We start from the raw sequence: 71,122 nt of genomic DNA, 5'->3' as shown, positions 1-71,122 counted from the left end.
TTTAGCTTTAGCTTTCATTTAGCCTTAAATGAAAAGAGATCTATGTAAACATACACCTCGTGTGTCAGACAACTTGGAACCACTTATTGTATCAGTAAACACAAGAGGCCTTCAACTCTTATGTGTTAGCTCAGCTGCTGGACAGGACAAGTAAGTTAGCCTTGTTGATATTTTCCAAAGTACATTTATTTATTGATTGAACCTAGGACAATACATATTAATCAATGTTTTAGCAGGGCAACAACATAAATGTACCAGAATTAGCACAAGAGCTTATTTACTCATCTGCAGTCCTGAGGCAGATATATGGGTGATAGATCCATCTCTTTACCAGTCAAAACAAGCAGGTTTTCTGAGAGGAGAAAGAACTAAAGTCTTATTTGTTATGACTTTTGATTTGAACCTATGTTTTATTACTAACTATTTTAGTTTTCAACTATTATTTTATAGAGAAAATAGTTCACAAGGAAGTACAAGTCTGTTCCAGCTCTAATGCCAGGCAACAGTTCACATCATTTCACCATAACTGGACAGCAGATCAGACAAAAGCTTACCTGGAGTAAGTTGCATTAATATCTGCTGCCATCTTCAAATGTAGGACGGAGTTTTTTTTGCCATCATCAATTCCACCTAAAAGTCACAAAAAGCTTGAAAAGGTCTTACAAATTTCCTTGTTTGAGACGATGAATTGGTATGGACTTACAGCATCTCAAACATAAAGAGGGACAGATCGGGTTTGATTGGTATCATTAAACTGAAACATGTAATAAGTCAGCCTCAAAATCAGACTTCTCTGTGAGCGGTGTTTCTCTGTCTGACAAACATAACCATGGCAGACTGGGTTCCTTTGTCCGGAGATAAGCACCTTTGTCGCTATAAAAAGTGTTTTTGTGGGTCGACCTCTCCTCAGAAGATCAGCAAAGCTCCCAAAGGGACTCTTTTTTTCTTTTTTTTTCTTTTTTAAACACAATTTGTAAAAGGTGGAGCCTGAGTTCTTTACAGATACCCAATGAGCATCAACAACTGTCTAACGCCTCCTCAGAAATGTCTTTCTCTGGGCCAGAGAAAAACTTTGAGGCAAATGTGTCCAGTTAAAGAGACGTAAAAAAAAAACATGTAGGTCAACTTATGTGTCAATCATCAAGCAGTAAAGGAAATCCTAAATGGTCAAAAGGAAGTGTAACTTAAAGCATGTCTTGTGGGCACAAAAGTCCTTGTCAAAAGTCAGTGAATCATTTTAATTATCTAAAGGAAACTACAAAACTAAATAAACATGTTTAAAGTTATCAGTCAGATGATAAACTAAAGAAGAGCCATAGGTGATGGTTTGGATAAAACAATGTGCAACAGGATGAAACAGGTCAAATCCTTGTCAATTAAGACAAAAACTGCCTTTTAATTATTATTATCATTAATTGCTGTCATTTGGTAGCTAAGGAACACGGAGGCGTGAGTTAATGGTTGGTGTATATAGACCACAATGCATTGCGTTTGACCAATTTTTGCGGGGGGGGGGGTATTTAAATGTATTTTTATTAATAAACCATCGTTGTTTTCATCATCAGAACACAGTGGATTTAAAATGGCCGTCGTAAAGCGCTCATAGTAATTATATCAATTATATCAATAGTAATTACATTTTCACTCTGTGTAATCTGTGTCGTCATATTCGACAATAAAAAAAATAAAAATAAATGTAGTGAGCATGGTGTCTGAATAGTTTTTAAAATCCAGGGCACTAGATAGTCCCGCACTGTATATATTTTTTAGTACCTAGGGATTTAAGGTGAGAATTCTGACAGCCGTAGATTCAGACAGCATTTCAAAATGGCGAACACACTATTCAATCCAATGAGTAATGAAGGAATGAAGGATGTGTTTCTCTAATAAGAAATGCAGATCTTACCAGTTATTGCGTTGAAAACATGTTCTAATGTGTGTTCTAATGTTCTTGTTGTGATGATGTGAAAAATGTGCTGCTTTTGTATTTATTCTGAAATGAAAATGATTCAAAATTCATATTTTTAATTTAAAAAAAAACTAATGTAAAGCAGTTACAAGCTGAACTTTTCAAAGTTAAGAAAATGTATGGTTCATTTATGTAAGTTAAATTTTAGTTATTTTTTATAGCACTAGATGGCGTGATTAAGCAAATGAAGCGTCAAGAAGCTCCACCCTTCATGAAACAACATGATTTATAGATTTAACTGCGTTTATGACGCAATGTGGTCATCTCTATTAATTACCACAGATTTAATTTTAAAAATTTGACTTATAGTCGTTACTTGTACCTGATTAATTTGAAGGATGGTTGTAGATTTCGTTAGGGGGGAAAAATAAAAATAAGTTTTAGCCAAAGCTTCTTGCTCTGCATAGCTTTAGCTTGTAACTTCCTGTTTCCTGTTTCCCAGAACGTTTCACATTAAAAGCTTATTTTTTTATTACAAATAATTCGTGCAACTTAACAGTAAGACGAACAAATTTTTCTGTCTTATAAAAAAAACATTAACAAACTTTGAAAGAATACAACAATAATTCAAGCATTTTTAAATGAACCAATATTTTTTAAATCCTTAAATAAACTTATATTTTGGCACAAAGTTCAGACACAGAATGTAATTTTTTTTCTTAGGTCAAATTTGTGCTTTTAAGGATATATTTTTTTTAAAGAAAAATAAATAAATAAAAACTTAAATCCAAACCAGAGGAAATTGAAAATTAGAAAAAAGAAAACTCAATCAATATAAATGAACAATTAAATTATTATACAAGGACAAAAAGCCAAAGTAGGTGAAATGGGTCAGGATGACTCAGTTCAACCTCAAACGGCAATTTGGGAGAGGCACGACAGGTCAACGCATATCTTCCAGAGCATAAAAATAAAGCAGAAATATTGAATATTGAAATATCATAAAAGTTTATTTTTACCACATTGGAAAATTAGGACACTGTTCATCATCTTTGAGCTGTGTTTACTCTTCACACCAAATGAGACCTCTGTCCTTTGAAATTACCTGCTAAAAAACTGGAAAAAACACAAAAGGAAAAGGAGAGAAGAGTCTAGAATTGGGAATTAACTTGTGGAAGGGGAAGAACTGGTTTTAGTTTAGATGACTTTATGTATCCCACAATGGGAAAATTCACTTATCTGTGGCAGCAAAAAACAACATTCAGAAATAACAGCAAAAAAGGACATCAAAAATGACATTCACATTATAAATAAATACAGCTACGAAAGTGGCATGTGATCCACTGCAAACATGTGATACACTTTTTATTTATTTATTTATTTAATCCAAAAATAAACAAGTATAATAAAAAGTACACACCCATCAAACAACCATCTAGGATCAAGAAAAGTTGAAAAACAACAACAACTGCAACAAAAGTAAATAAATAAATGAGTGAACGAACCCCTAACCCTTGTTGTGAAAGTAAAATATGTCCAACACAAGAGGCCTCCAGCTCTCATCTGTTTGCCCAGCTGTTGGACAGGAAAAGTAAAAAATGAAAAACAATTAAAATAAAAAATAAAGGAGGGAATAAAAAACATAGTGTGTCACTTGTGTTGTACAATAATTCATGCTCAATTAGTTTGACATTTGTCATTGAAAGGGTGGCTTTTAGAGGGCAAACACTGGTGAGAACCTTGAAACGAGTGGAAGAAGAATGTACCCCCTTTAAAGACCCACTACAATGAAAAGGTGTTTTTAACGTGTTCTAGTGGCATTTTTCTGATGATAGAAGACAAATTTAAACAAATGACGCTTAAAATTGCATTACAGGAAACAGTGGGCGGACCAAAAGCCCTTCAGTCCGCTCGATTCTGAAGCATCCACTTGTACACGACTAGATTCAAGTTCATTTTCGTTTTTCTCGTCTGAGCTGGCATCTGGCTTTTGTTGCAGCAGTAATGGGGGCTGTTAGCCGGAGATCATGTAAACAGAGAGCTCTCAGCAAGGAGAAAGAGAAAAAGGGGGTTGGATTGCTCCAGGCCAATGTTCCCTTCCGCAACTCAGAGGTGAATTTCAAATGAACTCCCGCCGCTCTGCAGGGACTATGTCCAAGAAAACAACACAGCAGAACAATTCTTTTGCTTTAAAAGAAAAAATTATTAAATAATAAAAAATGTGTGATTAAAAAAATTAAGAATTGAGCTCATCAAGAGCCAGTACTAAACCAATAAACAAATATTTCATCATGGCTATGTCATTTATAAACCTTTGCTTGTAATTTCGACGTGGGAAAGCAAAACCAGAAATACGCAAAAGATAAAATTACCAAGAAGAATAAGCAAAAAAAAGAAGCTCACATGTTTACAAAAACAGTCATCTGTAAAGCACAGAATTTGGGTTTCACCTTCAGAACACACAGATCTAACAGGTTAAAAAAAAATCCAGGAGACTGAAGATAAAGATAAAGACAGAGTCTTTATGAATAGGTTTCTTTTTGACAGATTCCTTACCCCGTACTAATCTCCAACAATCACAGATACTGTATTCAGAAAGAATAAATACTGACTCACTCCATAAAAACTCCCCCAGCAGACGCCCGGCCCGTCAACAACAGCACGGCCCCTCGAACACATCCCAAAAGAAAAACCCCAACAGCACTTCTGTGGTCGTAAAAACAAAACAAGGGAAGATATCCGTTACTGTGCCGAAGTTTCAAATGACCTGCTAACAGGTTATCTGGAAACACATTCCACAACCCAATGGCTTCAAAGCCCAAAAGAGAAGGGAGCTCTTGGAGCTTTCACAAGCACAGCTCGGATAGGCAACACCCCATCAGCTACTGCAGGGAAGAGGCAGAACGCTTCTGCACATCGTTTTTCTTCTCTGCTGGCATGCTGCGGCCATCACGGATCCTCTCCATCCGACCGCCCTCCATCCATACACATCTTCTTCTTCCTCTGCAAATGTCACAGCGGCTTCAGAACTCCTGCAGTTTTTGCAAAGCTTTCCGAACTCCCGATCACTGTTTCTGTGAAAGCCTGAGAAACAGAATAATCATAGGATTACATGTACTTCGATTGAATTTGAATTTTCAGTTAAGATTATCACTTATCTTTGAAATAAACAATTTTTTTTAATATATATGAACATTTCTTTTATATTTCTTCTGAATTAAAGCCAAATCAATTCTTTTAGCTTAAAGTGAATTTATGGAGTTTTTAAAAGTCTGTACATTTTTAACAGTAGTGTTATTGTATGTTGTCACCTCATCTGCATCACTTTAGACAAAGACATAAGTGGAGACTTCAAAGGGTTAAAAAGTTGCTTTTAGGTTAAAAGGACTGTTGTGTTTTCTTCACAGGAACAGAATGAGGCAGGCATGTCCAAAGTCCGGCGGGCAAACATGGGCGTCCTTCAAATTCCCCCCGGCCTTCAGGCTCTTGTCATAAATCAATTATATGTGACCTCCAGCACTGTCTTGACTGTCATAGGCTACATTATAAGCCGTTGTATATCAATGACAACAACTCGGTCCCCAAATCAAATTTTCACAGTCATTTTCATAAAAATGTATTTACATTTATTTCTGTTTTATGTCAAGCAAAGGAAAATTGCCCCATTCCCTAGAAATGCATTAAATAGTTTATTTGCATTTAGAATGCGGGCTGATTGGTTGGCCCTCACACCTCACCAAATCTGGTCCACTTTGCAAAAGGTTTGGAAAAAACAGGAAAAAGAGATCACGTTTTAACGTGAAAGTACATTTTCCTCATTGCCTTTTTGTTGAGGACTTCCTGTTTTGGTTTGTTTGTGTCATAGACCGTATATATGGAGAACTGTGACATCACCCATAGAAAACGCTTTTCCTCCGGCTACAGCAAAATGAAGCCAACAGATGCAGCCAATTGGAGCCAGTCAACAACAATTGGTCCGAGTCGGCGTTTCTATGGCAACTACTGTTGGCGATCAGGAGTGAGCATCTTTGAAGTCCACAACCCTTCCACTGAAAGCGCCTCTGGAGAATCCGTCGATCAAACATTCGAGGTGGGGGCCAGCGGGTAACACATGCTTTTACGGAGACATCTGATTGTCTATTGGTAACTTGTAATGTAGGGGCTGCCGTGTTGCAGCGGTAGGGCGGTCGACCCATGATCTTAAGATTGCAGCTTCAATTCCCGCATTGCATGCCCATGAGTCGAAGTGAGTGTCCTTGGGCAAGACACTGCACCCCACCTTGCCTCAGGTGGGAGGTTGCCGCCATTGCTCGGCAGCGGTGTTGCCGCCATCAGTGTGTGAACGTGTGTGTGCATGGGTGAATGTGACTGTAAAGCGCTTTGGTCCTTGAGGAAGGTAGAAAAGCGCTATATAAGTATACGCCATTTGCCATTTAACTTGGACAACTTGCATTAAAGAATGGTTATTCTGACAGATAGAATGAGTAATCTCTGTTTATTTCTCTAAAGAAATCTATGCAATTTAGAGCCAGTGGGTACTTCCTAACTGGAACGCCAGGGGGGAGGAGTCAGTATTTCCAGTTGGTATTCACAGTCAGTGGTTTCTGTATGGTCACATTTGCTAAAGTTTTGCTTGATGAGAAAGAATCCTTACCCCTAAAGGTTTCATTTAGGTACCAGTGGTATTTTAGCTCTCCAAGTTACCAGTTTGGGTATTTTCTTGTTCTTTTGAAATATTGCAAAAGAGCCTAAAATGATTGATTTATGTCATTTGGACTCTTCCATATTTTGTAGTTAGTAGTGGCATTGAAGGAGAGTGGAGTTTGTTGATTAACGAGAAGAAGGTCATTATATTGCAAAAACAACAGCAAAAACACAGAAAAACTTTTTTTGTGGTTTAATCCCCAATCCAAGCCATTCATGGTAAAACAATGAAGCAATAGGTCCATTTTTTGAATAAAAACCTGCAATTTCCCACTCCAAGGGCAGACACTCTACCACTAGGCCACTGAGCACATTCCTTTTAACTAGCACAAAATGCTGAATGTTCCTTATTGTTTCCTTTTGCATTTTTGAGCATCACACACAAATGTCTTGGTTTGTCGCTGACATGAGGCTAATTAATGCAAAAACGTAAGACAAGTCTTTGCACACCGCTCAAACCCATACATTTCTGACCAGAACCGCCATCAAAACACGACTTTTCCTGCATTATGCACCACTATTTGTGACACTGTTTTAAATATAATTACAGAGTTTCTTTTCACATTTGTGCAAACTAAAAGTGCAAACCTTTCTCTTAATCTTGTCCTGAGACTTCAGCTTCAGAGAAGATGTCATGGTTTGAAAAAGATAGAGTTTAGCATCTCCAGCATGGGAATTTCTGAGTATAGCCATGCGCTGTAAGCTCTTTAATACAAAAAGAAAAACCAAAACTGCACTTTTCACAGTCAAAAGCAAACACAAATACATTCACCTGTGCTCAAAATAATTCCTGACTTGTTAAAAATAAAAAAGTCTAAAAGATTTGCAACTTTGGGAAGGAAACCAAAACTGTAAAACTTAAAGACTATAATGTCTGAGAAAATAGTAAAGTAAACAGATAAAAAAGGTTCTATATTACTTTGCTTTTTATGTAACGTGTTTTTTGCTTTTGCCAGTTTCAAACTGCTCCTTGGCCTCAACGCCCTCACATTTAACCTTGGTTTCAAAATAGTATCGATCATTCAAGTTACAAATTTTTTTATTTTCAGAAACGAAGTTTGACTGCTAAAAATGTAGGTTATTTTTGCTTCATTTTAAGTTTGAATTTTCCTATAAGCAGCTAAAAACAGCTGATGAGCCTGGTTTAGCATGGGAGGGGCTGCAGCATCACCTGACCATTAAGAAGACAAAAAAGAAACGTTCACATCTGTCACATCAGAGCCTCCATCCTTTTCTTGATTCTTCCTGAGAAGCTGCTGTTAGAATTTAAAAACTGATCTAGTGTTCTGACACACAAACCACTGTAATGAAGAGAGGCAGTTTCATTAAATAAAGCAAATTTTTTTAGCCTTTGGTTTTCATTTTGGAGCGCTACAATGTGGCGCAAAGGATCAAGTAACACAAGAAGGTAAGAAAAGAAGAAAAAAGAAGAAGGTTGACAGAATGACAGCAAGAATGACAACAAGCTTTCATGGGAATCTGTAGTTTTTATTTATTTCACAAAATAAGAGTGGAAAGTTCAAGCTTTTTTATCAGATTTTGAAGTCATAAACATTAGTATTTGCTGTTTTTACTGAGTTTGAGCTGAATTTCTGAGTTGGTTCACTAATTTCAAAATAAAAGCTTCTAATGTTTTTTGTCTCCTGTTTTTTTTAATATTATTTGTAAGAATTTGGCCTAATTTTTTCAATGTCCACCTTAAATAAATTTATTTTAGTTTTTGTTTCATTTTACTATTATTTTATTTCAAACCTATTTTAAAAACAACAACAGATAATCAATACCCTCACTGATAACCATAATTATCCAATCAGTCCTTTGCAGTTAAAGGGAAATAAAAAAATCCATGTATCACAATTTAGGAAAAATAAAGTTTGTATAATGAGTCAACTTTGACATACACAAAAAAATGTAAAGAAAAACTGTTTCTACACATTTGGATTGGAAACTTAAACGAATTGAACTACAATGTTTATGTGTCAGTTTGTTAAATAGCAACATAAAAGTAAAAAAATACATCCAACAAAGTTAATCACCATTTCATTTAAAGCCCACTCTAAAGGTTAGATTTCTTTTATTTTGTATTCTTGTAAGTCGTCCCCCCATGAGTTGGGGGTGAGTGGCCCCTGGCTGATCCTTGGTCTTTCGTCCTGTATGAAAATCCTGAAGTGTTGACTTTGGCTTTTATACGGTGGCTCTGAAGTGCCATTCTTACTGAGAGATCACTTCATAAACATTTTATAGATCAAAACAAATAAATAAGCAAAACAAATAATAAAACATTATGTTTCTACGGTGGCCGACAGGGCTCACACTACATACAAAAGAAACAACGCAACGGCATTACCCGCAACACAACGACATAAACCGCAGCACAACGGAAATGACAGAAAAAGAGAAAATGAGGACTTTTTTTCCTACAAGCGAAAAAAAATGATTCAGTTTCAAACTATTTGGCGCTCCTGAGAGATACGTGATATTTGTACTAGATTTCAGTCAGATAACTCTTGCAGAAGAATATTTATTTCACAACATCTTTAGGTTTTCACAACAACAACAACAACAGGTTGACATTCACAACTTGATTCACGACTTCGTTTTGGCATAAGGCTCCGTTCAATTCCTTGAGATAATTCTTTTTCCTTACACTTTCGGGTAACAAAACCCCGTAACGGAGCCCACAGGTGGAAGCCGGGGAGGAGGGAGGGGCGAAGAATGAGCACTGAAGGTAAGAGAGAATGAACAATTGTACACCTGACTTAAATAGGACGCTGAGCAGGTGAGTTAATTGACTGACCCGCCCTAGGGGAGTAACCTGTAACTCTGCAGAGTGTGCCTGCCCGAAATGCGACGAGTCGCTAAATGTGTGTTTTCTTACTAGGCAAGGTAACATGATATCTTACAAATATAAAATTACCCAGCTGTCCACATAGTGACATCTCCATCTAACGCGCTTTGTCTTTTTTTTTTTAACGAAAAAAAAGTCATAACTGTTAAATTACGAGATTTTAAGTCGTAAATTTACAAGAAAGAAATCTCATAAATTTACGACTTAAAATCTCGCAAATTTACGAGAAAAAAGTCATAGATTAACAAGGAAAAAACACCAAAGTTTTCCGTTTATCGGAGCCTAGCTTGAAGATGAAATATGTGGAGCTTTTTGTGAAGCTTTATTTCCGGATAGGTTTAAAAAACAAAGAGATTCTGAATTTTTTGGCGACTCAAAATCAGATTATTGTCAGTGTAGCCGGCTTTCCGGGGGTTCAGTGTCGGTAAAGCGGAGTTTCATCTGTAAAATAAGGAGCTCAGAGACACGTTTGGGTGTAGAGGACCGCTGCAGACTTTATTTTCCTTTTCATTCACAAACCATGAAGTTCATTTGTCATCTTACGTCATGAACCCGTCATCCGAACAGCAATGCGGAAGTAAACAGTGTTACATACGCCCCCTCCTCCAGATGAAACCTCCTGTTTCAACATAAAACAATAAAGAGGAATGAAAACAGTCTGTTATATTAGCATTAGAACGTTGAAAATGCCAAAAAGTGCTCCTTCTCCTCAGACGGAAGCGTCACACAGACGTAGAGATCTTGTGTTTAATGGAGGATTGAAGTGGACGGCTTCAGATGGCTTCATCAACGGCTGCAGAGATCCTGCAAACCACCCATCAATAAATAAAACATTAATAAATCATAAATCAAACAAATGAGCTTCCAAACATTTGGAACGTTATCAATAAACATTCAACTAAGTTAAGTTGGTCTGCTCTGCGGCTGCGTGGCGTTCACTTGCTGCTCTGTATGCTCACTTCCACTTCAATCTCTTAAAATTACGAGTCTTTTTCTCGTAAATTTACAGCTTAAAATCTCGTAATTTTACCTTTTTTTTTTTTAAGTGGCCCTTATATTCCGTTGTATCGAATAGTTTGAAACTGAATTGTTTTTTCCGCCTTTCCTCATTTTCTCTTTTTCCGTCATTTCCGTTGCGCTGCGGTTTATGCCGTTGCGTTGTTTCTTTTGTAGGAAGTGTGAGCCCTGTCGGCCACCGTACATTTCAAATATCTAATCACAATTCCAGAAACGAAAACACAATTTCAAAAACAATAAATGAAATAAAAATGAGAACAAAAGTAATTTCCAGAAACCAAAAGAAAAAGAAAAGAAAAAGCGAAACACAGTAAGAGGTGTTTTTTCGAAAAATTACAAATGACTTTCACTTGAAATGATGGACAAACATCACTGTCGGATCAGTGATGTCCCATTCTACTTACCTTCTCCAGTTTCCGTAAAAAAGACAAAAACGTTTAGGAAAAAGTAATTTTCAGAATTTAAAACAAATTGTAACAAACAAAGCAAAAGACGAAACTAGGAAAGGTTGGTGATTAGCACTTCAGGGCCACCGTAGTTTTGAAATTCAAAAAAACAACAACCTTCAAAATAAAAGATTCTTGGTTTTGGGCTTTGTTTGGGTGCTTCTGCTCCAATAGATGTATTTTTAGGTTTTTGATACAGTAGTATCTTCAGATTCCTTGACTTCTTTCTTGGGCTGCCGTCGTCTCTTTGTTTTGGCCTCTTTTCCTTTTTCCTCTCGTTTCTGCCAAACTTCATTAATGAGGCTCATTAATTGACCCACAGATCAATCCCGTTGGCCTTCTGTTGATCTGCGGCTAATCAGGAGTGATTAGTGTTAGTCCTCCTCACTGAACCTCACTGTGTGTTTGTGTGTTCTGCCATTACTCTGATCCGTATTGATTTCCTGTTTGGCCGGCAGGAGCCCGGGCGCACTTTCTCCCAGGAATCTCTGCCTTTCAAGCCGACTATTTCATAATCTCAGCCGCTCTGCGAGGGAATATAATCCCATAAAATGTGTTGAATACCACCAACTCATCGGGGGGCTAAACTTATATCCGACCCTCCAGCTTGTCTTGATGTTCTTGCAGCCTTCAGGCGGCAGGGAAGGCCTGGCAGCCAAGACCTCCACGGCTGAAGCATCCCAGAGGTTATGAGGATGTCGACACAGCACATCAGAGCTTGATGGCATTCCCATATGCTCACAGCTGACTGGGACCGTCCGGATCATTCCTTGGATTCTTTTTAACACTTCATGGGTGGACAGATGGTCACCGCTTGACTTAAAGTTGAAATTACCAGCAGATTAAACACAAGTTTAATCATTTTTCTTTATTAAACTCTGGCTTTGACTAAATGACAGGAAAAGTGGAATCGAAGCAGACATGAGTTTCCAGACCTGACTTTCTTTGTCTATACCCCCCCCCCCCCCCCCTGCAGACGGGCCTCTGAGGATTGCCCCCGCCGAGGTTTACAGATGATATTGTTCTCTGCAGTTTGCATCTGCTGGCTTGATAATCCAGTGATTTTGCCGTCAGAGGGGGATTCTGGGAGTGCAAATAACACACAAACTCCTGGACTGTGACGGCAACCATTGTTCCTCCCAAACAATGTCTTCACTTTGATGTCCGTGATGCTTGGCCGGCTGAGGGAAGTTTTTTTTTTTCTTTTTCCCGCTGTCTTCGAAAGGGAAATCCAATTAATTGTGGGAATCCTTCTACAAAAACATGGCGGCACTTGTGCACAAATTCACTGAGGATGTTTTACAGTTGGCCGCAAATGTGCATCTGTAATTCTATTTAAAGGGCCCGACAAGGAGCCGCGGCGAGGAGATAAAAGTTTGAAGGAAACGTTCAATTTGTCCGCCGCTCGACATGACACGTTGCATGTTTTGGTCACATGAACAGGGGTCACTTTTTTTGTTGAACTAAAACGCCATTAAAAGCCCCTTCAAAGGCGCCGACCTTTCCGGCATTGTCTTGCCGCGGGGCCTCGAGCCTTGATTGACGGGTTCAATCCTCCAATGTTCTCAAGCACAAAAGGCGACAAGCAGAAAGGAAATTGGCTTTTTGTCCCCGCCTCTGAGCAGCTTAACCTGCTGCTGAATTCCACTGTGTTTTTTTTAAATAAAAGCACATTTTTAATTTTTTAGTTCTGTGATTTATTTTGTTTTGGTGCAATTGTATTAAATATCCATTAAATTTGGATTTTTTTTAATAACATATTTATTAAAAATGTTTTTTTTCCATAAAATACACATTTTATAATTGGATATCTTGTTTTAATTAAAAAAATAATGTGTGTTTATTATATTTAACTAAAGATTTGAACTGTTAAAATAATACATCCCTTTAAAAAATGTTTTTTTTCTTCACATTTTTTTAAACTTTTAATTTAAATTACAAAACATTTTTATCTATTTGTGCTTTTTTTTTCAATGTACATTTAAACCAGAAATCTAGCCCTGAGCAGCCAGAGGTTGAGGCCTGCAGCTCCAGCCGCTCCTCAGGTATCAGACTTTAACCTGGGGGTTTGCGCCCCCTGCTGGTCGTCCGGCTCTGTTTTGGCCTGCTGATGTGGACGTGATAAACCCAAATGAGACACACTCTTGCATTGTTGTGCAGATATCTCCTCTGCTGCTGAAGAAAGACTAATAACTGCGTCGGCTTATTAGATTCCTTCCCGATCCATGAGCCAGTTTTGAAATATGAAACTTTATTTAACCCATTCAGCTGAAACAGTAAGATAAGTCTGGGTTATTGGAATTATATCGTCATAAAATCATGATTATAAATAGAAATATATTAATTTTCTTGTTTATTTCAACTGTGTGGGTTTGACTAACTTGTACTTTAAAAAAAAAATCAAATTTAAGACATTTTCTGTTAGTTTTTCTAGTAAATTAACACCAAATCAAGACTTTAAGCGTAGTCGGGCTGTAATGAGCTGCCAGGTTCAGGCTGCACCTCAGTGAAGGTACATCTGGGTTTTGTGCGACGCAGGCGAGAAAAATAAAACATTAGACGCAGCAACATAATCAGAACCAAATCAGCCGTTTCCCTGCTAGAACCAACGAGGCTGCAGACTCCCGTCCTGGCTCCCACCCTCCTTCTCCGTTGCGACTCCATAACTTGTCACATTCCCCATTAATTTCAGTGACAGATGCTGACTTTGCCTCTCCACCTTTCTCTTCCCTCGCTCTCAATCTCTCCCACCATCTCTCCTCATTTCTCCCTCCTTCTTGTCCAATTTGTCTCTGCCGTTTTTGCCTCTACTGTACCGCCGCCTCTCCATCTCTGCCCCTCTCTGCACATCGCCTCCGAGACAGTGACAAATATGGGGAGGGGGGGGGAGCAGGGGGAGAAAGAGAAGTACAAACAGCGGAGGGGAAGGGGGTAAACAAAGGAAAACATGGAGGAAAAGAAGGAAAGAAGGGAACAGGTGAAGTGGAGGGATGAAAAATGAGATGTAAATAAGAAGACAGAAGCACAAAAAAAATGGGTCGGTGCCGGCGTCCACAAACAGAGGGAAAAAAAGAGGGAGGTGGAGGTCATTGAGCTGAAACAACACAGATTATTTAAGAAATTTGCTGATTTGCAATTTCATTTTACAGTCTGAATGTTAATTTATCTTTCTCCCTGTCAGAATTGAAATTTGAAATATTTCCTACAAATTTATAGGAAAAAACAGGTTATTTTTTCCCCTATACCAGTAAAAACCTACCTCTTGTATGAATTAAATTCTTATTCCAGATCCAGACTTTTTTTGAATGATTATGGTAAGTATGTGTGCTTCCTGTTTAGAGGCCACTTGTGATAAAAATGTGTGTCTAATTACAAGTTTGCAATTCCTTTAAAAACATGTATTATACTAAAGCTTTAGTCCTAAAATAAATGTTTTTTTAATTATTCCAGCTGTAATGTATTTTTTTGTATTGAACACAATTATATTCTTAAAAAACATCTATAGATATAAAACTTACTTTATCTAAAAACTTGCTTAGATCAGTTCTTTTCCTGTCAGATTTTTCCTAATTTAGACCAAACTGTTTTATCTGATTTATTTATTTATTTCATTTATCACATATCAAAAAAGTAAATAAAAACAGAATATACAACAATGCGGATGTGATGGATGGTTGCCAAAAACCCACAAGGGGCTTTACATGTGGCAGCCACCATAAACTAAACTAAACCTTTAAAAACACTGATGTTTTTTCTTTTTTTTTTAAAGGAAATGAACTGAAGCAGTTTTAATGTTATTCCAAAAATAATAAGGAGGAAATTTCTCTTGATCACGTGACCTTGAGGGTCAGAGTCTTATTGTGAAAATCCATAAAAATGTAAAATTGTTGCTTTGTTGTGAAAACTCGATGTGAAACTCAATGTCTACTCAGAACGCATGTAAAAAAAATAAAGGTGGCATTTTTACTTTACAATAAACAAAACTGAAACATTTTTTAAAATTTTTACCTGCAAATTTAATTTTTTTCATTTTCTTTTGACCGATTAATTGAATAGTTTCGGGTTTTGCACATTAGTGCGAGTGTGGCAGGAAAATAACAAACACAAAATAGGCGTTGATCAGTTTTGGCGTTTGCGTTAACCTGTCTGCATTTACAGGCACAAAAAATATACAAAACGTTACAACTGTCAGATGAATCAACAATTACACAATGAAATTTGTAAATATTTCCTAATTGGATAGAAACAAAAAAAATCTGTATTGTGCGTTTTTTATTATTATACTTATTTTTGTGATATGTGAATAATCGTCTTTTTTAGGGGTTGGACAGTTAGGTCAGATTCAAGCAAGTACAGAAAATAAAGGAAAACATATACGGTAAAAAAAAATTGGTCTTTACTTGATGGCTAGCATGAACGTCGTGCGTTGAGCTTTTTGTTGCGACAGAATCTTTTTTTTTAAAAACATCGCAATATTGTTATTTTTTAAATGTGGCGCAGTACTATCATCCAATATGTCATTTCGAATGGCTCTTTCTGTTTTAATCAAATATTTGTGTGTTGATAAAAAAACCAACAATGGATTTGTCGTCCTGTAACTTTCTGTCAGCTTTGAAAACAAGCGTTTTAGGACATCTGTGTCCTTTTGTGAATGAGCAGCTCATTTATTTGGACATTTCACTAACATTCTCACTTTCTAATAGTTTAGCACTCTGCCTTACAGCCACGGATTGGCTCATCCCTGTCACGTGACTCAAACAGAATCCTGATTGGTTGTTGTTTAACTGTTTTTCATTGGCATTTTTGCGCTTTGTTTTCATGAAATACTTACTTTTAGAGCTAAATAAACCTGAAAATGTTGGCGGTTTTTGTCATTTAAATAAAGTTCTGCTTTGCGCTCCTCCGAGTGTTTCCGGCCAGTTTGCCTGGTTGTTTTTGTGGCGGCCTCTTGTAAGCGGGAGGGTAAACAAATCCACTTTTAATAAGAGCTCCTAGCTCATAATCTCGGCCTGCCAGCAGGTGAGGACGCCGGCATATGGGGCGAGACCAGGATGAAGGGGGACACCACCAACGCACACACAGCCGCACGCCAAGCAGCTGTCGCTTGTTTTCCGAGGCGAGGCCCGTCCAACGGGAGCGCCGTGGGTCCGTGGGAGCCGGGCCAAGACAGGGAAGCAACGGATGATCTGGAGCTAGCGACAGAAGGCAAAGACGGGACGGAAGTCCACCTCAGAGCTCGGAGGAGGAGGCGCAGGTTATGAAAAGTAGGAGATATTTCACTTGGCAGAGGTGGAGGGCATCATAGCTCAACTAATTTACCACTTTGCTGTTTTGTAAACATAATATGTTTGACTACAAGTCTTGTTCATGCTTACTTTGCCCTTGTGTGCCTTACAGAGATAAAACTCTTTCAGTGTGAGAGGAAAAAAAAATCAATTTCCCCCCTGACTGATTTGTTTACCCGCCAGCACAGACACCGTCTTTCAGCTTCTCGCCGTTTTGGCTCATTTTAGCCGTTCGCCGAAGGTTTCAATAAAGGGCCGGCTCCTGGTTTTCCTCTGCGTTTTCCTGCGTGTCCTCCCCTTTTGTCCTGCTGTCTCTTCTTGTCCATCACTGCTCCCTTGTTTCTCCTCGCCTCTGCCTCCTCTTCCCTCCATCTGCGCTTCTTATGAAGTGTGAAAAATTATCATCCGCAGGATGAAGTGGACAAAATCCACGGGCTTAATGGCCTGACGAAATGAATCGCGACCTTCCTCGCCATCCATCACCGCTCCGAGGCAACTGCGGTTAAGATCTGTGAAGGTGCAGGCTTATTGATTACTGCTTGTAACTACAGAGTGTCTGATTCAGTGCCTGTGGAGGAGAGTTGAGGCGGGGGGGGGGGGGGGGGAGGTTTGCCAGGTGGTGGGTGGAAAGGAACGCTATGGTACTCTCAAAAAAAAAAAAGGGTAAAAAAATCCTCCTTTGATAGATTTTAAATGGTGAAATATTGATTTCTGTCTGGTCCAAGGCCTGGCCGAGCGGGTCGCAACGATTTGTCGGAGGCATAATGCCGGACACCCGATTCGGCTGGCCACCATCAGTCATCCTGACACCAGGAAAAATGAGAGAAACGAGGAAAAGGAGCGGTTAGGAAACCGGGGAAGAGAAATAACTCAACCTTTTACCACTGAATCTTTGATGCGTGGAAAGCCTGAAAGCCCCTTAACATTCTGCTTTTCAGAATAAAACAGTGCAAAACCCCACTGAAGTTCATCGCTTGTTTGGCTGCAGGGGGGGCGAGGATAATGACCCACTAAGGGAGCTGACCGTGAAAAGGAGATTATTGCTCTTAATTGCCGTCCACCGAGGACGCCAGAGCGTGGGGCAGGTAGCATTAATCTACATTAAAGCAGGTTTCTGCTGATTCATTTGAAGCTGCATGTTGTTGCAGCAGAAAAATATAGAAATAAATCCAAATTTTTTACGTCAACTTTAAGTAAAACGTTTAGTCTGAGACAGATCAAACCACGAGTTCTGGTCATATTGATACAATAAATATATGTATTTTACTCACATAAGCATCACCTTTAACAGAACCTTTTGGGCGGCTGCCCCCTACCCCTTGGCCGTGGACCAGGTTCCCGGGACAGCTGGTACCGAGCCATTTATAATCTGATTGTGAAGAAAGTTTATTGCCCCCCCCCATCCGAGAACTTGTTGACGCTTGTCACGGAGGTCACAAGGCCAAAATCCATCTACTACTTTCTGACCGCTAAATTTAAGATGATCCAGATTAAGAGCATAAATTTAAGTTTCATGATGCAGTATGGTTATATAGTTTACATAAAGTCAGCATAAATCAAATATATTGGGTTTCTTTTTAATTGAACTTACGCGATTTGCGTAGACAATAAAAATCGCAATGCAGGCATTCTGTGGCAAAGTATTTCTGGATTTTTACAAGATTTTTTTTTCAAGTTTGGGCATCGATTGTGAAACCATTTTATAAGCCTTTCAATAGGGAACAAAATTTCAAAAAATAAATAGAATAACAGAAAAACAGATAAATTTAGCTCTACGTGAATGACATCCTTCTCTCCGTTAACAGTCAGGTTTGCTGATAGTGACATCACAACTAACAACTTACCCCAGCAGACAACAATGCAAGGCTTTGGTGCTGAGAAAATCTGAAATTAGCCTGGCAGCAGATGGTAGTTGCCACACACACACACACACACATAAAAACACACAACACATAGACACACACACACACAGGCCTGGTGGGAGGTCTGAGTCTGGCCCTGCACACATTCCACAGACAAGTGTCTCGCACCTGCTAGGCCTCGGTCAGCCTTTACTGGCCAGCGGATTAGGACGGACGGACACACTCCAAATCCGTTTACTTTACAGACCGTGTGTGTGTGTGTTTGTGTCTGTGTGTGTTTGTGAGGCAGAACGAAACCAGGAATTAGACTTACTGTCAAGTTCGAGGACGATGGAAGCAGCTCCTGCTCAGAAAAACAACATAAATTCAAATAAACCTGTAGAAGTTTGGGAGAGTGCCACACATTCTGCAGGGCTCACCCACAGAGAAATCCGTGCACGAAGATGAGCGCACAGACCTGCAGCAGCCCATATCTGACAGGTGCACATGTCAGCGGTTAGTTCAACCTGGATCAGAGCATTTGGTCTCACGCTGCAGCAGCAGCCAGAGCCGGGGGGGTGTGTGACCCGCAGGCCGGGTGATCGGTACCAAGACAGTGCCCATATTGTTTTCCTCAGTGGAGCTGGAAGGAGGGAGGTGATTTACAGAGCTGTCTGGCACTGGAGCCCGCGGATGCATGGCCGACTCCGCTTAATGGAGTTTTCAGCTTCGGATTTACACTCCTCCGTCTCGGCGAGAGTGTAACTCCACATCGGGGCCAAGTCCACGAGACCGCCTTCGAACGCCGCCGCCAGCCTAAGAGCAGCGACTGATGATGCTGGGAATCCGACGTCAACGTGTTAAGTGGGCCCAAATCGACTTTATCTGTGTCGGATTGCTGGACGGCCATCAGGGCAGAGCTGCGTTGCTGCCTGCAGCTGCCCCGCAAACAAATCACCCATTTCACAGCTCACAAAGCATTTCGCCTTCAGACTGCGGGAACAGATCCATTCCTGAGATGTTTGAAGGACACCCATGCAGTATTTCCATCAGAGGAGCCCGGTCTTCAGGCCACTGCTATTCTTAGGCACTAAAGCACAGCCGGTAATTTATGTAGATGCATATTTCATGGCAGCGGCTCCGTTTGTTGTTTCTGTGCAGTTTTGTGACAATAGAAACAAGACTATCTCCATTTTTATAGAGGTCACAAGGCAGACGGTTCTTCTGGTAATTAATTATTGGTCAATAGAAGACGTGACCAGTAGGTAAAGGTTGCTGGGCCCCCAATAGATAACCCTATATAATCAATAGTCTATGTTTTCTGCCCTGTAGTGCATCATCATTCCACTAGGGTCAGTAGAAGGGTTTTTCAATATGGCTGCCCCCATGGCATCTCAAAAACACTTTTGGCGGGAATTAGTTTGCTAATTTTTTAAACTTTATGGTGAGAATAACTCATCTATTCGTATTCATTTTTTAAAAAAAATGGTAACTTGCTACATTGAAAGAATATAATGTTTTGACAATTAATTATTTTTAATACAGTTACATTGTGTTAGAAATGTGTGGATCAAATTTGGGACATTGGGTTGAATGTCAATATTTTTAAATCCTAACTAACGAGTCATAATTGATACTATCTGTATCTCATAAAAAATGACATTGCAATTTTTTGGCGGGATTTCATCAAAAGATTTTAAAAATTCAGCAAAATTTGAACTTTTTGTCAATACTTCGACGTTACAGGGTTGAAGACCTCCCAGAAGGTATTTTGATAGAAAAAACATTTCACCTCTCTCCTTTTTTTTTGTCGGGTCCAATAAAAAATGTATAAAAACATAGTTATAATATATAAATACAAAGGGGGTTTATACAAATATGCACGTCATGTGTCAGAAGATTAAATAACTTCCTACTGTAACAGTTAAGTCTGTCCAACACAAGAGGCCTTCGGCTCTGATCTGTTTGCTCAGCTGCCAGATAGGACGAGCTAAAAAAAAAAGTATAGCATTACAGCTATTCGCATTAGAATCCGATGATTCGCGTTGATCAGGTAAACCATATGGGACGATCTCTCCTTGATCAAAACTTGGACTCGCAAAGTCTCACTTAATGCTTAAAAACATCACACATAATTATTTTTTTTTACATAAATAGAAAAAAACAGAAATATAGAGAATGAGTTTTTTCTAAACATAAAATTGTTTGCTTTTGGATAAAGGGGATGTTAATTCCTTTTGCAATTAAACACCCTGTGCAACTTGTGATTATCCTGCAGCAAAAGTTGTCCAGTGAAAACCCACAAAGCAAGGTAACCCTTGTGCTATCCTGGGCACTTTCCCACTAGACAGTGCTCTGAACCTTTTTTCTTCAATGATTTGTGATCTTCACTGGTGTCCATGGATTACATGAAATCTTTCCACCTTTATCCACCTTTGTCATGGTAGGAATAGCACGTCAATGTAAGGGTGAGGTCAATCTAAGATAGCACAAGGGTCAAAAATCAGTGGCGGACTTAGCAGTTTGGGGACCCCAGCCAAACCATATCATGGGGCCCTCTGCAGTGGCCCTCTGTATTATTTTTTTTAAAATCCTTACCTGTAGGGTAAAATGTCAAATAACTTCCTTCCTGGTCCACTTTTGGACAATGTCAAGAATCCAAATGATAAGATTTTAAAAACTCAAATATCATTTAAATGTAAAGAAATGTATTTTATATTTTGTACACTATTTTTACTTGAAAAAACATTACATTTATTAAATACACTACATTTTAATCCTTCACTTCCTAGAAGGAACAAATGATGATTTTCTGTCTTTTCTTCAATTATTCAGGTTTTACTTAAGAGGAAAAAAGAAACAGCTTTTCTATCTGTCTACCAGCACTTTTGGAAGTTTATCAACATATGTTTTGCTTTCTCTTTGCCTTTTTCCTCTTCTTTACAGCCGCTTGATCACTTTGCCTCATTTTACCACTTTTTAATAATTGAATCGGTTAGTTCAAAAGGGGCCCAAGTCCACAATTTTTCAAAATAGAAATATTATATGTTCTATGGTCTTTGAGGGAAAGCTATCTGACTCTGTGCAAAAAAGTCCCTCGTCCATTGTAATGTATTGACTATGCTTGACATTTAAAATGCATAAAGTGCAAAATTCCCGGACTTGGGCCTCTCTTGCATGGGCTTTGCTTTATACCATAGATGGCAGCACTAGTTATCCAATATGGCAGCGCCCCTGTTTAATTCAAGAAGGGCCCAAGTCTAGAGACTTTAGTTTGCTACTCCTCTGAAATGATAAAAGTGAGGTGCTTCATATTATAGCATTTGTAAGCTATGAAGTGGTGCTAAATCTGTGTAAAGTAATAATCATTTGGTGTAGCCTCCCTTTAAGCCATGCTTTCCTGGAAAAACAAACCTCTTGGACTTGGACCCCTTTTGAACTAACCGATTCAACTATTTCGAATCATCATTTCATCTCTGCCAGTGTTGCCAAATAGAGTTGTGGTTTTCCTGCCCAAAACTTATCTAAAGACCATCGATAAAAATAAATAAATAATTAATTAGCAGTAATAATCATTCATTACTTATTACTTTCTGATTTAATCGAAAGTCCAACTTAATGATATTACATTTATCATGTTTGCAGCCAGTCAGAGACAAACGTAAAATAATGGACTCCTATTGAACTCCTATTGAACTTTACTGACAATCACTGATGTTTTGCTCAAATATTTAGAACAATAAAAAGAAAAATTTAGTAAAGTGAAAAAGCACACAAGTAATTAAACACTGAAGGAGTTGTAGTTGATTTTATTAGCCTATCGTGAACAAAAGTGGAAATTCTTCTCGTATTTTTTCTTTTCATGACTTTAGGTGAGGTAAAATAAAAGCGAATGTTCTTGTGAAACGTAATAAAGAGAGATTTGATTTTTGAGAATCTGTTCTTGTGAATGTAAAATTTCCAAGTATTAAATAAAACGTTAAAAACTAAATTAAGTTTCACCTGAGATGACTCCAAAAAGTACTTTTTTGTTTTTCTAATTGTGTATTCAAAGGAATTTTGTGCAACACCAACAGGAAAAATCCTCCCTGCTTGAAACGTTTCAACCAAGAACTGAAAACTCCTGGATTGCTGTTGACAGGAATGTACCATTGCTGAGGAAGGACGAGGGAGGACCTAGCACATTTACTTGATCAGTCTTATGCCAGTTCATTGATTTGGTGTGTTGTTTTTTTATGGCAGAGTTAAATAATGATGGAGCTAACTTTTATTTTAGACACTTTCATGAAGTGTTCAGCTCAGGGCCCCTAGAGAGTTGGGGACCCCGGGCGATCGCCTGTCTTTGCCTAATGGTAAGTCCGCTCCTGTTGTGTCATTTTTCTCATCACACCTTTGTGTGTCTTCATCCTCTTTCTACTGCTGATAACCTGAATCTGTGCCTTCAACTGTTTCCAAACACAAACAAAGCTCACAAACACTGTGCCAAAGTTTGAAGTCTTTGCCTCTTGATTCAGTGTGATGCCAGCATCTTATGAATGCGCCTCAGTAATCAACTCATATACCTGACCAAGTTAAACAAAATCTGTGCTAAATAAATAACTCTTACTTTTGAAAATAATGTCATTTTGGTTTCATTCTTTTGCCATAGAGCCACAGTGGAGGGGAGGAAGTAACACATCTGGCTGCTGAGCTTCAGGTTGCAGACGTCAAAGAGTTAGCCGGCGACGGCTCCGGTGTTAAAGGGTTAGCATGTTACATGTCAGCGCTAAACAGCTTTCCTCTGCTTCATAATCTGTTGGAATGAGGATCATTGCTTAAACGGTTGAAGAGTTGCAGTAATTCGAAGAACATCAACGCCGGAGCTTTAAGTCGGGTGTTGAAGGGTTAAGTAAGGAGAGTGAAACCAAAATTATGAAATTTAAACTTCACCTCGTCCCCCTGGAAGATCATAATTATCTATATGAATAATCCTATTGATAATAAATGTGAGCCAGAAAAATATGTTTACAGTTTCGCTCCGATCATCTTTTGTTCCGAGTGATCTTTTAATTATGATGATGCCGTTTTTACACCAAAACCGAAAAGCGTGTTGTTGTTTTTAAGACATAGTTTCTGCAGAGCGGTGAAAGTTCACTAGACATTCACCTCTGAGTTGTAGCCGGGACTGCTGACTACTTCCCTTCATCCGTCATTCATACACGGTCTCCTGCTAGCTTACAGCTCCAAGCAGAGCCACCAAAATGGCGAACGATATTGTAGCTCTCCAGCCGTCCAGTTTAGAACCAGATTCCAGCTCAGACGAGGAAAACAAAGACGTTCATGGATCCATTTGTCTGCCAGTGGATGATCAGAATGGAGCAGAGCAGGGAATTTGCCTGCGTATTTTCCATCAAACAAATAAGACCTTTCTACAAACTGCATTTTTTCAGCTTCTCCCTGTTTTTTCTTCATGGGTCATGGGTCGTATGGGAGTGGGAAGGGTGAAGGGTGGGTTGGCTTTTTATTGTAACATTTGTTTTGTTTTTTTTCATTCAAAATGTTAAAGCGCCTCGAGTTGTGCAATGTATGAGAATTTATAAATAAAGTTTGATTTGATTTATGAAATGGCATCCCGGTAGAGTTTTGTTGTTGGTGTGTCATGGATGGAACCATGATTGTAGAAGAAGGGGAGCAATCTCTAACATTTATGCAGCAGAAGATCCTTGAGAAAGAACCCGGCTGATTTCTTCATTGCCGTGCATCGAACTCCAATTCGTCTGCTGGGCTATTCCTGCCACATTTATCACCAAAAAAAAAAAAGCCAAGAGAGGCAGAAGGAGCGAGGAGGATCAAAGTCTCCTCCTATAATTACAAAGATAGCGCCAGGCTCCTCTGTGCCTCAAAGCATCACGCCCCGTCCCTTCATATTGTACAGAGACTGTTCTATCAGCCCGGCAACGGCATCATTGCTTGTAAATTAATTTGGGGTCCCTGTCAGTCGGGCCCCTCTCTTATCTGGCAGCATAATATGGGAGGCTGAGAGGGCCGGGGAGATACTGGCGAGGAGCGGAGGAGAGGCAAGAGGGTGGAAGTGAGACAGATAGGAGAGAAAGGAGAAGCAGGGACGAAACCGAGAGGCGAATAAGTCCCAGCTGGGTGTCAGGAGAGGATTGGATGGAGGAAGGACCTGACTCAGTGATAAGTGAAGACGCTCTGGCATCCTATTTTACCCGCAAGCCCGCGGGCCATTTGTCATCCGGGCCGGACTCTGCTGCGAGAGGCCTCCACCTATCAGCGCTATTTGTCGCTGTGTCACAAGCTGCGGATAAATCTTCTCCCAAGGATGCTGGTTTTAATCCACCCCACCGTTTGCAAAGGTCCGGCCCTGCTCAACACACACACACACACACACACACACACGCACACACACAGGCCTGTGACCTCTTCAGTTGTTCACAATTAACCCCTCGCCCACTGTATGTAACCTCAATTCCCTGGTGGCGATAAATTGGCCCGGGTGCAATCCCATTAGAGTCATGATGCTGAATTAGGAGGGACCTGGCTTAATGTTGGGTGGATCCGCGGACAAGGTGAGCTTTCACTGCTGGGATGTTTTATTGCCACAAATGAACCCCCTCCTGCCAGTTCATGAGATGACCTTTAGGAGGTCAGACCTCATCATTAATTTAAAGACAGCGTCTCATCCTGGTTTCCAGAGAGACACATGATTTTATTATTCTGGTCTGTCCAGATTGGGATGATTGGCCTAAAACATTCACTGATCGTCTTTTGATCTGTTTCTGAAGCGTTACTAGAGGTCTGGTGTGTCCTAATACTAGACCTATGCCGTTTTTAGCCTAAATCAAGAACCTTTGTTTTTTTCTAGGACATTGTCTTTGTAGCAATCCCCCCCCCCCCCCCCTTCCCATTGCTGAGAGCTTAGAACAGCGACTTTCTGACTGGCCTAGTGTATTTTCTACGTCACAAATACTTTTTCCAATTGCATTTTTTTGTCTGCTTGTGATTCATAATAATCTGAATACAGAAATTCTCACAAAATCCATTTTCTAAGCACAGTTTTCTTTACATGTGTCCTTCATCCTCAGAAAAATGCCACAAGAAAATATTTAATACATCATTTTCATCGGAGTGGGTCTTTAAAGTCCCTAAAGTCTCTAAAATGTATGTCAACCAGTGCTGTATGCGATGGAGATGTCAATTTCCATGTGGGAACCTCCCAAATGGATAAATAAAGTTGTCTATCTATCTATCTATCTATCTATCTATCTATCTATCTATCTATCTATCTATCTATCTATCTATCTATCTATCTATCTATCTATCTATCTATCTATCTATCTATCTATCTATCTATCTATCTATCTATCTATCTATCTATCTATCTATCTATCTATCTATCTATAAAATAGACTCAAAGCTGGAAATAAAGAAGGTTTGCATTGTTTTTTGGTGGATTGATAACAGAGAAAGCACAAATATGTCCAATTTATATCTAGAAAGGTGAAAAGTTTTAACATTTTGTCAACAAAAGATGAGAAAAACCCTCAATTGAAGGCCTTTTATTAATATTATCTGCATAATATGGGGAGTAAATAGCAAGTTTCCTAAATTACGATCATCTAAAATCCCCACACCTGCAGTTTCTGCTTTGCTCGGTCAGGATGTGAAACTTTATAGACCCACTCAGATAAAAATGTTGTTTTTTACATTTTCTTGAGGGATTTTTCTGATGACGGAGGACATCTATACAGAAGTTTAGGCTTTAAAGTACATTTCTGATGAACTACTGCCACTCTTTGGAAACTATGTTCTGATTTTGGCTAAAAACAGGATAATAATAATAAGTATAATAGCACTGGGAATGCTTTGACAATAGATTAAAGATGATCGGAGTGTGAGAATCACCAGCTTTGATTGACATTCAGATGTTTTTATTGTTTTGGTGGGACAGAAACAAAACCCAAACCAATCCTCATCTGGAGATATTTTTTTATGTTATTCCAGCTTCCATCTTGGTTTTTATTGCCAGAAATCCTAAAGTCCCAGTAATGGAGAGTTTATTTCTATCCGTTTTTATGGATTATTTTACAAAAAGCAACATTTCGGGGGGTTTGGACGAACACCTTCCCAGCAAAAGTCATCTTAAACCACTGATGCGTCTTCATATTTCAAACAGAAACCTCAGTTCCAATGTCTTGAACACATTTTCTCTCTCCAGATGTAATTTTTGCTTTGGTGAAAAATCCAACATTTCAATATAATTGAATTCATCTCTCATTTATGGGTTAGCTGTACTGAACAGCATGTTTTTTCGCCAGCGACTCCCCAAAGATTGAGCGTCCACAACTTCTGGATGTGCTGCAGATCCATTCTGGGACAGCCAATCGTTTATCATCAGGCCGCTTTGTTTCAGCAACGTGCATAATGATACCATAGACCATCACTTCATTGTGCAGTCCGCGGGTTCAAAAGCCGAGTGCGTCTGCAACCAATCATTTCCACTTTTGCTTCGCCCGTAAACAAAGAGCGTCTTCTTTTTCATGCGGCGATTGAAAAAGGGAAAGAAAAGCTTCCCATTTTTCCTCCAGGTCCATCATTTCCAGTGTTTACACAAAGCAACAATGAGCAAAAACAAGGCAGGAATATGGGAACATATTCAGATATCTGGCCGCCTTCCAAACTGGCAAAAACAACAGAGGCTATTTAAGCGAATGAACAATAAGACATGAATCATCTATTGTTGCCCGTTCTGCCGAGCTTGAAATGAATCCACAAGAAGAATTGGTTCATATCCAGGCGTTGGTGGTGTGGAGGTAGACACTCCTGATGGATAAATCCCTCACAGTTCATTTTAACAAAAGATACACAGCTCAGGGATAACGCACACTTTGTTCTAACACTTTATTGGTATAATGTCCTCCTAAAAATAACAAAAAATGTAGTTTATTTAGAAATTATGTCATGGATTTTCATGTAATTCAAAACAATCAATTGCTTTGCAGCTGCTGTGTGGTGCAAATTAGAAATTTGAGGCATTTCTTGGTATTTACTGCCCTCTAGTGGCCATTCACAGACAATTAACTTAATAAAGGAAAGTATGTAAAGAGCATTTTCTTTAAAATATCTCCTGCTATGTCAGGTTGGAAAAAAAAAAAATGTACTTCCAGACGCTAGAAATGTCTTTTGGTTCATACATTTTTTAATGAAAAGGACAAAAAGGTTTCAACTATTAAAACTGTTGCTTATTTTTGTTTTAAAAATGGGGCAGAACAAATCATTTATTAGAAACACAAACAAGAATCAATAAGCTGCAGGAGAACAGATGCAAAGAGAAACTTGTTCATTCTTTTCCGTCATTCCTGCTGGCGACATAATCAAATGATTTATCCACAACAAAAGTGTTGTTGACTGCAGATGTGCGCAGCTGTCTGCCATTCCAAACTGCGGCGGCGGGAGACTCTGAATCATCACAGAATAAATCATTTGTTGGTAATTAGCAGGGGCGAGGCTGAATCTGACACCGGGCTCCATCTTAATTACCCAAGGCTATTTGTGCCATTCATTTTATGGCGTTTGCATGAACACAGACCTTTCTGCAGCCCGACTGTGTTCTCCTACAGTCAATTCTGGATTTTTAATAACTCCCAGTTGGCTTTGATGAACTAAACTTGAAGTGATTCTTCATTTCACACGTGCTTTTTTTCCACAGCGACTAATAAAATGTCATTTCAAAGTCATGGTTTTTAAACCCAATAATTCACTTTCACAGACTTTTCCCAAGTAAAATAAACCTCACAGTAAAAACAAGAACAAAACGATCCGGTTAAATAAATAAAAAATAAGTGTCACAGAGTTTTTCTCTGTCCTATAGTAGATATTGAGGTCCTGCAGCATTGCATGTTGGGTATTTTTTTTTTTACCTTTAATCATTTAGCCAAAATCAAAAAAACCTGTGTCATTGTCTAGGACATATTTGCTGCAGAGCGGCAGTAGTTCACTAGGAAGAGCAACTCCGCCCCTTTCCCGTCACCCATAATCTCACTGTTTACATGGTCTAACACTAGTTTACAGCCCCTCACACCCCCAAACAAGCATTACCAGTGCAACAAAAATGGCGAGCAGTTGAAGTGCAGAGAGCTTGTGACGTGTTTTCTACATAAAAAGTTTTTGTTTTATTTTGCCATCAACATTTTATCTGCTTCAGATTCACAACAATCTGCAAAAAGACATACTTCATTCAAACTTAATGGTCTTTATAAATGTCCTCCACCATCAGAGCAGTGGCACAAAAAAACACCAAAAGACATCATTTTCATCAGAGTGGGACTTTAGCCCAAAATTCCAGCTTTTCTGCAAAAATCTTACCAAAGCAAAAAAGCGGTAAGTTTCTGAGTCAAAAAAGGTTTGTTTGAAAATGTTCGTTTGTCTGCAGGATTCTTGTTTAGGAGGTCAAACGATGCTCACTCTTTACGGTTCTTATCGTCTGTTTTTCACTAAATTTTTAAAATCTGAGTGTTTTTTTTTTTATATTTACAGTAGAAAAGGATGTAAATAAATGACTTTTAAGTAAACTTTTGGATATTTTGAATTAACAAATTGTGGAAAAGCTCCTCCTATATTTCTTTTTTGGGTACCAGGCCTCCATCCAGATGTTCATCCAGTGGTCCAATCAGGTCAATCTGCCAATCTGTGCCGACACATATTTTCTCAGGATTTACATCTGTGCTCTCTTTTTTCTCTCTTAGTAATAAAATATTGATCAGCGCTCGCTGGCCGTTCTCGCCTTCTGCTGCCCAGATGCCAGAATCGGGGGCCCGTCTGCAGCTCCTGGAGGCTCCAGCAGCCTCACCTCCCATACAGGAGCTCGCCTGGGAGAACCAGGAGGAGCTGAAGGTCAGCGTCAAGCGCAGCCGGTGAACTTTTCAACTGAAAACTGAAAAAAATCATTGTTTTTTTTACAGAAACACAACGAAATTCACTGGGCTGAGAGTGATGTGACATTCATAAGAAACAGGTAGTAAAAAAAGAAAAAATTCACAAGCTGTGCTTCACAATGGATTCACAGTAACTAATGTGTGATTTAAAAACCCAAGTGTTGGCAGACACGAACATTTGAAACCGTGAGCTCCACCTTGTGGTCATTTAGCAGTACATTTTGGATGCAGCTGCAGGTTTTTGATGATTTTTACAAAATAAAACTTCATCAAAAGCTTTTGGGAAAGAAAAAAAAAAAAATTTTAAGGTAAAGGATGATTTTTTTTCTACTTAAAAACGGCGGATACTGCTTTTGTGACTCTAAAAAGAAATTGAAAACGACTTTTCAAATTTCTTCATGTGAACCCAAACAAATACAAATTGGACAAAGTCGTAGACTTTTTTTTAAATGTTTTTATTTTGGCTGTTTGGTAATCTGCGTATTGAGCGTAGGAGTCTGTTTATATAATCAAGAGCTGTTATGTAACTATACAAAAGCACAGATCATCACACAATCATGTAATCTGCAGAACATTTCAGGGAATCCTTCAGAGCAGCTAAAAAAAAAAAAAAACAATTTCGATTTTCTAAAGCCGCTTTTGAGCTGCTCGTTTGCTCCGTTGAAGACCTTTTGGCACGCCAGCCTCCCCTAAAGTGACCTGCTGGTCCTGGAGAGCCTTCAGCACCTCCTCCTCCTCCTCCTCCTCCGACAGCTGAGAGGAGGTGAGCTGTGGGTCGGGTTCGCTTAGGACCTCACTGCCCTGAAGCACAGTGACAAAAGAAATGAAAAGCAAACAGTGTCCCGTTACCATGGTAACCGACTCTCACTCATCGCTGCCTGGATACCAGACTCTTCAACTCAGGTGGTCCTCACCTGCACCAAGGGGCAGGGGATGGGCGGCAGCTCCACCTCCAGCTGAAGCCGCTGCACGGTCTGAGTGGTCGCCCCTCCCACCGCCGCCTTAAAAAGCTTCCTCCTCTCCACCCAGAAGTCCGTAAAGTACTGGATGAATTTATGCTGCTGGACTGGGGTCAGGCTTGGTAAACACCTCCTCAGCGCACCCTTCAGGAGGGTCAGGAACTTGTTCAAGTCGAGTTCTGGTCAAGAGCAAAACATAACATTTCAGACAGATCCCACAAAGAAGCAGGTAACCTGGAATAACACCACCTCATGCTTATTGTTTCTGCAGGCCACAAAGGGAACCAATCATTCACAGATGACTCGAAGTCCTTTCTATTTCAAGGCAGGACTTAAGGACTTAGTTATTGTGGAGCTGTGGTCGGCGCTGACCCTCCAGTTGTGGGTAGATGTCTCTGGCCAACATGGCAGACTGGGTCACGTTGGCAGGGCTGAAGCCAGAGTCGATAGCCAACATGGCGGCGTCGTACACAAACTCCTGATGAAAGGTTTGCCTCTCGTCATTGAACTCGGACCACAGGAAGTGACTGCTGAGCCTGTGTACGCCAGCATCCCTCTGGAAACACAGAGTATTGATATAAAGGCCCACCCCCCTCATTGTTTTCAGCTTAAATTTAAAAACCTGCATCGTTTTTACTAGGACGTAGTTTCTGCAGGGCGGGAGGAATTCATCAGAAATTCTCCTCTGTGTAGTGGGTGGGAAGATACCCCTCCCCCCTTCCCCTCTTGTTGCTGAGAGCTCTCTGTTTACAGTCTCCTGCTGGCTTACAGCCCCTCACACCCCCTAGCTAACATTAGTGGTGCAAAAATAAATAAAGAAATAGTAAGTAATGTTGTAGCTATCCTGCCGTTCAGTTTTGAGCCAAATGCCGGCTCAGACGAGGAAACAAATCAGAATAAAAAAGTAGTTAATCTGATTTTTTACAGGATAATTCATGTGAAAACTTTTACAACTTTTAGAAATCGTGAATTGCAGGATGAAAAATTAAAAATAGTCTAATTATCAACAGGTTAGGTGTTTTATTCTTAAGTATGGTTATCCCCTATAAGTTTAAGGAATTAAAAATAAAGTCGTATATTTTAAAGTCAGTTCTATGAACGCGGATGTAAGAAACAGCAGATTGTATCCCTCCGCGTCATGGTTAATTCGGTAAAAGTTTGTTTATACGTAAGGTATTTGATATGAAAAACAGTTCAAGATGTATTATTAAAGTGACAGTTCTTCTGCCGAGAGGGTTCCGTAAATCGCCAATCTACGGAAAGCGGCGAGTCTTGGTGGTTGCTTAGCAACCGCCGCGTGGCTTTTAAGTTTGGATCTATTTGTGCTGGCGGAATAGCACCCGGAAGAGTGAAATTTTACTTTTTTGAGTTATAAACAACCCATGAAAACTTTCTGCGGTTAATCTGGTTCGGTCCTACCTCAAGTTTCGCTATAGCTGCCATTTCAATATTTGTAAGGGTTTCCATGGTGGTGCCAGGGAGTGGTTGCCATTGGAAACGGACGCGAAGGCGGGGCGTACGTCACCGTTACGTCTCACGCATAGTTTATGTCGCGTGAAGGAATTCAATACTGGTTTATGATTCCTGCAATAAAAAATTGTATTATTTAATATCTTGTTTATCTTTAGTCTCACAATTCGGACTGTTTTGTTACAAAAAGAGGTGTCATAATGAAAAGGAGCCGCGAGGTTCTACTTACTAACTTCCTGTTAATCAGGCTTATCCAAACACTAATGTTTATTAGTCTGAGGCCACAGATGGCTCAAGCAGCTATAATCCTTATAATCCCACCGCTCTATTATCACTATTTCTCCTCTCGCGAAGATACAGACACCTTGTGTAAAGTTGGTCAAATTAAAATGCTGTTTCCTGCTCGATATTTTCAAATTAAAAGCAAGAATCTGAATTGTCTGTTCTACTTGTTAATTAAATCTGGAAAAAACGCCAAAGTGTAAATATAAGGGTTATAAAAATGGTATTTTATTTTATTTATTTATGTACCCCATATTATTTTTTAAGGTAAAATTTACTCCAAATCTGATAGGCAGGTGTTTCTGCGTACATTTATGTATTAAAAAAATAGTAAAGTAGTTGCCACAAAGAATAGGGTCAAAGAATTTGATATATAGCATTTTTAACTTTTTGGCTTTTGTATTATTAATATTATTAATTGTGTGTCTATTTAGGAAATAAAAGTTGTCTGTGATAGAATGAAAAAACATGATACAAATAAATGAGAAATAACACACTGCAAAAGAATCTTAGGTATGTATAGCTTTAAAAAAAGGGGAAAAAAAGCACCAGTCTACTGTAACTAATCTTATTTAGTGTAAAAGAAAAATTAAAGCAAAACTTTTTATAGTGGAACTGTTAATGTTCACACTATTTCTACTCCTTAAAGCTGTCAAGCACAGTAATCTCTGGCAGAAAGTATTTCACAATGATGGTGATCACAGTTTTCAACAAGATGGAGGATAATTGAATTTCTCATTATGTATTTATGATTTTTTTAAGTGATATATTTTCTTGTTGTTCATTTTCAGATCTGTCTTTTTTTTTTACTGTGTTTGTGTTATTGTAGTCTAAATTGAACAAAGTGAAAATGAATGAAACGACATTATTTTGAAAGTGTAAAACTTCAAACTTCCGGTAAGCTATGGTAAATTGTGAGCATGCGCAACAGGACAGTCCAGGAGAGCCCGTGAGTGTTCACAGGAGCGTTCCACGCGATTCAGGACCGCCGCCTTTGGAGCATCGGGACTTTTATTTTTTGTTTCAAGTTCAAAAATCTTTTTCTGTTCGGAATCTGTTTGTTTGTTTTCCCATCATGCATCGGTTCTGGTGAGATTAAACTCTTTTGTTTCTTTATTTACAAACAAAAACCGCGTATTTAAGCCAACAGACATAATTGATGATGACGACTTTGTGTGGAGATGAAGATTGTTAATGTGCTTATTGGAACACAGCATGAAGTATGGAGGTGAGTCACCTGCTTATGGAATGAGTGACAGCAGAAGAAGAAAGTGAACCTGCAGATCTAGGCCACACAGAGTCTAATCTGTCATCTGCTGCTTCTTCCCAATGTCCCACTGAACCGGTGATGCTGCAACACCTCTTGAATTTGCATCCATTTGTAGAAAAAATATAAATAAATAAATGATGGGCCAATGGGGTTTCCAAGGCAGCGGATTGTCTGCCTGGGTGCTCTTGAGCAGCATCACTCCTGGATTTGTCCATTGGGGAAGACAGGGACAGGCTGCCTCGCTCCTGTCAACGCCAGAGCTACCCAACCCCGACCTCCTGTCTACCCCGCGCCTCCCGGGCCCACCTGCTCCTCCTCTGCCTCCCATCAAAGCCGTGAAGCAGAAACATATTGAGGACATGGAGAATGACTTCATTCTGAGTTACGCAAAATGATGTCCTTCAAGGACGCTCAAACGATGAGGATGAAGATGCTTTCGACTGAAAATCTTTTTTTCCTCGCCACAGCGCCTAACTTAAGGACCCACGCCAATGTTTTCAACATGTTCTTGTGGCATTTGTCTGATTATTTATTAGGAACATTCTGAGGATTTCTTTGTTCACGTCATTGTGTTTCAGGAGGAGATATTTGAAAAAAACAAAAAAAAAAACGATGTTATTTGTGACGTAGAAAATACACTGGCTGCTCTGAGCTACGGAAAGGGGAAGGGGGGCGGGGTTGTTCTATCCCAGCAGCCCCACCCACAACTCAGAGGCAAATTTTTGATGCTACTCTGCAGAAGCTATGTCCCAAAAAAACGACAGGATGATTTACGGCATAACCATAATTAAAAGTCCACTGGGAACACTTCTAAAGGTGATTGGAGTAAAAAAAACTTTTTCTTCTTAGTGACCTTTTGCTATTTGTTATGACACATATTCTTGTTTATCTAAGGAAAATAACTTCTAGTGACATTTTATAGAGAATGATTTAGAGATTTTTAAACAAAAGACCCACAAATAGACGAACTACAGTAAACAACCCCACAAAATTTCATTAGCCAAGTAAAACATTTAAACAATTAAACAGAATATTTCATGTTTTAAAATAATTCAAAATAAATAATTAAAGCTAGCTAATATATATTTACAACTATAAACAATTCTTCGCCTGTTGGATATCCAAAACCTGTGAAGGAAATGAGATAACTTAAAGATTCTTAAAATATAACGTAAAAATCCAGGTAGTTGAATAAAAAAAATCCGTTTGTAACTCTCTAAGTGGGACAAAACCAACATAAAAAACGTAATAATTGGGGTAAAATAAAAATGTTTTATTTTGTAACTGAACAGCTTATAAAGTCATATCTTTAATGAGTTGTATTGAGTTATATAAATACAAATTGAATTGAGTTGCACATTTGTGTTTATACAAATAGGAAAACTGTCTGTTTGTTTCAAAAGTCTTTTTCCGTTTCAGTTTTAGAAAAGATTCAGCACACTGTTGTGGTTTTAAAGAAACGGCAAAAAAACAGTTTCTGATGCAAAAAAAATCATTTTTGTTTGTGAGGATCTTTTAAATTTTTCTTTTTTAAAATTTTATTCAATAAATAAATGGTAGATCCAAAAAATAGCTCTATATATTATGATTTATTCTCTTTTTTTAAATGATTATAATTTTTTTTACAAAATAAAAATAATATAACTTGGACTTTTTACAGCCTATTAGTGGAAATATTTTAAAAATTAAAAATAAATAAACCCCAAAACATTAAATATAAATGACCCAAAAGGCGTTTTAATACAGTAGATGTTATCCTTCTTCAATCGGTCATTCGTTAGCGTCACCTAAGAGAACAGCGCCCTCTGCTGGAGACTTCAGAAACATCCAGCTGCTGTGTAACCCTTGTGCTATCCTAGACACTTTAACGTTGGGAGTTGGGTCATCTAGACCCACTAGACAGTGCTCTGAACCTTTTTTCTTCAATGATTTGTGATCTTCACTGGTGTCCATGGATTACATGAAATCTTTCCACCTTTATCCACCTTTGTCATGGTAGGGAGAACACACGTCAGTGTAAGGGGGTGGGGTCATCTAAGATAGCACAAGGGTTAAAAGAAATGTTTGGTGAGGTTTGAGGGGTTTAATTACCAAAACCCACCCTGAACTAAATCGTGTGTTTAACGTGTTCTTGAGGCTTTTTTTTAAATCAGGATGGAGCACAGTTATATATAAAATTAAGCTCAAAATTACATTTCTGAGTATTTCTATGTGTAAATAGTTAAGAATCAGAAAAAAATGCTGTATGCAAAAGAGATCATATTTGTAACGTTAAAATATGCCGGGTGGGCCACAAGCTCCCTGCTCTGCTCCATTCTGATGTATCCACTTGTAGACAAATAGTTCCATGATCGTCTTTATTTTCTTTATTTTATTTTGTCTGAGCTGGAATCTGGTTTACTTTTCAGCTGGTTAGCTTAGATGTTGCTCACCAGTTTTGTTGCATTGCTTATGTTAGCTTGGGTTTGTGAGGGGACAGATAGACAGACAGATGATGGGAAGTGTGGGCGGGGTTACTGCCGCTCTGCAGAAACAATCCCGTTTTGTGATTTTTATTTTGTTTTTGCTGTAAAACAGCATATTCATAATTAAAAGACCACTGGGAACTCTTTAAAAGAGAATAACAGAGTTGGACAGTTTTACATAAATTGAACAGGAAATGATGTCATTCTGTAGAATAATCTATGGAAGCGATCATCTGCGCTGCATGGTGGTGGGGTGGTGTGCATGAAGGTGTGCAGACGTAAGATCTTCACTTTTACTGTTGGGTTGCCATGGTTTCCGGTGCGATTAGCTCCTCACAGCTCGTGCTGTCAGGATTTCTGCCTGTAATCTGCTTTTCTGGAGACGGCGTTGCTGCGGGTTCAAAACCAGCCAAAGAAACTACAAGTTGTGCAACGCAAAAATGAATATGAAGCCCTGATGAGACGAGTTTTCTTCCCCACTGTCCTCACAGAGTGCATGTGGAGTTAATATGGTTCGGGTCAGAGGTTGTCCTGCTGCTATCCTCCCGGTTTGGTGCTGGCCGATATCACACAGGGTCGTTAAGAAGGCTTTTCTTTCTATCATTAGCCTCGCCCCTCCTCTCTCCTCATTTGTCCTCGCTCCATCCTCCCCGCCCCTCTTCGCGCCTGATCGCCTACTGCCATTTTACCCCACGGTCCCTGGCTGTGCTGGTCCCCCATCCGCCTCTGCTCTCCCACCAGCTGCTGGTCTGACCCCAACAGTCAGACCATCAGCGGAAAAAAAAACCAAACCCGCTTTCCTCTCAGGGCTTCTTCCACATCTCGTTGGATCATGTTTCCTAAAAAGGTGAGAGCCAAAACTGATTTCAAGTAGTCCAAAAATAGTTCAGAAGTAGTCCTAAACATGGGAGTCTTTGGCGTTGTGATGCTCTTTCTAAAATAAATGCTAAATGGATGTTTTAATGTACTAATAATTACCTTTTATTTTAAAGAGCTGCTTTCTTAAATCTAAAGCTATGGTATAAACGCAACTGGCAGCTTTTTTACTGTTCTTTTTTTAAAAAAAAAGGTCTTATAAAGTTTTTCAACTTTAAGGAAATTAAAAGTATCTGATGTGAAACTGCTTTGAAATGTCTCATCTTTTGCTTCAATTTATCGGTTTATCCATCATTTAATCTATAAAATAAATGTCTAATTATTTGATATTTAAGCCAAAACACCATGAAAATGGCTAAAACTTTACAGATTTTCATATTTTTAGTGTTGCTAAGCTGCAGCTTTGCTTTGTTGGAAAATGTTTTGCATTTTTATTTGTCAAAAGTTTGACCCAACTTGTCAATCTCTACCATAAATTAGCCAAAATATGAAATCGTGTGGGGATTGAAGTGAATCGCGTGAATTTTTACATGGGTTCACTTGTTTTTGTGCTGTAAAGGTAAAGTCTGGAGTCACATCAGGTCCGTGTTCAGGTACGGGTCGTCTTTTAGCTTCAAGTCCAGCCTTAAGGACTTAAAAGCTTGCTAAGCCTGCTGATACTTTTCACCTTTGAACCTGAAATGTTGGAGGTTTAGCATGGACGACGTTTCCGTGTTTGTCTTTGACTTTTAGATTTAGGAGATTTAGGATTTAGGAGAAGCATCTGCAAGGTTAAAAAATGCTACAAAACTTTACATTTAAGCTAAATGAATCTGTTTATTTAAGGGCGTTGTTACACAAGCTGGTTTACGACGGCTCTTCTGCATCAGGACACTTTTTTGCGCTTCCTCTAAATAGGATTTGTAGACGTGCACGAGGTCACTTCACTTAATATAGCTGTTCGGATTCACATGCATTTGGGTTTTTATAACACATAACAGTTTTTCTCAAAAAAAAAAAAAAAAAAAAAGAACGCTATAGAGAATTTTGTGGTCCCGAATGGACTCTTTTAAGTTCTTGTGGTCACGTTTTTAGAACACAAAATATGTATTAGAGCTTCACCTTTAATGATGCACTGAAAAAAAAAATGTCTCAGACATATAGAATATAAGATGTTTTTCTCTTGTTCTGAGGGAAAAAGATGTAAATTTAACTAGTTGAAAGATTCTGTGAAATAAGTTGCGATGTCCTGCCCTTTTACAAGGAAATAAATCTTAAAATTAGCTGTAAACTCTCTTATTTAGATATTGCTCTGATAATTGGAAATATTGTCTTAAAATAAATGTCTTTCTTAAAAATATTAAAATGCTACAGAATGTTGCCTAAAAATATAATGTAAAATGAAAAAAAAACTCATATCTAGGTGTATTTCTCTGATAATAGGAAATATTACATCTTAAAATAAGTGTGGTGCTCAAAAAATAGTTTGTTTTTTTTTAATTTAAAGGTGCTATAATTACACATTTCCACCCCAAATATAAACTATTTTATTTTAATGTGCTAGAATTTTAAGATAAATTTGTCTTAAAAATGTTGTGTAAATTATTAGTCAAATTAAAATTTGTAGTTTCTGTAAATCAAACAATAGAACATCTGCTTAAAAAATTGTTTCCTTAGAGATGTGACTTTGAATACGATGTTTGGAAAAATCAAATGACTCAACAAAATACTCAAGATTTATTGTCTTAAAATAGGTTTCTACAGCTTAGTAAAAAGTCACCCGTAAACTAGTCTTTGTCTTATCTCTAATATAAAAGATATTTAGACTAGAAACTAGCTACATTTTCTGAGATGTAGTGTTTTTTCAGTGTAAAACATTTTATTTTTATATTTTTTGCTAACAAAAAAGCTGTTTTAACCCATAATTATTCATGTTATATTTGATATTTCAATTTCTGAGACAATGATCTCATTAACATGATTAAAACCTTCCTTAAAAAGCCATTGTATGTACCTTAGTTCAGTGGTTCCTAAACTTTTTCTGCAGGGCCCCCCTTTCGGAAGATTAGAATATTTTTGAGCCCCCCCACACTGACACAAACATACAAATCCTTTGTTTCTAAACTCCATCGCGCCCCCCCCTGCAATACATCCGCGCCCCCCCCTAGGGGCCGCGCCCCCTAGTTTGGGAACCACTGCCTTAGTTGATGTTTTCTGTGTTGTAGTTTCTCATCATTCCACCGGGGGCAGTAGAATAGCTTTTCCTAATCAATTCAAAATGGCTGCCTCCGTCAATACATTTGGCGGGAAAACATTTTGCTAATTTTTTTATCTTATGTTGAGACTAACTTATCCATTGTAATTTGCATTTTTAAATGATTAAATTCTCTATTGAAATAATAGAAAATTTGTTGATATTGAATTACTTATAAATCAAAAACAATATTTAAAAAAAGTTTGGATCAAATTTGAGATGTTGGGTTAATAAGGTGTTTTTTTGGGGAGCCAGTTTAGCTCCTGCTGGTTTGCGGCGCCTTCCGTCCGTGAAACCCGGGTTCGACTCCAGGCTGTTCCCTGTTCCCTTCTCTACCTCTGCCGGTTCCAAGCCCGGTTAGAGAAGGTTGCGTCAGGAAGGGCATCCGGCGTAAAACATTGCCAAATTTACCATGCGACTTGTTCGCTGTGGCGACCCCTGATGGGAGAAGCCGAAAGTGGAAGAAGGTTAATAAGGTGTTTTTCCTGAACACTCATCAATATTTTTGCATCTTAAACTCAATTGTTGTGAGCAAAAAGTTACCAAATCATAATTTATACTATTTAATGCTTTTTTTTCATCAAAGGGTTTAAAAAACATCTTAATTAAAAAAAAAAAGAAGTTTCCTGTTGATTCTTTACTGAAGTTGGCTTTACAGGATTTAGTAAGTGTTTGTGCCAAACATGTGATGCGTCAGGTCGACCTGTAAGTGGATGTCCCGAATCCTAAGTTCCACCTCCTGATTAGGACTTGAGACTTTGATGATAAAGAACAAATGGAGAAGGAACTGAGATGTGTTCTTTTTATCATTTCTGTGTGTTTTTGCCTCTGCCTCGCAGGTGCCTGTGAGATCAGAGCATGCATTCGGCCCAAACCATCTTGTGGGACTCCAAGCATCCACCTAAACATGCACCTCTCCCTACGACCTATTCCCACCACTCCCATGTGATCGCAGCGCCACCGGCCAAACGGATCACCTTCTACAAAAGTGGGGACAGCCAGTTCGGGGGCGTCAGGATGGCCATCCACAAGCGCAGCTTCAAATGTTTTGACGCCTTGCTGGATGACCTTTCCCAAAAGGTCAGTGGGGGTCGGAGCTCTGCTTTGAAGATGCATCCCTGGATGCCTGTGCTGCACTTTTACCTTATCCTCTTTATGAGGATTAGCTCTGCGTGTTCCTAAAAGATGCCAAAGTTTTCATCTCGACAGGTCTCTTTAACAGCCACGCTTCTTCGTATCGTGTTTAGGTGCCCCTCCCTTTTGGAGTGCGGGTCGTGACCACCCCCAGAGGGACCCACACCATCAAACACCTGGAGCAGCTCCAGGACGGCGGCTGCTACCTCTGCTCTGACCGGCGGCACGTTAAGCCAATCAATATGGAGCTGGTCGGCAAACACCAGGGCGCTTGGCATCATCACAACCGGCGGCCCCAGCGGCCCGAAGCCTTACCCGCGACTCCGCCCGGTCACATGCGCATACCATACAGGCCGCGACGGATCCTGCTTGTGAAAAACAGTGAGCCCGGGTTGAGGAGAAGCATTGTGCTGAATAGGAGGTCCATCAGAAGCCTGAAAGCGTTTTTAGATGAGGCGTCAGAGGTGATGGCGTTTCATGTCCGTAAGCTGTACACAGCAGAGGGGCGCAGGGTAACAGCTGCTTCTATTTCAACATCCAGCCCACAGTTTTGGTAAAAGCCCTCACCCTGTATGTTTGTTTGCAGATCGACAGCGTGCAGAGCCTGATGACTTGCCCCGGTGTGCTGGTGTGTGTCGGCCGGGAAGCTTTCAGTCCAATGCTCATCAATTACATCCGGAAAACGTCAGACGAAAAGCTGCCCGGTCTCACCAGCAAGTCTCCAGGTCTCGGTCCTCGAACTCCTGGCAATGGGGCTCGGTCTCCCGCTACCCAAGGAGTAAGGTCTCCTCCGCACGGAGCTCAGTCTAGAGCCAGCGAGTATGACGAAGGCAATGAGAGCAAGAAAAATGGTCAGTCTTTAATTACCAAAGTTAAGGAGCACAAAGCAGAACTAATGCGTTCACACCAAATGTAATTTGTGTGTCAAATTCTTTTCTCAACACTTGTCCAAAAATGGGTCCCTAGACCTAAAGGTTTTAGCCTCATCGCTACTGTATATCTCATGTATATATTGTGAAGAGCTCTACTAAAGCATTGGTAAACACATCTCCACGTCTGGGTTCATGAGATCATTCTGAGGCTCTCCCAGTACACTGAACTTCACCATCTACTGCAGGAGCTGCGGCTGAATGACGGCCGCTTTCAGTGGTACTTGCGTCAATTTGTGTTATAGATGACTACCCTCCCATTTGGATTCCTGAAAAAATATAAGCCTCTACTCTTTACGCGGCGCCTGAAACTGCTGCCAGAGCACTGCACCCGATGCTCAAATCACGCCCCAGCACCTATGATCACGTCAGTACATTAACTCCACATTGGAACTTGACACCCTTGACGCTCAAATCATGTTCGGTGTGAATGTAGCCAAAAACCAGTTAATTTCAGCCTAATTTTATTTTGTGCTTCTTTTCAGTTAACTTTGGTCTGGAAACCAAGAAGAGCATTATCCACCCTCGCTCTGACTCTTCCAATCGCTCAACCCGTTTCTCTATGTCCTCTGAAAAGTCGTTCGGGATCTACTCCCAGGGAAAACCAGCCATCATGAACGATGACATTGAGAAGCGCGTTCTCGTCAACAAAGATGGGACTCTCTCGCTGGAGATGAGGGTGCGGTTTCACCTCCAAAATGATGAAACCATCCAGTGGTCCACACAAATTAAAAAGTCCCCATCACTGACCACAGAAAGCTGCCCTCTTAGCCAAGCCCAGCAACATTACCTGCAACAGGGTCAATCAGAAAGCTGTTCTGACCCGGATTCTGGGTCTTGTGAGGGTGTGGACATCTCCAGCCAATCTCTTCAGTGTGCTTTGGGAAACCACTGCCCCTGTTGTTACCACAAAGAGGAACAAAAGTTCGATATGTGGGAAAACCCAGCTCATAGCCTCAAACATGCTCCCATTCCTCCTCCACGTGCATCCAACCCCCCTACAATGAGACGCACATGCTCCTCCAGCTCCTCCTCCTCATGCAGCTCCAGGAGGGTGATTCGCTGCAGAGCGCACCATTCCAAGCCTCCAGACGGCTCAGGGTCAGAGCAGAGCCAACTGGTCCAGCAAGAGATGTGCATGACCGAGGAAGTTGAACACAGAGTGGAGCTGGCACCAGATGGAGACACTCAGGTCGAAGTCTGTAAGGTAAGCAGGTGTTGCAGTCGGACTGAACTGGTTGCTATGGACACCAGCCTACGACCGCTCAGTGGGAAGTCTGTCGAGGGTGATCTTATGACAGGAGAGGATGACAATCGCTCATTGTCAGCAGTTAGTAGCTCCTCTCGTATTCTTCAGTCACTGAAAGAGGATCAAGATGATGAAGATGAAGACCTTCCACCCAGCGCCTCCCAGTGCTGCCATAGAGAGGAACCATCTCCATCCCCAACACCTCAACAGAATGAAAACACAAGCGTTGTCTCAGCCAAAATGGGCAATTCTACGAAAAGCAGAAGCCATATTGAAAATGGGGATAAAAGAAGTGGGGCAGGGTCAGCAGCTTCTTCCTGTCACTGTGGAGCAGCTTCTCCACTTTCCAAAGTTGGAGCAGATGAGGTAGAACGAAGCTCCACTTCTAATAGAAGCCAGTCTAGAACTCCAAAGCTTGAGGAGGTGGCAGCTGTGAAGGAGGAAGAGGTAATGAGGCCTGGTAGTGGACGATCTAGTAACAAAAGACTCTCAGCAAGTTCCCACAAGTCATCAGAAGCCAGCGTTTGCCCACATTGTGGTGGCTGCAAACGTGGGGTTGGTTATAATTCCAACAACAGAGCATCAAAGATGTCTGATAGAACTTGTTCTCCACCTGAATCCCCTTCTCCTGATAAAGAGAGCGAAAATGATGGCCATGACAGAGAGGAAGGGTCTCTCAGTCCCTCTTCAGCCAAAAGCAACAAGTCCCACAGGTCTGACTGCCATAACATCTCTAGTGCTGCATCCGGCAAAGCAGAAGAAAGAAGTCCCAGGGCATTATCATCTCAATCCAACCTGTCTAGAAAGTCCCACAAGTCCAAATGCTCCTCTGAAGCTGCCATTGTCCTCCCTAGAGATGAAGCAGAAGGAGAAAACATCACAGAAAGACCAGTTAGCTCTGTAAGCAACAAATCAGGAGCTTCAGTCAAGTCCCATAAGTCTAGCTGTCTGTCAAACAATCAACCTGCTGAAGAAGAAGCAGACAAAAGAGCTTCTAGTAGTCTTTCTGTCAAGTCGAACGGTTCCACCATTTCTCAAAAAGCTGGTAGTGTCCTCTCACAGAAGTCCTCCAAATCCGATCTCTCTAAGTCTAGAACATCCCATAATACTACTTTTAGTCACTGTGCAAAAGTAACATCATCCAGTGAGATAAAAGGAGAAAAACCTATGGAAGACGTAACTGACAAGAAGGAAGAAAAAGAGGTACAAGAAAGGACGGCAAGTGTGATGTCATGGAAGTCAAATTTATCTGACCGTTCTCATGGATCCTCTAAATATTCAGTACCTGCCCAATCAAAAATAGACAAAGATGTAGAACAAAGGGCAACAAGTCAAATGTCTGGTAAATTGTCCATCAAATCTACAAAGTCATCCAAGTGTACTGACATCGAAAAAATGTCATCTCCAACATTAAACATAGGAAAGGAGCCTGAAGAAAGCCAAGCTTTAGAAGCAGAAGCACAGCAGAGGCCTGAAAGTGGGATGTCAGACAAATCTGGCAGTTCGCTATCATGTAAATCAGCTTCTTCAGCAAAGACTCACCATTCAAAGGCAGAAGTGGATAGATCACACAGTGCTACTTCAGTGAGATCACACACCTCCACCAAGTCTAGGAGGTCTAACCACAGCGCAACAGATCTCAATGATGCTGAGGTTCCATCAGTCGAGATAAATCCAGAGGAGAAGGAAATGGAAGAGCATTTAGAAAGCCAAAGTCTCAAGTCTGGAATTTCCAACAAAAATCTTTCAAGTTCAAATATTGTCACTATTAAAACACCAGAAGAAGTTGATTTTGAGGAGAACATCTCAAAAGAGAGGCCAGCAAGTAACTTGTCAGGAAAATCAAGTGTTTCGTCTGCTTTCTCGCATAAGTCCAATCATAAAAGACCTGCTGAGATTTCTGTTGTTGAAACGCCAGATGCAGGAGAACACGTGGACAATAGTGCACCAAAAAGTAATTCATCTCATGGCCAAACCCTCTCACCGAGAAGAAGAACAGCCTCACGAAGTTATTCACCCAAAGATCAAGATTTATCCTCGAGAAGGTCTTGGTCCCCGGCACAACAGTCGCTGCCAAACCCCAATGCTGGGGAGACAAGAGGGACCAGTGCCTTGTCAGTTCACTCCATAAGTTCCACTAAGTCTGGGAGATCCAAATGTTGCTGTTCAGCAGCCTCAAAGCAAGAAAAGACAGAAAAGGAAGATGGGGAAACAGACAATGGGATAAGTGAGGTCTTTGAGCAAGCAGTCAGCACTGTCTCAACCTCACCAAAGAGACTAAGAAAAGGATCGGGAAGTACAGCACAACCCTTGAGTCGTACCTCATCTGGATCTGTCTCTCTTGGGCTACCAGAGGACCATGATACAGCAGATTCCGACAGTGGCAAGTCCAATGCATCCTTTCATAGCAACAATGACAGCAAGGTCAAAAGCAGAAGTAGAACAGTCCCTAAAAACTCTGAAGGTGTTGGAAGAGCTGGCTCCACAGTGTCCCAAAAGTCTAATGGTAATAACAGAATTTCAAATTCCTCCCACAATCCCTCGGGAGTTGATATTCCAACTATTGAAGTCCCCAGAGAAGGTGGGTATGGTGAGGAACAAGAAGCAGAAAGACCAAGCAGTAAGGTTACGATAAAAAGCAACCAATCTAAGAAGTCCTGCTGTAGCTGTGATGCCAAAGCAGCAGATCGGACACCTGAGACAGAGAGTGTAAAGTCTATATCAACCACAAGCAAAAAGGATACAAAGACCTCAGCTTCAATATCTGGAAGTGCTAAAGTTCGGAATAAATCTCCTGCAAGTGCCAGTGAAAAACAGGACCAGGACAGTAGACCAAACAGTGAGGCCAGATCGTCTACTGTAAACTCTCAAAGTTCATGTAGTCGCAGACCTCAAACAGCAGCATCTATGCAGTCGGAGTCCAAAGATGCTCCAAAGCAGAGTAAAGAAAAAAAGGATGGAGTTAAATCAGACGATTTGATAACTATCAAGAGTCACAACACAAAAAGTGAGGATGGTAGCATCAATAAATCCTCATCACATGGGAAAGACATTCACGGAAAATCATCAAGTCCTTGTCCTCTACATAACTCTAGACCAGGCAGCAAAGTAGATGCAGGCAGTGAAAGCACCCTGTCTAAATCTTTGTCTGCTGCTGACCTGCTGAAGGAAAGCATGGCCACTGCGCGTCAACACAGGCAACCATCAGAATCCAGCAGAAGCAAACCAAGGAGTGAGACAAGCGAGAGGTGCCCAAGTAGAAGGGATTCAAAGGATCCAGACGGTATGCTAGAACTGACTCCAGCCTGTCTCCCCAATGCCTCCCCCAATGAGGTTGTTTCCGACTGGCTACGCAGTATCCCTGTTGATAGCAGCATGCTTGCATTAAGCAGCGAGTTACACTATGAAGAGGAAGATCAGACACTACAGAAGATAGAAGAGACACTTGGAGAAGAGACAGTAAAAGAGGAGGTCAGCCCTGAGGATGAAAGAGAAAACGGGGACAACGGTGTTGAAGAGGAACACGACAAAGATGGAGAATGTCAAGCAGCAGAAGGGGAGAAGGGTCCAGGTCCACCTTCAGGTGACTCAAAGAGGGCTTCTTTGTCCAAGAACTGGCAGTCTTCTGCGGCAGTGATGAAAGTGCTGTTAGGCTCCTCTCTGGGTCGCTGTCGGAGTCTACCTGAGGTAAAGCACGGACTTTTCTTATCAGTAGACCAGCACATTTCATCAATGAAACACAGAAATGCCTGTATCAAATATGATGTGATATATAGGGTTACAGTTAAATCTGATGAAAATGTAATATTTTGTAGTGTTTCCTGCCTATTTAAACGGAAACCATGGAACTATTTCAACCTAAAAGCAATCACAGCTGCAATATCCTCTATAGGTCTTACATATGTATTCTATGTGATGAAATTGATTCTAGTTTTTGACAACATTGTAGGAAAGTAAAAGTACAGCATTAGAAAATATTTCACTCCCAGAGCTTTGAAGTTATAGAGATACAATTGTAAGACATGGTTTAAATACCAGGTTCTTGTGTTGATAGAACTTGTCTGGTCTTCAAAACCCACCTAGCAATGACCACACTCAACTCCAGTTGTAGTAAAAAAAAATTCTTGTATGTAAATTATATCTGAACTTTATCTGCTGCTAACATATATTATGCGTGTATCATTTCCTGTTGTGAAGGTGTCTCCAGTTTATGGTCGTAGACTGAGTTTTTCAGCCAGAGGGCTTTTGGACTGTCTGGCCCAGCTCCAACTCCTTGAGCCAGCCGTGAACAGCAGCAATCAGAAGGAGCGCAAGCAGCAGTACGATGAGATCATGTCCATCCTCCAGTCACTCTGGCTCACTGAGCCCATGGATGGTGGGGAAAAAAAGGCAAAGGGCGCACCCCCCGAACAGGTGACCCCACCAAGGTCTTCATCTGGGGTGGGAATGAGCAGCGGCTCCGGTGGGTCAGCAAAGGACAATGGAAACCAGGGAGGGGATCAAGCTGCAGCAACCCAGATTGAGGATGAGGCACCAGGGAAGATCATAGAAGAGGAAGAGGAAGAGGAAAACGTAGAGTCCAGAGACAAACCCGAAGAAACTCCTAATAAAGACACAGCAGAAGAACCGGCAAAGAATGAAGAGCAAAGCCCCGATCCTGACAGTCTAGACAGCCCGAAAAGCAATGAAAACCCATCATCATCAGACAAGAACTCTACCAACGATAGCTCCAAATCTGCAACTGATACAGAGAAAGAGACTCTGGATGATTCCCAGAGTGCCACGCGGCCACCATTATCCAAAAGACAGTCCCAAGACCCCGACCCGGTGTGGGTACTTAACCTTCTTTCCAAGCTGGAGAAGCAGTTCATAAACCACTACAGTGATGCCATGGCAGAGTTTAAAGTCCGCTGGGACTTGGACGACAGCCTCATTCTGGACACCATGATCTCCGAGCTGAGGGACGAAGTGAGCCGGCGCATCCAGGACAGCATCAAGCGCGAAATAAAGAAGATCCAAGGTCGAGCCGGAAGAGGCGGCAGGTCGCCTCGCCCACCCCAGTTGGCCAACCTATCACGAGAGTCCACCATGACGGAGAGGAGGCGGCGCATGCTGAAGGTGAATCCTCCTGACTCCTACAATGACACACCTTAATTGTGATGCTAACACCAAGGGATTTTCTCTGCAGGTGATGAAGAACCAGTCGGTGAAGACTGCTGACTCTGTCAGTGACGAAGAGACGGCCGGTGAGTTCAGCGATCAGAGAAGCGAGGACGAATACTGCCCCTGTGACGCTTGTGTCCTCAAAAAAATGGCAACTCGGCCATTCAAGAAGAATCCTTTGGCGGCCGATGCGCCTGTGATGATGGAGTTTGACCTGCTCAAGATACTACAGATGAAGAAAACCCCCCTGCCTGCACCAGTAAAAGCTCTGCAACCTGCAGAAAAGGATGATGAAAGTATGGCTGCAGACCAGGAAGGGGGGAATCTGGAGGTAGTTGAAGAGGAAGAAGAGTATGAAACCAAAGAAGATATCAAAGCAAACGTTGTATTAGAAGAGACTATTCCAGAGGAAGATGAAGAGGAGGCTGAAGAAGAAACTGAAAAAGAGATGCAGCAAGAGGAAGAGACAAGTGGGCAAGAGGAGACATCCGAACATGCAGAAGATGAGGATCCAGCAGAATGCACATGTCATTCTGCCGAGGATGAAGAGGAGGCTGAAGAAGCGAGCACCTGCACCGACAATGGTGAGGAAACAGGAGAGGGGGATACTGGGGAAAACGATGGCAATACAGGAACTGGAGAAGAAGAGGAGGACGATGACAAGGAGACGGTCAAAAATGCAACATCTTGCGATGAAGAACCTGAAGATGACAGTCCCACAAAAAATGCAGAAAATGAAGAATCCACTTTGCTGGAGGATGGAAAGGAGGAAAACGTCAGCACCTCTGCAGAAGCAGAAGATGAAGATGATGGGGAGGATGGAACTGGGGAGGCGGAGTCACCTGAAGATGGAGGAGATAGTGAAGAGCAAGAAGAGGTGTCTGAGGAGGATAGAGCCTCAGTGAAGGTAAAGACCGAAAATATTTGACAACGAGAAATTCTTTAGGAGCTAAACTCAAACAAAATACTTCTTATTACAAAAAGTAAATAAAATCTGTATTCCTGAGTTTAATTAATAGATACTTTAAAATCTTAACTGATCTTTGTTTTGACAACCTGCAAATTTCTCAGATCCGTGGATCCATTCTCTTTCTAAAAAAAACTGTAGTTTACATGCAAAAACACATTTTGTTTTCTGCTGAGAAATGTAATAATTTTACAAATTACAGTTCTATCTTTGTTCATTTTAAGTAACTTAATGTAAACACATTTTTTCTTGAGGAGGAAAGCAAAAATAACTAAATTTTCAAGATAAAGTAGTAGTTTTTCAAATAACTTTTTAGAATTTTTTTTTTCACTGTTTCTTTATCATTTTTACGAATGGATGACCCTCAAACGTGTTACACCTCTTTATAGTTTGACGAATGAATGGATTAATGTGGATTCTAAGCAGCATAAAAGCCTGAAGTGGAATGGGCTGGTTAACCTGGGAAAATGAACAGCTAAAAAGCAGCATACTTGGTAAAAATTCTTATGAATACATCGGTTTATTTTGCTGTATAATCTGACTTTTTAACATCAGAGTCAATGGGAAGTTGCTCCCTTCTGCTACCTGGGTTTAGTGGTGTTTGGTGGTACTGCAACATTTGATAGGTTTTGTTTCATCATTTTAATATCTTAATTATTTTGTGTCAGTCCTTAAAAAAATAGAAAACAATGTGAGACCACATAAAGCATTTTATGTACTAACTACAAATGACAAAAAACACTTTTGATATCCACCCTCAGCCTATTTGTTTTAATCATGATAAGGCACAAGGAGAGAAACATATATGCTAGTAAACAAACTTTGAGACGAACAACTTAACAAAGTCAACCTAGTTTTATAGATCCTGGAAGCTTTTTTTAAAGATGTGTGTTGACAAATTTGGAATAAAACATTTAAATAAAGTAAAAGCTATTGCAGTCAAAAACACAGTATCTTCACTGTCAAAGCGAAAAGTAAGAAACGTGGCGAAACGCATAGCACTGCAGACCTGGTTTGAGAATTCTGGGTTTTTGTAATAAAACAGCATCACGTGTCTTAATATCAACCAAATGGAGGGTTAAAGTCGTCTAAAGAGGAATCTGACCTACTGCAGCCTGGAGACTTAGGGTTAAGCCTGTGGGAAAAGCTAATCTCTCTATCCACTTAGGCTGTCTGAACAAACTTATTTGTTTGGAACTTCCTTTAATGGGCCTCTGCTTTTACCTACTGCTTCATCAAAGGAGGTGAAAGCATGAAAACTCATCAGTTCACATCCGCTTCATCACGGATAAGAGACTGCATTGTTGGAAAAACACAAGTAGATATTTTAAAACACCAAAAATCACAAACTAGCATACTTCGGTTCCCCATTCATGTTGGAGAAAATGTGGAGACATAAATGCAGATTATTCCCATATTTTTTGGTCTTGCCCTGTTGGAAGAACATTCACCAGATTATAACCAAGGTCCTGGGCTACAATATACCAAAGACATGCTTATCTCTGTATCTGGACAATATATCAGAAAATGTACTCCAAAAAGACAGATATTTAGTCAGAATCTTCCAAGCTGTAGACAATAAAACAATCAAAAGACAATGGTACAAGACAGATTTGCCAGCAGAAATGGGGAAAAACTGTGGAGGAAATACATGTGATGGAATTGTTGAATTATAAGATAAGAACTTTGCGTTGTAAACCTATTTTAACTGTTCCTTATGCTTTTTTCTTGTATGTTTTAACTGTGTGTTTGAAAGGCAATGAAAAGATAGTAAGGAAAACTCATCAGTTCTCCGTATTCTAACACGCAGAAGTCTTGTGTGAATCCGGCTAGCTGTGTGACCGAGGGAGAGGAGGCCGACGCCGAAGACTCGGACGACAGTAAACAGCAGAGCGACACCGGTGCAGAGGAATCCGGACGTGACGAAGAGGACAAGGAGGAGGATGCTAGTGAGGACCTCGTGGAGGAGTTCAAGCCAGAGGAAGAGAGCGAAGAGCAGGCCTGCGGAAAGAAAAAAAAGGATGAAGCTCTTTTGCATCAAATGACCAAAACCTCTGTGGAGTCCCAGCCCGGCTCAATGGAGGAGGTCGACAACCATCAGGAAATTCCCGTTGGCAACAAGAGAAATCATCCGCCAGCCAAAGACGGTCAGGAATCTGATGACTCCTAAACCACCCAACACAGGAAAACATGTCAGGATTTTAACAACAACAAGACTCATTCTCTTTGGATTTAAGACTCACCTGAACACTTGAAGCACTTTATCCGTCCAGATCTGGAGTGTGACGGATTTTTCCATCAGATACTGTTGAAACCTGGAACTTGAAGTACCGCTTTATTATATTTAGCCAATTATATTTTTTGAGTATTTTGGGTAATTATTCAAGAAATATACTGTTGTGGTAAAATGACTGTTTTGGTGAAATCCCAAAGAAATCTTGGAGACAGACTTCATTGTTTTTTTACCAACAGCTTAGGAAGGACTGAATCCCCAGGGGGCAAAAACAGGCAGATGGGTGAGAAGAACAAAGCTTTACTAGCTCTTCACTCTTGGAATGGCACACAGGTGGATGACAAGGCTGGCAGGGATGGGACCGAATCCTCCAGACTGAAGGGGGCAGCACTGAGCAGATTCCCAGAAGCTCTGAGCAGGCAGGACACCACTGGGCAAACGGCAGAGGCAACGCAATCTTTTAGGGGGCATTGGTTCCAGGAGTATCTGGGAAGACCCCCAGATAGAGGGCAGACCTTTGACTAGATATGAGAACTGGAGGAAGCCAAAATCCTATAGACATCTGGAGAGAAATAAACAGCTGTTACTCATCCATATTTGTCAATAACCATTTTAACATCTTCTTGGTAATCCTAATTTTCTTCTGTACTGCCATTAAATCAAGTTATAAACTGGCCAATCAGATGTCTTAATAAAAATAGCCGGTCCTAGGTCGAACATTTGAAACGTTTGATCCACATATTCTCTAGTTGTGGGGCCTTCCAACCAGCTCACCCCTGATTGGAATGACTCCGACCAATCCCTGCTTACTGATGTCGTCTGGCTCCAACATGGCGGCGTCCGTATCACGAAGAAATGTGAATGGACTTCATTTGGCTGGAGCCTGAATAAATGAAGCCATTTTCTATGGGTGACATCACACTTACTCGGTCCAGTTCTCATATACAGTCAATGGGGAGAAAGAGGCGACATTTGGGCAGAGACACATTACCTTTTTGGCCGAACATTAAATAGTCCGGTGATCAGGTGATTGCTGGGAAAGGAAGACCACAATTCTTAAGAGATGGGAGTTTTTCCCCCAGATTTTTCAAAGTAACAATATTTTGTGGTCATTTGGTTGCCCTTTCACTCATTTTCAATCAAATTGTTTACTTAGTTGTTCATAAACATCACTGAAGTCATGGTGTTTAGTGACTTACACAATTCACGTTTCCATTTTCAAACGCTGCTGAGATTGGACTAAAAAGAGTAGAAAAGGAGCCAACGCTCAAGAAAAAAAAGAATGAAGAAAGTTTAAGACTTATATTTTATGTAAACTCAGTTTCTAAAATTGTATTCAATCATATAGCCACTAATATATTTATTAACTCAATGACGCGTTATCTGTTGATTGATTGACTTGTGTTTGTGTTGTTTCCTCTCAGGAGGTAATGGCTGTACTCTCAGGACAGGTCATCTCCAAGCCATTACTTAATTATCTGCTTAAATCTGTGGCGTGCTAGAAGAGCTGCCAGAATCTCCAAAACCCTGTATTGTAATCTCATTACCTAAAAGTAATTTTGGGAACAGGCTACTCCTCCTTTCTTGTCCTTTTATCTTCATGCAGGGAGTTTGGCTTCAGAGTTCCCATAAAAGTGTTGACAGATCTTTGGTATTTTCTGTTTAAGGAGCGTTCAAGTTTATTGATGCCTTATGAGGGCGAGAGCGAAATTGCTGCTTTATCTTTGTTTTCCCAACATCTTCTTTAGTGGAAGGATTTGCTAAGAAACTGGACACAATCGATGACACTAGGAAAAACATGATAATCAGGTTTCCTGTAACGGAATTTTCTTTCATTTCTCTCCTCTGAAGCTGAGAGTTTGGCTGAGCTTTCAACATAGATTTAAGGCAGAGGTACTCCTCAGATGTTCAGCATGTGGTCTGAACATTCAGGACGAGGCAAAAAATGTGACCAAAGAGACAATGGGGGAATGTGCCTACACTGCTGTTGGTTTGTTTAGCTGTGATTGTCATTTGCTGGATATAACTGTAATGACACATACATAAATAAACAGCTAAATATTTTCACTTTTCCTTTTTTTACCTTTACTCTCTTTTTTTTAATTTGTAAGAACCGTCTTTCTACTCACTTCAAGCTATTTCGGTGGTATGGCCAAGATGTTAAGGTTACGTGTTGGTACGCTAATGGGTTTTATGGTTGAAAAGTCTAGCAGAACTTTATTAGCAAGACTTTTTGTTACAGCTCAAACCTCTTTTTGCGTTTTAGGCAGAATGGAGATTGTACAGATACAATCGTGAGAAGAAAACAATGTGCAAAAAATGGTAGAAAGCAAAACAGTTGGAGCAGGAAGCCATCTGTGTTCTATGGGGGTCAAGTAACCTTTAAGGAAAATAGTCCAGACCATATACAAGAAAGGAAATAAACGTATTTAAGACAGGTTAGGTTATAAACTGTCACAAGAACAGGCAAACAGCTGGGTCCAAATGCAGCTGGTGTATTAGCCCAGCTAAAAATCCACAACGTTAAATCAGGGTCAGGCAGGCAATAACAGGCATGAGTTCATCAGAGGAGAGACAGGTTGGTCAAAATCCAGGCGAGAGTTGCAGCAGGCGGCTGGCAAACAGAACCAGAAACAGAAGATCAGGTCCAGATATGACGCTCTGTCAGCAATACTTCACACTGAGCTCAGCACAGTGCAGTGTTGTGGTTGATTGAGTGAATGAGAGTCAGGTGTGCAGCATCCAGGAAGTGTGGCTAGAACTCTGGAGATGGTTTCCGTTGGTGACCAGAGGGGGAGACAGATCTCTGACTTCTGACATCAGATTTTGTACAATCTATCCACTAATATTCCACCACTTAGCTAGAAACTGGTTAAGAGACAACAACCCCAAATGTCGTTTTTGTCATCAACTCTCTGACTTATCTGACGCTACATTCACACCGGGCTCAGAAATCCGGGTTTAAGCTACCACTTCCAATGAAAGTCTATGTAAACGCACTTCTCTAGCGTACGCGTTCAAAACTCTTACGTTCATACTTAGCTACAGAAGTTTTTAAGTCAGTTTCAGGGCTCTGTGTTTAAAACGCAAAGCAAATGAACAAACGTTGAAAGTTTAAACAGTTTAACTTTGACCAAGCAGGGTTCAAGCATGCTAATTTAGCATGTTTTTGAATACGCGTCACATGCACTGTGTATTTAAAGGACAAGACTTGAAGGTTTTACCTATTTAACCAAGAGATTGCAGTTTTCCATTACACCCAAGGTCTACGCCAAAGGCTTGTCTCTTCAGGGGGATGTTAAAAACAAGTCTATGGGAAGGTGCCCGTAATGCATTGATAGCAGCACTCGACATGCAATTGGTGATCACTATGAGCCAGACTTTGAGACCTTCAACCTACCCTTTAGGATGGACTTGTCCTTTGGTCATGAACATGGAACATCAACAATTTAGCCCTTTGGAACAGGATCCACACAAACTAATAATTCCTCATTCACCTTTTCGTCTCTCGCTTTGGTTTTCTCCAATCAAAAGGTTTACAACCCTTGACTGTCTTTTTAACTCAACACAGATAACTCTTGAGAGTTATACACTTAACCTCTCTGATCAAGACCCAAGGTGCACTTGACCTTCCCTGAGACTCTGCCCCGCCCCGTCCGAATGCATTTAGCTCTGCACTAAAGGTGTTTCGAAAGCTGCTCAAGCGTTCTCAAGATACACACACACGTCACGCTAATCTCATACCTGTGATTGTGTTGAGCAAGTAGAGATTGAGGTTGACTTACATCACATGATATGGCAGAGCGTTCTCTCTCTAGAGCATCAGCAATGAAAAGTCCCAGTTTCATAACTGTTGCAAATTTAGATGAGGTGTTGGAATTAAAGCCAGATTTAAGCAGGTTAAATCCTGTCATAGAGGAAGTTATGTCAGTAATGGGAGCTGCACAGCACAAGCATAAGATGTTATTGTGTACATACTAATGGCAGATACTTGTATAGCCCTTTTCTGTACAGCCCAATTTTAGACCCAAGGCGCTTTACTGTCACAAGTCCCGTTTCCTCATCCACACACATACACACAATCACACACTGATGGCGCCAGAAAAAGCATTCAAAGTGCTAACCGGGCCGCCTAAATGTGACAGAAAGATGTTGCTGCCCTAAAATGAGGGCATTTGAAGTACAGAATTCTGAATTTGATCCTGCAAGCTCTTCTTCTGTCGTTGATGGTTGACTTTTCTGTTTTTTACTTTTCCAATCAGTCTTTGGATTTTTTAGCAGCTGAACGGTTGAGTGTTGATCATTACTTGCAGGACAGAAGCTGCCGAGCCCGGTTGGGAGGTCTTTATTCAACTGGTCCAACATTGAGGGTCCTAAAGATCTCAACCAGCCTTTCATCTGGCTTTGACCCAGGTGGAATTGGACACCCAGGCTCTCTGTACCAACTTACCCCACTTCTGCGAACATGTGTGTGTATACCACAACACACTTAAAGGGGTCTGCCAGAGCCTCAATGGCTCAGGAGCTTCATGGTTAGCAAATGTGGGTCAAACACAACAAGAAGTCAGAACTTCATTTGTGCCAAAGTATCCTTCTAATCACCTTGACTATGTTGAACATTTCAAATCAACCAGTTAATGATGACAAGAGAATGTAAATGCAAACATTTCAGAATATCAAACTTTTCAAAAAGACGTTGAGTCCTAGTCCCTGATTGGGATCAAATTGTCCTTTTTTATTGATGCATCTCAACATCTACAGATGTAATGTCACCTGTAACAACAGATAACACATCAAACTGGACTCCTGTTAAGGTAACAACTCCTCCAAAGCATCCCTGAGTACTCGTCTCTGCTCCAAACAAGACTCCACTTCTTTTAAAGCGCAACCAGTCAGCAAAGAGACCAGAGCCGAAGGAACCACCTGCACAGAAGACACATGGTATGTATCTCATTCATTGTCCCTGTTTATCTAAATCTTCTCCTTACCTTCTTGGCATTTCTGGCAACCTGTGTGTGTGCAGTGATGTCACTAGATATGATGTCCTTCATCAGTTTGTCCGCTCCATATATGGCCTTCAGAAGGGCCTCCTCACATTCGGATTCAGCCCGGCCTGACAATGTCTAGAAACAAATGAGCGGTTCATTGTAGCTGTAAACAGAGTAGATGTTAAAAAAACAAGCTGTTGTGAGGACATGAGGCTGTTTTTATGCACGAAGGTTCATTCTAGTCCCATGTGTGCTACGGCTTTATGTACCTGGAGTAAACGTGTGGCTCTGCGGTAGAGTTTGGAGTTGGTCACCTGCAAATCGATCATGTGGTTTCGATAAACTTTCCCTTTAAGTATGTGAGCGCCAGTGCTGACAGCATTCAGCACTAGCTTGGTGGACAGCTCCCACTGCCAAAAAGATACAAGATTTATTTTATTTTAGAGTGAATAAATAACAGGAAACGTCAAAAACAAAAGAAAAAACAAAAGTCCATGCAAAATAAGTTCATGTATAAAACACTGGTTTTATGATATGACTGAAAATGAGCTGCAAGTAAAGGTGGCAGACCCCGACAAGGAGAGTAAATGAGGCTTAGCTGGTACTGGTCACGCTTTAGTTAGCAGTTAAAGTGCTGTGTGTGTCCATGATGGCTCTGTACCTGATGTAGGAAGTTCCCTGTAGCAGGTGTGCTACCGCACCACAGGAAGTCAAGTGTGGATGAACAAAGCTCATTTATGGAGATCTGCAGAACATAGGATCAAAAGTGAGACTTTTGAAATATTATCTGGAACCAGGAGATGCTGTAAGTCAGTAACCAGTCACACCAAGGCAAGTCAAAAAGGTATTGCAGGCTGTAAAATTTGAAAAACACTCATAGAAGATGGATACAGATTCAATAGGAATCAAAATATTTTGAATGTGAATTACATTTGGGTGATGGTTTACACCAAACTGATAGGTATTGTTAAAAAAAACAGGAACATGACAAAAAATGCGCAAATTTGATAGAAAATGAAAAAATTGTGAAATGAACAATTAGATGATATGATGTTTACCCAAGAAAAAAAAACCACAAGTTTTTGTATGTATGTACGATCAAGTAGGAATACTAATAATATGTAATTTCACCAGCTAAGAATCAGATTAGATTAGCTCAGGCCCAAAAACTCAGAGCAACAGCTGTGAGGATTGAGTAGTTTAGTTTAGATTTTTCAGTTGTGTTATTAGTTTTGTTCAGGTTCTGTTTGCCATTTGCCCCTCCGTCAGTCACACCAGGTTTAGGTTGCCCATCATCCAGAGCTGTCTTGATTTGTCAATGGTTCACAGTGTGTATAAGTGTCTGCTCTTCAGTTCTTCATTGTCAGGTCGTCTGCTTTGTCCTCTTTTTGGTTCTTCATGGGTTTTTGTCATGTTTAAGTTTCTTTGTTAAATGTTTGCTATCAGTTCCTGATAATATGGCCATAGCACCTTGGGCCCAACATAAGTCTTTTCTGCAATCGCAGCTGTCCCCGTGCCACGTCAGGTATATAAGGAGGGTCACTCTTCCTCATGTGTCTGTTCCTGAAGACAGTTATTTAATTTGCCCCTGAATAATGGATCTCCATGTGAACTCTCACTGCTGCTGGGGTGCAGGGGTTGTTGTAGTCTGATGGGTCATCTGGTTTCTGCCATTTGGGGAGGGGTACGGTGAGAATTGTCCTGTTTGGTTTGGTTTTTCTGTTGTTTCCCGTTATTTGTCCTCAGCCTGTAGTAGTGTTTGCTTTTCCTTGTCAGCTCATCTGCTTTGTCACCTTTTTTGTTGCTCCCTTGGTCTTGTCATGTCTAATGTTTATTTAATAAATACTTCAGTTTTGCCCCCATGCCCAGTCCAGATTCTGGACCCTCCAATCACTACAATAGTCATGAATAACACATGAGAATTATAGAACTCAAGAGTTTTCTTATGGAGCCTTGATGTTTTCATAAATCTGCATAGGAGAAAATCAGCATTTCTGGAACTTCTCTAAAAAGCAACAACTATTCCACTTCCTGATATACGTGTGCACTGACATAAAATGAAGGAATTTGGGGAAACAAAAAAACGATCCAACTAAAAAAAGAAGCTAATAGCCTCAAAGATTTTTAAAAAAAAGGATGAGATACTTGTTGCGGGGTTTCTGCAGAGTCTGAGTCAGTGCGGTGATGAACAGCGTGGAGGTTAGGTGTCTTTTCTCTCACTCTTCTCCCTAAGTTCAGCACCTCATGGAGATCGTCTGCAGATATAAGCTGTCAGAACCACAGCTGATCGGATCTGGAGGAAATCCAAACACTGAAAGTTGTCTCACCAGATTGAGAATAGATAAGCAGAACAGTGTCTTTGTCAGCGAGGCCGGGCAGAACATGTTGGAGGAAATCCTCGTGTCCTATGCAGAACTCTGGGCCCTGAGGGACAGGTTTTTAAAGAAACTGCATATTTAGTTTAAAGTTACTTTTAATTCATAAAGATCTTTGGTATTTTCCAAGAAAAATGGACCTGTACAAAACTAAACAGATGCATATTTTACTAGTCTTTAAGTAAACCTTCTGGACATTTTTCCTGGGCAGGGTGAAAATGCAGGAAACAATTTTTCAAATTCAAGTTTATGTGGCTTGATGAGTCCAAAATATACATGTATTTGTGATGCCAATAAGGATAAGAGGAAGGGAAAAGATAAAAAAGAGAAATGTTCCCAGTGTTAAGCACAGAAGTAGACGCATCATGGTTTGTGCTTTCAGCTATGGATTTTTCACACAATTGTGTCAAATCTTAATTATCCTAATTTTCATGATGTACGAAGACATACGTAGACAGTAATAACTTATTTTGAAGGTTGCCCTTGATACAAAGTAATCATCATGTTCAATATACATTGAGAAAATATTCAACTAAATATTGTCTATAATTTAGCTGTGATGCGGTAATTCTTTCTCGCCTGATGCAGTCAAAGCTTCATTCATTGTTTTCCGTCACGTACCAGAGAAGATAAAGGACCTTCATTGTTGTTCAGGTCTTTGTATCCACCCCTGATGAATCCTCTGATGTCTGTATAGTCTACAAAACAAGTGATCGTGCATGAAATGAAGCCCTGCTGTGTAAAGGTGAACCCCATCCATCGCCTTTTCACCTCACCTGCTCCAAATGTGGGGTTACACTCGCTGGCGTCGATGAGACCCAGAATTGCCATGGGGCCCCAGCCCAGGTAACAAACGCTGCCCTCATTCAGTAAACTGATGGGTAGAAGATCATCCTGACTACAGCAAACACAGGTTACAGGGGTGAAGTTGGATTTCGTACCTGCGTCCAGCTGCTTCCACCACGGCAGCTATGCCTTCTTTCTGCTGATAGGTCACCTCCACTGCTCGCTCATATTCCCTCATGTGCTGCAGAATACATCTATGGGGGAACACATAACAGAATTTTTTTCATCTAATTGTAACAACAACACAATTTCTGTAATCTAAAAAATTAATTGAAGAAATCCCCTCACAGCTGCTATTCTTTTATAGACCTCTAGAGGTCAGCAAAGTCCATTAAGAGATCAGGGATGTGTCTGAGACTCTCACGCTGAAAAGGAGCTGAGATTTCAACTCAATTTACAAAGATTTATGAGATTATTTTTATATTCTCATTTAATATTCCTGTTTAAAGTTATAGTTGATCTTATTTCAGTTCCATATTGTGTGGAGCTTTCTTTTCAAGATTAGATATTCAAATTTTAAGGTTTTTACTTTTCTTTTTAGATATTTTAGCAGAGTTTTCATGGATATTGCAGAGACTCTCGCATAAACGTAAAGCGTCTTTGGTTTGGTTGTCTAAGATATTATTGACTTTATTATATGATGATAAATAACTCTCAAGAGGTTCTTCTGGTTTCAAATAAAATAAAGGACAATAGTGAGGACATGAGGAATGATTGAAAAGTTTCATATCTCAACGTTTCAATTGTTGATTCAGTTCCGTCACTTTGCAAAATCTGTCAATTTTTTTTCTTTGATTTGTTGAGTCCTCCTTTCTGAAATCATGTGTTTTGTGTTCATTTAATTTAATATAAACATTTGTGTTTTGTAAAATTTAGGGTTTTGAGGTGTTCTTTGGTTGAGAGTTGAATTTAGACTTTGGCATTCAAACATTTGGACTCCTTCAACAGTTTGGTATCACATCTTTTTGTATGGATCTGATGAGAAAAGTCTTAAAGTCTTCTCTGTATTAATGGCATCTTTAGAAGCAACAATGTCTTCACATTAGCACATTAATTTTTTTAAATATTAAATAAGTTTTAACTCAATACTGGTAATTGTAAGCGCAGAAGAATACCACCTCTATTTCCATATAAGGGCATTTCTGGGATGTACAGAGGACGATATACAGTGCACCAATGGGATCTAAAACAGGTCATATGATTAAAAACCATCAGTGCAAATAAAAAACATGTAAAAAAAAATAGATGAGATGATTATATCTACGGGGGGCCCAAGGACGCACCCTGTGGTGCACCATTGCAGAAAAAATAGGTTCCGTCAAGCCTTTTGCATCTGAAGTTGTAAAGGTTTGTTCAGACTTTCTTTCTTAAGTATCTTCATCTGGATTTCTGGCCTTTAAAGCCCTGTTTTATTTTGCAGTGCAAAAACTAAATATGCTTAAAACTACAGAGCAATTCAAAAAAACTTTTAAAGAACAACTGATCCAAGTCACCCAAAACAAAAAAACACTTTTCCTTTAAAAGTTTTCAGTGAAATGAACGACCCTGGGAGTATTTCAGGCAGGCAACTCGAGCAGTGCGTTTCCTGGTTACTCTTCCCGGTTCAGTCTAATCAACTCTCCTGTTTAACGTCCTAATTAAGTTCCAGGTGTGCTGTATTCCTTCTCTTCCTTCTGCGAGCTCCGCGTCTTCACCCCACCCTCCTCCCCGGCTTCCACCTGGGAGCTCTGTTAGGGGTAGCTTTATACCCAAAAGTTTTCTTTGTCTTATGTGACTGAACGGAGCCTCATGCCAAACTAAGAGAAATATGGAAAATAAATATTTTTACTGCATGAGTTGTCTGACTGAAATAGAAGTTAATCCTATGCCTCAGGGATATAAAAGAAGAAACTTTCTCTGCTATGCTTAACACTATGTAAGAGTTGAAGTTGAATGTTTTTCTACACTTGTGTAACACTTTGGTCTCATCTCTGTGCAGATGCAGGCCAGTCTGTTGGGTTTTTGGATCTTTTTGAACTGAACAAAAATCTGACCTTGGGGTAAAGGTTATGTCTTCATTCCAAAGCACAACAAATTCATCAGCCTCTCCAAACTGTCTCTCAGCGCTGTCGTTGTACGTACTCGCTTGCGACAGATTTGTGTGAGAAAGCGGCGGCGTGAGCGGCAGACAAGACGACCTCCAGGACAATCTTAGTGGCGCTGCCTCCCTTCATCCTGGAGGAGCCGCTGATGGCTTCCGGCTGAGCAGACACACACGCTGAGTCAGTGATGGTTTGGAGCCTTGACACAGATGCAACCTGAGCAGTCCCCGGGAGAATGGGACATTATGGGACATTATGTGCCGAGGAACGCACCCCGACGGCAGGGTTAATGAGGAAAGCTTTCCTCCTTTGTGAGAGCTCCTGCAACCTCTGAGCCACACTGTGGAACGTGAATATGCAGCCTGGAATTGGTTCATCCCTGCACAGCCAAACATGTTTAACTTATAAACTAACAGAAGTCACAGCCTGATGCTTTTGTTTTTTCAGTACCTGGCCTGATGTGTGGGGTTAAAGCCCAACAGCACAGGAGTGTAGACTTCAGGATGCTGCAGACAGAAGTCCAGTTGACCTGCAACAAAAGGAGCCTACAGAACCAGAGGTGGAACTCATTATGTCTCATTGTCACCAGAACCACCTACATTTACTGATGCTTTCTCTGGCCGTCTTACAGATAATCCACAGGAGACGCCAATGAACAGGACTTTCTTTTTAGCTTCACAAACCTGAAAAAAAAAAAAAGCCAAACGAAGTCATAAAAAAGCCTTCAAACCATTCATCTGACACCCATTTCAGCTAATCTGACCTTCTGCAGACTGAGCATGCCCAGCTCAGGGTCGTCCTCTGGAGCTTCTTGGGAGGAAAGCAGAGCACTGAAGAAAAATAAAATAAGTGGTAGGAAAAAAAAATCCTCCTGCAAATGAGAGCTCTTTGTTCCACAGAGTTCTAAAGGGCCTGAAGCCCCTTTCTGTCATTTAGAGGGATTTGTTTGATCTGACTAATCACGCTTTATAGCTTCCTAAAAAGAAGAAAAAACGGTGATGCTGCATAACAAAAATCAATGTTTGGCCTAATTCCCAACCCAGAGTTGCTCTAGTTTTTTTCAACCATATGTTTGTATTTGTTGTCACATCCCCCCCAAACTGACATTTAAACCAGAACTCGAAAGTGTAGAGGCTTGTTTTATTTTTTTGTGTTTGACTGTTTGGTTTCCCGTGGTTGTTCCAGGATCACGCTCAATGATTGTACTGCGGGCGAGTTTTGCTTCAACTTCAGTTTGTGGCTCAGCTTTTGACATCTACGCTAGGGTTGTGCCGATATCATCGTCCATCGTGATGGGTGACTGACATCCCGATGGAGAGACCACCATCGTGATGCCACGCCCCCCCCCACGTTGCGCGTCGACACCATAAGCCGCGGTTACATGTACAAAATATCTTGACTGGATCAATGGTCGGATTAGAATCCAACCGTGTACATGGGCCCAGAAAAACGTTTTCAGAATATAACAATTGTTCACTAAGGTCACACTTTCGGTCGGAATAAATCTTTCGCACATGCGCAGTAGGGTTTGAAAACCGGAAGGATATAGATTCCGCCGAGCGGCTTTTTTTTTCAAACTTTATTGAATGTAACAATTCAATACAAAACAATGTTAAACAGCGCCGAGCGGCTATATATATTGACATGTCTGCTCGGTAAAATACAAGATGATCTTCTAAAAGTGCTTTTAATAATGTTACGCTTATTATGAAACACCTGTTCGCTCATCATTTGAATTTTAATCCGTGTGGTCAGTGCTTTTTCTGAACGAAGCCAGGATTAGCAGTATGCTAACACGGGCTAACAATTTTAGCTTTGGGTGGTGCTGCATCCTGGCTGCACGTAAACATGTAAGAATAACATCAGCCTTTATTAGTCGGGACACGACTGGAAACACAAATCCGCGTGATTGTTTGAATGTTTTCTAAGGACTGAGCGACATTTCTGCTTTGAAGCTCAAACCGCTGTATGTGCTGACAATCCGAGCTGTGCTCAGACACACACTTTTAGACCCGGTTCTGAGTTCGGTTGCTTGTACCCCTAGAGCTGCGGGACGGATCGCAGTCTTAAATCTCCCTCACATACCGCTCATGTACCCCCCCCCTCCCATCAAACACAAAGCTGTAAGTCCGCGCTCCGCCGGTCCACTTCACTAGTGAAGTGCGGGAGCGGACTACTTCTTTTCTATTTTGTTTGTTACTTTTTTTGTTAAAGTCACTTCCCTCAGTTTATACTGGATCATCGCGGATTAGTCATTAGTTGGGAAATAAAATGAAAAAAGCAAAAAAAAACGAATAGCAGTTATATAAGAACGAACGAACGAAAAATGTAAAAATACCCCCCAACCCCCCCCCCCCCCCCGACGATGTCATCGTCCATCCCGATGGTTGACAGCAAACATCGTCAACGGCCAATTTAAGGGACATCGCTCAACCCTAATCTACGCGAGAAACGCACTGATTCTGCCACCGCTGTGCTTCACAAGGGAGATGAAAAAAGAAGGCAAGTTTGTTCTTGACTATTCATGGTCCTGGAAAGTCAAAATGAAGGAGTCAACAAAATAGTTTGAAAGTTTGACCCACTGTGATGTTTGTTTATTTAAATATAAAATTTGAAGCTTTAATCCATTTAATATAAGTTGATCTGAAATAGAAAAAAAATTCACCTAAGATCAGCATTACTGTTGTGCTTGGTAAATTAGTTTACCTTTAAAAATAACATTAAACATTTGTTCAACATTTATTTTTACATAAAAAATCTTTTAAACTTTTTTGGCACTCTTCTTTATGGCACTTTTCTTCTTCCGACTCATGGAGACAGTTGTCCAGAGAGGCAGTATTCCTTATTTGGTTTTAATCCAAATGTGCTTGTCCAAATCAAGACTTAAGCTAATTTTTGCTGTTAACTCAGGCAGTACTTCTCCAATGTAGTACCTGTCATGTCATGAGTGTCCACTAAAAGTTCTTTAAAGGACTTTCTTTGTCATTTCACGAAGTTTCTTTAAAAGATAATGAAAAACAGTAATGAACAGGTTGAACAAAGTCACCACGATGTATAATAAATGTATTTATGTTCTGTTGACATAACAATGGAGACACAGCAATGGTACACGTCAACCCTTTTATGAAGGTTTGTGCATTTGGGGAGGAAGCACATAAATACATGTGAATATTCTGCAAGTTTAAAAAACAAAGGTTAAACTTTTAATATTTATAATATTTAATGGGCACTTTTATTTTACTTGATCAGTTTGGTTTTATTGCATTTAATGCAAACACAGGGGGGCACAATCCAGTGCTTTTGTGTGTTAGTCCCCTAGTGTAGGTAAAGGAAGAGGTTTTTGTCAGCAAAGTGACAAAAAAACAAATCAAAGTTTCATCAATCAAGCAAACAATGAAGGGCAGAGTGGTGCCATTCTAGTTCCAGCAAGGCCTTCCCTGACTGCATGTCATTAGTGTCCTCTTAAAGTAAACGTTTAGTCTCTAATCTATGTTATCACAACCGCTCCTTGTTCAGGCAGTAGGAGAAGCTGAGTTGCATTTCTAACCTGGTTGATAAACATGGGACCTTTTCAGACAAACCTGTCTCCTCCAGCGATGATGTAAGAGTACACCAACGTGCGGTTCAGCTGCTTCAGTGCTTCGTTGAATCTTGACTATCAAGAGCACAAAAAACACAAGTTGATATAAAATGCAAGAAAACTGTTTACTTGGTTAAACCTCTGCTGTGAACACAACATTTAAGAGCAACTTTTACCGCCATGAAGAAAGCCAGTCGACCTGAGGTGCCGCAGCCGCTCAACACAACAAGACTATCCTGAGGATCCTGGAGAAACAGAAAACACCAGTTTATGGTAGATTAAGCAGAAGTATGGTTGAGTGGAAAATGAGTAGGGAAATACCTTAAGAATGAGCTCCACCCTTTTAGCAACTTCGGTTAAAGTCGTCACCACTTGTTCATCAAAAAGCCTCTAAAAATGATGTTTCGTTAAAACTCTTCCGGAACCATTTCTGTCTATCAGACTCTTATTTTGTACCTGGTAGTTTGTCCCTCTATCCTGTCGAAACATCTGGGCGTCACAGGCCTCTAACATTCCCACAATGCCGCTGGGGGATGCTCGATCGATGTCCCTAGTAAAAGGATTGGACTTCTCCGAAACAGGAAGAGATGGTTCATAGTCTGGAGACTGTAACCAAAAAAGGGAAAAGATTCTTGGTTTTAGACTGGTTCCATAGGGGTTTGACATCACAGTCTCCCTTTCTTCAAGGTCAACCCAAAGGTCACAAAGTCATTTCTGGTGCCCTCTACGATATAGGTTGACTTTTATTTTTCTTTGTTAAATTTGAGTCATTTGTTGTTGCTATGTTCACTCATGGTTTTAGCACTACACCACCACAATGTTTGACTGTTGCTGTGATGTTTTTAGAGATCCTGTTTGTTTTGTTACTGGCAGCCATGTTGTAGAGGTTTAGCGGTCAACCACTCATTGGAATATCGTAGATTCAGTTCCACCTCCGGTCAGTGGCTTTGTGTAAGAGTGTCTGCACCAGGATGGAAAGGTTGTGAGTACAACCAAAGATTCCAAAAATGGGTGCCGCCCAGTTCATGATGTCAACCTAGAGTTGGCTTCGGCAGCGTGTCTGCGTTTTGCCCACGAAAACAGAAAACATCCAAACTTTTGCTAGGATGGATGTGCATATAGTGCACATAAAATGAAAGCAAATCACTGCTAGCTCCGCAGAGAATTTGTGTGTGTGTGTTTGCGTGTTAGCCTGGGGGCGGGGCTGGCAGCAGAGACACTTACTGAAAAGGGATGGTGCTTCACTTACTCATGTAACAATGTGAGAACACGTGTGTTTTCGTGGGTTGGGAGGCGCTGGTGCTCAGAGAACAGGGTTTTAGAGGAATGCTAAAAAATGTTGATTTTACTTGATATGGACCATTTAAGAAACTCGTTGGAGGGGTATGGGGTTATTTGCCAGGGGGTGCGATGAACTTCAACCAGTGTGGGTCCTTGGGCAGGACCCTTCCCGCTACTGCCTAACTATGTAGCCACAAGGATGCCTGGGTCTGGGTCTGCCTGTGCCAGTCCCCAGCCCAGATAAAATATAGGGTTGCATCAGGATAGGCATCCGGCGTAAAAATCTCTGCCAAACCAAGTTTGTGAATCCGTGCAGACTGATTTGTTGTGGTGTCCCTTGACAGAACATGTTGAAAAGGGACAAGACAAGGGGGTTTCTGTGTTCGCTCTTGATTTGTTCCATGCAGGTGTGGGTACCGGATGTTCTCGGGTTGCCGGATGTTCTCGGGTCCTTCGGGGGTCCTTCCAATGAGTTATATCACTAGAGGAGACATCACGAGGAGAGCACCGCCATCTTGGTGAGGTCAAGTTTTGAAGACCAAACCACTTTTTATAACATTTAATAAAGAGCTCTGTTTTTACTTTCAATCAGTTCATTATATGAAAAAGAAGAATGGCTTGAAATTGCTTAGTTTTGTTCAGAAGTACAAACTTCACGAGTACCCCTAACTTAACTAGTATTAGACTATTTAGATTTTTTCTATGTTCCTTTATTTTATTTTACTTATGTTTTTATTTATTTGTGTGTTATGTTCATTGTTTCTTTTTTTCCCCCTCTATTCTTTATTTTCTATGTTAATATTTTGTTTGGCAATGGTGACTGATCTTCGAGGCAATATTGATTACATTGTTATTGTTCGTTGTTAACGTTAATGTCATTGTTAATGTATGATACCGCAATTGTGAATAAAGTTTTAAAAAAACTTAGCGACGTTAACTCATTGGTCGTGGCAACTTACAGCCAATCAAATAGTGTGACGTCATCATTGGTCGAAGGACCCCGAAGGACCCCGAGAACATACGGCAACCCGAGAACATCCGGTACCCACACAGGTTCTCCTGGAAACAGTCACAGCTGCCTGCAACTATTCAATTAGGATCCACAAACTTACATTTCTTCTATGAGTTGGCCATGATATATACATAATAAAGATTACAATTAACTCAAAACAACAAAAAATAATTTTTTGCTTGTTTTTCTGCTCTGGTTGTCAGCATATTTGTCTGTTTTAAAGTTTGAGGTTTTTGGAAAGACCGGGACTTTTTACCTGCGCGGAAGGATACCCTCCGCCTGCTTGCACGTAAGGTGTAGAGGACAGATCGTTAATCGGAGTGGCCAGTTCAAAAGAGAAGCAGCAAGTAACACAGTCTGCCACTAACTTAAGTTTACGTATTTTTCTAACTTCTGAAGTGTTACCTACACATATGAGTGGATGTTACGACCTGCTTCATTGACAAAATGTAAGTTTATAACATGTTTTAGTGAGGAATGCCCTCCTAATGTTGTTTTTCTGTTAGCTAACTTGATTAGCATAATAATTAGCATACATAAGGTTCATATTTCTTCATCCGCTAAAGTTAAATGTAATTGATGATTATTATGAGGATTTTCTTCAAAGTCGTAAGTGCATACATGTAAATGTTGGAACCATGCATGTGTAGTGCAATAACACCCCCCTGAGAAAAGTCAAAAGTTCTTAAAATGAGTAAAATTATCGTTAAATAAGCAAAAATATCTGTCAGTGGGTTGAAGAAAATGGTCTTACCAAGAATTGTTATTTTAAGAAAAAAAATTCTAGTCACTGGGACATGTTTTTCTTAAGGTGTGATTTTACTTTAAGTGCAACTAAGCAGAAAAACTTATGAAAATTCATGTAATATGTGCGGCCAAGAGGCACATTGCTGGATTTCCCGGACGTATTTTAAGTAAGTCGAAACTTAACTCAACGTTTTTGGCCGCACGTATTTTAAGGGGTTAAATAACTTAAAAGGTTACCAAGTGGTACAGCGAATATTTGAAGTGTGGCTATATTAGGCACACATTTTTCAGCCTTCAAAATAAATGCGACCAAGACTAAAGTACAGGCACAGGCCACACATATTTTAGAAATTAACATGCCAATAGTCATTTCCTTTTTTCTAAACGTAAGCTTATTTTGCTGTTGAAAAACTTGAAAATAATTTTTTTCTTACAAGACAAAAAAATAATAAATGTTTCTTGAAACAAGGGTCTTAATATGTTCTCAAAATTGCGTTTTTGTATTGTAGTTGTACATTGTTAACATAATGTTAGCTAATGTGCCTATATAGTTAAATTATCTGCCAAGAGATGGCGTTAGAGTTCATTGTTATACCTTAAATTTGCTAAATGCTTTTGGCCAATCATTTGGGATTTATTTTATTTGTAGTAGTTTACTTTATTATAATTATTCATCCATTCATTCATCTTAATTTAGTTTTGTCCCTCTCGGGGTCATGGAGCTGCCGGAGCCTATCCCAGGCTATTCGTGGGCGAAGGCAGGGGACGTTCTGGACAGGTCGCCATTCACACACTCGTGCACACTTACATTAATAATCAATATAGAGTAACCAATTAACCTATGAAGCATGGTTTTGGACGCTGGGAGGAAGCCGAAGTCCCCGGAAAAAACCCACGCATGCACGGGGAGAACATGCAAACTCCACACAGAGGTCCTCCAATGGTGTTCTGTTTCATGTCCCCCAGCCAGGACTTGAACCTTCTTTCTGTTAGGCAAGAGCGCTAACCACTGCACCACTGTGCAGCTATTAATAGCATCATTTACTCAATTTTATACTAAGTGGTGTTCTTTCCTTCCTTTTAGACCACACACATAAACACACACCCCTTGTACGTCCCACTTCTGGACATTTTATATAAATGGATGTGAAAAAATCCAAGAATCAATCTGCACCTATAGCTGTGGAAACTGCATTCAGAGTCCACTGTGTTCTAACCGACACCGCAAAGAGACACAAATGCATTGAAATCTATATAGTCTGAGACCTTTGGTTTATCTTTCTTTAGAGCAGTGGACCTAAACGGTTTTTGGGTCAAGGACTGGTTTAAAGGGCCTGTGGCGTGCAATTCTTAACACTGGTAAACAATATACATATATATGATAATATATTACCTTTGCCACACAAAATAACACATTTTTTATTAAACGTTAGTTATTTTCCTGAACTCTTTTCTAGCCTGGGAGTAAAACAACTTGATCTCTGAGGCACCGCCTTTCGTTTCTTTTGGGTGCCGCCCATTTTATGACGTCAACCTAGAGTCGGCATCAGCAGCATGTCTGCGTCTCACTCATGAAAACAAACAACATCCAAACTTTTCCAAAGATGGACGTACTCGACATATCGGCATATAAAGGGAAAGTGACTCTTCCAGGAAGGGGCTGTTCTCACTGGTCTACATAAGCTTGTAAGAACCCTCTAGCTTTCGTGTGTGGGAGGGGCTGGTGCTAAGAGCACAGGTTATTAGAGGAATACTCAGAACTGCGTGAACAAATCAAAACATTGTGGGAAATTAACATTATTATACACTTAAAAGCTCAGAAAATTAATCTTGCATGACATACATGTAGACCCTTTAATGTCAGACAATAGATTCACGGACTGGCATGTACGAAACAAAAGTTTAAATTCATTTTTTTTTAAATTTCCAGTTTCCTCTGACATTTTCGAAAAAAGTTTGTTACACGAGCCTTCATGTGGGATCATTTTCATAGTGATTAACATGTTTTGTCCTTGACTTTACCATCAAAGCAGAAGCTAAAAAACAGACGCCACATTGAGCCTTGTCTAACTTTGTCTAACTAAGATGTGACAGATAAATAGGACAAAATGAAATAGTCCTTAAAATGGGTGTTTTTTAAATAAAATATAAAACATCTTTACTTTATTAGCAGCCTCTTTGTGAAATTTTAGAATTGGTTGTTGCATATTATGCAGTACGGGCTTGGAACAACCATGGCTAATAATCCATATTTTGAGAAAAGGACTCCTGGTTCCATCTGTTAAATGCAGCTTTCTTTTTCATTTGAAGTTGAAGGCTCTTCTTTTTTTCTTGATGAATATTTTCTGAACAATGAACTTTCCCAAAGATGTTTTTTTTTAGTAATTTTACTAGCTTGAGGTTTATGATATAGTGGTAATGATGGCAGCCAGAGCAGCCGCTTTAAGAAAGTAGCGGATGCATTTAAAACACGTGACCAACTACCAACCTACCAACCTACGTCAAGGTCAAGTCATAGATAGGCATAGGGAGAATCACATAATAAACAAAGAAGAAATAATGAAAGTTATGTCATTCTTTTTTTTCCCTCCAGCCTAGTACCAAGTTACCCACATACTGGTACCGGTCCACAGCCCGGGGGTTTTGGACCTCTACTTTAGAGGTTTTGAAGCTGAAGTCTCTGACAGTCATGCTACTTACCAATTTCCTAAAAAGTCTTTGGTTTATTCACCAATACTCATAGCCTCACATTGGTATAAACTTACTTCCCATTCATCCATCGCAGACAGTCTTCTCTGATCCTGATTGGTCTGTCTTTTCTACCAAAAGCTGCTCCTTAAAGGAAATGTCTCTCTAGGACGCTTGCTTTGTTTTGTTAAGTTTCAGGAGTCAAAGTTCACATATACACCTTTGAGATAGAGGAAGAAGAGGAGTGCATAAAGCAGGAGTTTATGGCCAACTTGTTTTATGGGCACCAAAGGTGAGCAACAAAAGGATCAAACGGAAACCTCCGGAGAAAGATTCGGCTCAGTCAGCTTCGAAAGTGTTGGCTTGGTATAAAGAAAGACCTCTGACAGTGAAATTCCTTTCAAATGCGCTTTTCAGCCTCGCAGGGTCCCACAGATTCTCGGCGGCGGGAAAATATTTACACCACAGCAGATTGTGGAGTCTGATACGTTTCATCACTCCTCCAGACTCCCACTGCCGTCTCTCCGACACCTGTTGGCTAATCGCTGTCAGGGACACGACACCCCCAGAACTCGGCATAGATTCACTTTTCTGGAAGCCTCTCTGCTGTGATTCACTGTATTACTCATTGAACAGCTAACACTGATCACTTATGATATCTGACATGTGATGGGCAGTTGGGTGTTAACCTTTCTGAGTCAAGCTAACGCCTGAGCTGTGCATGTAGGAGGTGGGATAAGTCAACATGTAGCTCCTCCACAGATCTCTGCTTGTCGCCAAACCCACGTTTCTGCTTCAAAACTGAAATAAATGCAAGTTTGCTTGAACTTTCGGGTGTAAAATTATTCGAAAATGTTTGAGCACATAAGATTTCCATAAACTCTTTTTGTGTCAAACTTTTTAATACAATGCAGACTGTTAAATATTTGTAAAGTTAAACAAAATTAATATGATAATCTAGGTAGAAAATGCAGAATTCTGACAGACATATCAATTAATTAAAGATGTTCAAGTACAATACAAAGTAATGAACATTTAAAAAATATTTAATCTGCCCAACTCAAAAAGTTGCATTTTAATTTTGTATCACGGTGGGTCAAAGTAAAGTTTTTTGAGTTCTGCCATTTGCTTACCTACCTATCGATTAAAAAACAAAAAACAAAACTTGCCCTCAATGTTGCACAAATCTCAGCTCTGATCAAATCCAAAATTCCCAATTTACCCCCAATATCACCATCACACAAAGATAAACACTCCTGTCAGGAACAGAAAACAATAAAATAACACACAAATTGGAATTTTGAGCCCTT

At 40.2% G+C, this 71,122-nt stretch overlaps 3 protein-coding genes across 6 annotated transcripts; 1 reads left to right on the top strand and 2 right to left on the bottom strand.

The window, feature by feature from the left end:
- Positions 1-29,408: 29,408 nt before the first annotated feature.
- c2h8orf74 (chromosome 2 C8orf74 homolog) lies at positions 29,409-31,770 on the bottom strand. The gene is made up of 5 exons (XM_004066578.4): positions 31,643-31,770; positions 31,363-31,527; positions 30,316-30,499; positions 29,899-30,122; positions 29,409-29,785 (listed from the first exon to the last, which is right to left on the bottom strand). Exons 2-5 carry the CDS (start codon positions 31,408-31,410, stop codon positions 29,612-29,614), a joined length of 630 nt encoding a protein of 209 aa, XP_004066626.1. The 5' UTR covers positions 31,411-31,527; positions 31,643-31,770; the 3' UTR covers positions 29,409-29,611.
- An 878-nt stretch (positions 31,771-32,648) lies between these two features.
- On the top strand, positions 32,649-52,281 carry rp1l1 (RP1 like 1). Of its 3 annotated transcripts, none has more exons than XM_020708732.2 (8): positions 32,649-32,784; positions 39,379-39,619; positions 39,787-40,185; positions 40,260-40,524; positions 41,088-45,538; positions 46,049-46,969; positions 47,040-47,921; positions 49,792-52,281. In XM_020708732.2, exons 2-8 carry the CDS (start codon positions 39,398-39,400, stop codon positions 50,149-50,151), a joined length of 7,500 nt encoding a protein of 2,499 aa, XP_020564391.1. In that variant the 5' UTR covers positions 32,649-32,784; positions 39,379-39,397; the 3' UTR covers positions 50,152-52,281. The 3 variants fall into 3 exon arrangements, with proteins under 3 accessions (XP_020564391.1, XP_023821312.1, XP_011483035.1); XM_023965544.1 differs by lacking the exon at positions 32,649-32,784 and adding an exon at positions 35,566-36,277 and having other exon boundaries at positions 49,738-49,839; XM_011484733.3 differs by lacking the exon at positions 32,649-32,784 and adding an exon at positions 35,567-36,277.
- A 2,640-nt stretch (positions 52,282-54,921) lies between these two features.
- On the bottom strand, positions 54,922-70,010 carry gckr (glucokinase regulator). Of its 2 annotated transcripts, XM_011484715.3 has the most exons (19): positions 69,890-70,010; positions 64,541-64,690; positions 64,406-64,474; positions 64,261-64,329; positions 64,086-64,159; positions 61,268-61,334; positions 61,134-61,187; positions 60,955-61,049; positions 60,778-60,883; positions 60,545-60,663; positions 58,519-58,617; positions 58,354-58,451; positions 58,199-58,275; positions 57,530-57,626; positions 57,348-57,457; positions 55,864-55,947; positions 55,472-55,612; positions 55,203-55,337; positions 54,922-55,137 (listed from the first exon to the last, which is right to left on the bottom strand). In XM_011484715.3, exons 1-19 carry the CDS (start codon positions 69,902-69,904, stop codon positions 55,024-55,026), a joined length of 1,773 nt encoding a protein of 590 aa, XP_011483017.1. In that variant the 5' UTR covers positions 69,905-70,010; the 3' UTR covers positions 54,922-55,023. The 2 variants fall into 2 exon arrangements, with proteins under 2 accessions (XP_011483017.1, XP_020564377.1); XM_020708718.2 differs by lacking the exon at positions 54,922-55,137 and having other exon boundaries at positions 55,280-55,365.
- Positions 70,011-71,122: the final 1,112 nt, after the last annotated feature.

Source organism: Oryzias latipes, chromosome 2, assembly GCF_002234675.1.
Source record: "Oryzias latipes chromosome 2, ASM223467v1".
Lineage (NCBI taxonomy): Eukaryota > Metazoa > Chordata > Actinopteri > Beloniformes > Adrianichthyidae > Oryzias > Oryzias latipes.
This window is presented reverse-complemented; position numbering and strand designations above follow the sequence as displayed.

Bases quoted from the DNA above. Each gene is read 5' to 3' on its own strand.
- gckr (XM_011484715.3), bottom strand. The intron at 61,335-64,085 runs GTTTGTCTGAAA...ATTTTTCTTCAG, and splicing joins ATCATCGCTGGAGGAGACAG to TGCTCTGCTTTCCTCCCAAG. The intron at 58,618-60,544 runs GTACGTACAACG...GTTCCCCCATAG, and splicing joins CACAAATCTGTCGCAAGCGA to ATGTATTCTGCAGCACATGA.
- rp1l1 (XM_020708732.2), top strand. From the start codon at position 39,398: ATGCATTCGGCCCAAACCATCTTGTGGGACTCCAAGCATCCACCTAAA. The intron at 45,539-46,048 runs GTAAAGCACGGA...CCTGTTGTGAAG, and splicing joins GCTGTCGGAGTCTACCTGAG to GTGTCTCCAGTTTATGGTCG. The intron at 47,922-49,791 runs GTAAAGACCGAA...TCTAACACGCAG, and splicing joins AGGATAGAGCCTCAGTGAAG to AAGTCTTGTGTGAATCCGGC.
- c2h8orf74 (XM_004066578.4), bottom strand. From the start codon at position 31,410: ATGGAAACCCTTACAAATATTGAAATGGCAGCTATAGCGAAACTTGAG. The intron at 30,500-31,362 runs GTAGGACCGAAC...CTGTGTTTCCAG, and splicing joins CAGCTATAGCGAAACTTGAG to AGGGATGCTGGCGTACACAG. The intron at 29,786-29,898 runs GTGAGGACCACC...ACTGTGCTTCAG, and splicing joins TCCCCTGCCCCTTGGTGCAG to GGCAGTGAGGTCCTAAGCGA.